General features: G+C 43.3%; 2 protein-coding genes across 4 annotated transcripts; one reads left to right on the top strand and one right to left on the bottom strand.

Moving 5' to 3' along the window:
• Positions 1-23,226: 23,226 nt before the first annotated feature.
• On the bottom strand, positions 23,227-35,535 carry abhd5a (abhydrolase domain containing 5, lysophosphatidic acid acyltransferase a). Its single transcript, XM_030749896.1, has 8 exons — positions 35,389-35,535; positions 34,869-34,949; positions 31,631-31,716; positions 29,988-30,363; positions 28,494-28,648; positions 27,813-27,924; positions 27,458-27,644; positions 23,227-23,870 (listed from the first exon to the last, which is right to left on the bottom strand). Exons 1-8 carry the CDS (start codon positions 35,418-35,420, stop codon positions 23,781-23,783), a joined length of 1,119 nt encoding a protein of 372 aa, XP_030605756.1. The 5' UTR covers positions 35,421-35,535; the 3' UTR covers positions 23,227-23,780.
• A 12-nt stretch (positions 35,536-35,547) lies between these two features.
• ano10a (anoctamin 10a) lies at positions 35,548-71,605 on the top strand. 3 transcript variants are annotated; one of them, XM_030749895.1, is made up of 16 exons: positions 35,605-35,664; positions 40,522-40,571; positions 41,696-41,852; positions 42,012-42,209; positions 42,845-42,979; positions 44,177-44,296; positions 44,433-44,617; positions 45,826-46,210; positions 47,319-47,374; positions 47,501-47,575; positions 47,664-47,852; positions 47,953-48,144; positions 48,550-48,678; positions 64,437-64,553; positions 65,440-65,456; positions 70,203-71,605. In XM_030749895.1, the coding sequence occupies exons 3-16, from the start codon at positions 41,717-41,719 to the stop codon at positions 70,267-70,269; spliced, it is 2,001 nt and encodes a 666-aa protein (XP_030605755.1). In that variant the 5' UTR covers positions 35,605-35,664; positions 40,522-40,571; positions 41,696-41,716; the 3' UTR covers positions 70,270-71,605. The 3 variants fall into 3 exon arrangements, with proteins under 3 accessions (XP_030605754.1, XP_030605755.1, XP_030605753.1); XM_030749893.1 differs by lacking the exon at positions 65,440-65,456; XM_030749894.1 differs by lacking the exons at positions 40,522-40,571; positions 65,440-65,456 and having other exon boundaries at positions 35,548-35,664.
• Positions 71,606-72,089: the final 484 nt, after the last annotated feature.

The following is a 72,089-nucleotide window of genomic DNA, read 5'->3' as shown; positions in this document are numbered from 1 at the left end:
GCTGCTCACTGATCGTCACCTCTCTTCTTAACCGAGCTTCAACAACTCGTTCCCAGATCTTCATGGTGCGGCTCATCAGCTTTCATCCCTCTGTAGTTACTACAGCTCTGCACATCAGCTTTGTTCCACAAAATTTGTACCAATACACATCTTCTCCATTCCACAGGCATCATCTCCACGACTGTGTTAAACAATCTGTAAAAGGTCCACTGCCCTCTCTCCTGGACATCTCCATACCTCCACGGGTATGCCATCACAATCAACCACCTTTCCACGCTTCATCCTCTTTATAGCCCTCATGCCCTCACTTCCTCCTTCCTAATCCTCTGCACTTACTGACTCACTAACTTTCTGCCATCCATCCTCCTCTCACTCATATTTTCTACAATTAGGAGCTCCTCAAAGTAGTCCTCACTCATTATCAACACTGTTTCTTCACTAAACATCAGTAATAAAGGTTTTAAAAAGTTAAGTTCCTACATTATACATAAGCAAATACACGCACACACACACACAGATGGAAGCACACCCACACAGACTAGTATATCTTCTTATTCCAATTTTGTTCAAGCCTTTGCTTTCCTGGGGGCATTACACCAGTGGGTGAGTATTACTTCTCTTCTTCATCACTCTCTGATTCTGTCATACACACACACGAGCACCTAAGGGTGGTGATGATTCACAGAGAAACAAGGCGGAGTGAGATGAATAGGTGATGGGGTAGATAAAATTTCTGGTTTAACAAGCTTTTTAGAGGTCTTGCATTTCTGGGTGTTTCACACTGTGAGACTTCACATCTCATCTGGGTCTGTGAACGGGTAACAGCACCTCTGGGTAATCTGCTATATCCTCCCTAGTTTGCTGTGTCATCGTGGCTGGCAAAGTGATGACTGTGAGCTTACGGGCATACGCAGTGCCACTGATCTCATTCAGCTGAGGTCACAATCAACTACACCCTTGATGATAAGAAGAACTACATTTAGCCCAGTGGGTGACTGCTGTCTTCTTTCCTGCTTTACATTTTATGACTGTAGGTTCCAATTAGAAGGAACATGCCAGACTCTCTGTGTGAACGGGCATGAGCAGGATTTTGTACATGTGTGTGTGTGTGTGTGTGTGTGTGTGCACATGCCTGCTGATAGTGGCTATGGATCTTTCTCTTACTCTCGCTTACACACACACACACACACACACAGTCAGCTGTTCATTTCATTGTTACCTGATCACCAAATCCCTCAGTTTTCCACAGAATAGCATCAACTGCAGACTTTCAATGATCAGTCACAGGATACTTGACTCTTCCTTGAGACAGCATCTGGAAGCATCTGTTTATTGAGGGCTTAGTGGTTTGTGCCTGTTAGGACAAAACACATCCAGATGTTACCCAGATATAAATTAACTGCTTGTCACTATAGCCAAGATGGCGCCTGTGTCGTTGCCATTTCTGGCTCACCGCACTCAAAGGTTCCTGCTGATTCTGATGTATGATCAGCCATCACATTTATTTATTTTGAAATAACTGCTGGTTCTTGGTTTTAATATTTTTATTCAGTTGGTGTTCAGCACTTTGTATCTGTGTTAGCAAGAGACAGGCAAACAGCCCAGGACCATGACAGGCCCCGGCCAAGGTGGACTCAAACCCAGGCCTTCTTGCTGTGAGGCAACAGTGCTAACCACTGCACTACGTGCTGCTTTTGCTAATCATGTCTGCTTCCTGTGTCTTGTATTTGGGTCCTAATGCTGCAATTCATGACATATAAATGTAGAAGTACACTTGATTTAAAATGTTATTAACAGGATGTGATGACAATTAGGTTGGATTTCTGTGTGCATTTGCATTTTTTGCAAATAAAAACATTTAATCATGGTAACAACTGAGTAAAGAAAAACCGTCATTAGTAGAGGTTTTGTTCTTGAGAAAATCTGAGTGTACGACACTTCATTCCCTCCAGTTGGTGGCTGTGATGTACCTGTTTGTAGAGTTTCTGCGTTCACTTTTGAGAGCGAGCCAAACATCCAGCAACAAGTGACAATTCAACACATGCTGGAAAATAAATGTCTGTTTAAAAGGAATATTCTTAACTTTTTTGGTTCTTTTGTAATATTTCCCTGCTGAGTCCTCACATATATAGACAAGGATTTGTTTGTTTTCCCAGATGTGAGAATAAAAATATGAATTGATAAGTTTACTGGACTACTTTTGCATATTTTATGTAGGTAAAACCAGGTCACACAGGCCTAGAGCCCAGTTGGTGACCACCTGGCAACCAGCAGGTGCTACAGAAAAATATCTATTCCTGACTGGTTTCAAGTGGTTGCTGGAGGTTGCGTGCAGTTAGTGTGAAATTGATTGTTAAAGACCCACTCACACAGGTCTAGAGACCCATCAGTGACCCCTCAGTAAACACAGGCTGCTAGGGAAAAATAGGTATCCTAAGAAGGCTCTGGGAAACCGGTCTGATCCCAGGAAGACTGGCTCTGTTAGAAAGGAGAGCGTGATTAGTCCAAGAGGTCCAAACAGAAAGATTCCACAAGAAGAGTCGGCCATCAGGTGAGGGACACCAGCTTGACAGAGACAGGTAAGTGATTTGGGTAGAGGCTCCACATCTCAGCCACAGGAGTTCACAGTGGGAACAGGGAGACACAGGAGTCAACACAGAGAGCTGCTTTGGCAGGAGAAACATGGAGGAGCCGGATCACCACACTGAGGAGGCAGAGGATCTGGCTGAGACTGGGTGCTAGAGCTGGTCCTTAAATACAGGTCAGTGATGAGGCTGGTGGTCAGCTGCAGGTGGTCAGGCTGAGGCTCCACCCAAGGGTCGGAGGAACCTTTGCTCAGCTCCAAACTGGAAGTGTTACAGATTCCAGATTCAAAAGTGTGATGAGTCAATTTGTCAAGTGAGTTGAGATCCTGATTGCCCAAAAGCCTAAGCCTGGTACTGAATGGACAATCATAATTCAAATTTATAGAAGTATTAGAGAATGAATTGTATGTCTTAGAATCAAATAATAAGTGTATGTAACACAGAAATGATAGTTGAAGCACTGTATTAAGGAAATTGTGAAATCACCAAGCTAAGGGTAAAATGAGGAACTCGAAACTGTTAGAGACGAGCAAGAGCAAAGTTAAAAACATGTTCAGACATGTCCCAGAAATGGAAAAGTACCTAAAAAGACCCAATGAAGTAATTGTTAAGCCTAGCACTCCCTAAAAGGATAAGGGCAGTGGGGTGATGGGTTGTCATGATGAAGTATGGAAGCTAGGATGTGTCTTAGATTCAGATTATAAAAGATGATGTGCAGAGGCATTAAATGAGAATTCCAGGAGCTTCTTCCACACACCAGGACTGCCCTGCAGAGAGGATCAACCCAAACCCTGTCTGTGAATTACTAATTCGACTTTGAACAGTTCTGCCGTGTTTTCTCCCTGCCTAACCGTTGGAGTTGGATGTATCTTCGCTGCCGGATTTCTATCTTTTGGACTTTGTTCTGAGTCAGAGAAGACATCTGAGCAAAAAGGCGAGGATTATAAAGAGGACAGTTAACAGAAGGGCAGCAGCATCTTCCTTTTGGACTCCTCCTTTTTCCCCCCGCTTCACTGAGGCAGTTCAACGGACTGGAATTGGGTGTGGTTGCTTCGGCCGAGCGACTCACTCGAAGTCTGTCTTTCCAAAAAGATTTTAGGACAATAATTGGACATTTTCATTCCCCCCTCTTCATCAACACAGCTCATAAGTAATTCTTATTTGATTGAAAGTTAATGATTTTTAGTTTAGCTCTACGATTGATTTGAATTGATTCTGAATTCTGAATTTTGAGTTGATTACTGAATTTTAAGGATTGATTTAAGGATTGATTTGAGCTGTTGCAAATTGCTTGAGCTAAAACCTGCAAAATAAAATTTGACTCTAAAAAGTCAGAAAAGTTCTTTTGACAATTATTTCTCCCTGTTATGGTACAACTAGTCTCATCATAGTAAAAGCTAGGCATTTTAGCTTTAACACCTAGCTTTGTCTTGGTCTAATATCCACTTAAAAACTACTATATGTCCCTAGGGCTTTCTGCCTAGCCTTTAAATTTTAACCTGGCACGTACCAAGTGCACAGATCGATTAGGGGTAAGCCACCACAACTGACGGGACTGAACTTCGGGCCCAGCTGCAGGAGCCTCCCTGACTGGCAGCACCGAGGATCGGAGGGAGCGGGGCAGACGTCAGGATTAATGGTAATGCCACAGCTTTAAGTAGTGCTACATTGAACCAGTTGGGGTAATACTCCACTGAAAGTGTAGCCAGGACCCTGTTTAAATGGAGAAGCTGTCACAGTTGAACCTGTGGGATCTAACAAATTCATTTTCATCCCAAGAAACCATAAAAGTTTGGCAGTTTTGTCAGATGCTGCCTGTATTTCACCTTTAAGCAAAAGGTGTCTTTTGACACTGGTGTCGTGGTGATGACCTTCTTCACACACCCTCCGGTGCTACAACATCCACACCAGGGAATACAGGCCTGACTGACTGCTCTCAGGGAGTTAAAGTAGGTCCCCTCTCCTCTGCCAACACCACTGGTTTGCATCAGGGATGTGCGTTGATTCCCTTACTTTACATCCTTTATGCACATGACTGCATCCCCACTTGCAAAAATCACAGCCTGGCTGAGAGAATGCTGTTCTGAGGAGAGCATCCTGAGCAAACAAGAAATCACATCAAGGGGTCATCACAAAACATCACTGTCTCCCCACTTTGCTCCCTTGAGGATATACACAGTCACAGCTGCCGAAATAGAACCGTGGATATTCTCAAGGAGTCGTCACGCGGCGTCATGTCTTTGAACTGTTTGTCTTCTGGTACCAGAACATCAAAATCATGAACAAACAAGTCAGGAACAGTTTTTCTGCTGGAGTCAGCATCACACTTAATTATGCCTAATAATGTGAAATAGTCTCATTGTGCTGTATTGATTTACCGATACAGGACACAGACGTCACAATCAGTGACAACTGCTGCTTTAAACTGAGGGTTTTATTTTTCTCTTATTCTCTGCTATTTATGTGCATATACACTATTTACATTTCTCAGGGATTTAACAACAAACCCGTGACTTATTATATACACTGTATATGCACTGGGGCATCTCCTAAAATCAAAATATTATTTTGTTTCATATATTGGGTACTCGTTACACATAAAGTGGAACATTTTAAGCCTTTTGATGTTTTACTTTTGATGGTCACAGCTTTGAGTTCAGAACATCTGGAAATCCTGTAGCTCAGATTTTTAGGATATTTCCTTTTAAGCAAATTACTAGTTAAATAGTATAAATATTGTGTATCTCTCAGCAGATTTGACTGTTGTGGTAGAAAAAGGTACACAAGCAACAGCAATGGCCGCAGCCTTGAGAGAATTGTCAAGAAACATTGATTCAAAACATTTTAAGAGTTTCACAACTATTGAATCAAGAGCCAAGACGCACAGCTGCTGCATTCCTAATACGCTCTTTAAACACAGACCGTGTTAGCAGTGTCTTACCTGGACTAAGGAGAAAAAAGACCTGGACTGTTTCTCACTGGTTCAAAGTCCTCTTTCCAGATGAAAGTAAATTTTGCATTTCATTTGGAAATCAAGCTCCTAGAGTCCTGAGAAAGAGCAGAGAAGCACAGAATCCAAGTTGTTTGAAGTCTAGTGTGGAGTTTCTGCCATCTGTGATGATTTGGGATGCTGTATCATCTGCTGGTGTTTGTGGTGGGTGGTCAGCTGCGTTTAACCCTGTAAAGTTTGAACGATGAGATTTCAGAGCACTTCATACCTCAGTCATCTTTATGGAGCACTGAACCCCTGAACACAGAGCTGAACTGCGACTGGTTTCTTATTGCTGTGCCGGATTGCCCAGCAAACTGTGTCCTGACCTGAAGCCCTCAGACTGTCATAAAGAAACAATCAGCCCAATAATTAAGATGAACTGAAGGCTGATATAAAACCAACCTGGGCTTCAGTAACACCTCAGCAGTGTCACAAGATGATCACCTCCATGCCACTCTGCAGTCATTTGTGGTAAAGAAGCCCCAACCCGATACTGATGAACATGCTTCTCAGAATTTAGACATTTCTCTATTTTAAATCATTTTTGATTGATCTTTGTAAATTATCTGATAATATGATTTTCGTGATCTCACATCCATAATAATAAGTGAACAGCGATATAGCTAGGGACAATTGTGTGCATATATATATATATATATATATATATATATATATATATATACAGTGTACTTGCGTAATTACGGTAATGTAAAACATGCTTGATCAGGCGTTTCAGCAGTGATACACTCGGTGTTAAAGCCTTAATTGGGAACTCAGTGGGGATGTAGAGAACAACACTAGAGGCCAACTTCAAGCCAGTTGCATAAGTCACCACCAAGTGCAGATTTATCAAGGAGATGCTCTGTCCCCACTGCTGTTCTGCATAGACCTGAACCCCCTCAGCCAGATCATCAACAGGACTGGCTACAGACTAAGAAATGGAGCAGCCATCAGCCACCTCCTCTACATGGATGACATCAAGCTCTATGCGAGGAGTGACCGAGATATCGATTCACTGATCCACACCACCAGGACCTACAGCAATGACATTGGAATGTCATTCAGACTGGAGAAGTGTAGCCGGCATAGTATTCAGCAACAGGAATTCTGTGCTGAATCGGCCGAATCAGCTCTAAAAAAATAAATAAATAAATAAAAATAATCTTGCTGATATCTATACTGATATGGACGGGGTAATGAAAGGATGCCATATCACTTGATGGTCAGAGGGCCGACCTCAAAGACAGCCTGAAAATCAAAGTGAATATGATGCAGCAGGCTGGTTCATTTCACTGCAGCAGCTTAAAATGGTACTCAGTAGTTTGAAGAGCAGCTACAGCAGATTCCAGGCATAATATCAGAGTTCAGTCCTGGGAACAGTTAGGATACTGTGGAGAATCCTCAAATCCTCATATTCATTGATGCTCTGGCAACACTGGGTGATAACAGCTCCCTTTTAGAGCCCTATCTGCAAGAAGAACATTGTTTGTGACCTCTGACTTTTGCACCTACATTTTTTAATGCTGATGCCCCCTTCACATGGTTTGGTTAAGTCCAAGTAGTTTCCTAAAAGCTGCTTGGCTAGTTTTTTCATCACCCATACATCCAATGTTTTTCATCCCTGCAGTGCAGCAGAAGCTGAAGTCAAACTCTTCATGAACATCATCTGCTGGAACTTTTTTTACTTTTTGTGTTTAATAACTTTTCTGCTTCAGCTATTTCAAGATTCTCCCGTGTTCAGTTTCTCTCTCCGTGTTTCTCTGGTTTTTTTTGTTTGTTTTTTATGACCAAAGTGAAAACGCTCATAAAAACAGGCAGGTGAACACATCCACTGTGTGCGACCAGCTGATTCACAAACACAGTCAGCTTGTCACACATTCTGTCAACGCCGTGAAATTTATTTAAAGGTAGTTGTAGCACTCAGGGAGGCCTGGTAGCTTTTCCTCCATTTCTTTTAAATCACAGTTAAATGTCATCTAATCTGTCACACATGGCCAGAGTAAGGGTGGGGATACGGTAAGCTATAAACAAGGTCAAGGTTGAAACTACCTGAACTTTAAGTGTTGTGTTAAAGTGTAAAACCTGAAATGCACTCACTCAGCTTCTCTGCTCTAAAACAGCAGCTCATACTTGTATAAAATAATAGCCAAAGTGTGCCAGGGCCCAAAAATGAATGCAACAACAAAATAATCTGGAGCAGCATGCTTGGATAACGTGCCTTCATTTTTAGAATAATACTGATGTTGACTGCTGTCCAAGATTTTACTGGAAAATCTCATAATAGCACAAAAATCGTGTTCTGCTGACAAACAAATGACGATGTGCATGAAGAATCTGACTGCAGCGTCCACTGAAGCTCGAAATCATCTGATGATGTACGGTTCAAAGAGTGGACTTCACAAGGTCTGACTGCATATTGTACCCTACTAAGTCAAGGGGAAATGAGCGACTTTCAAACACTGAAAACAAATTATGGGTTAAATAATAGTTACTTTTTTAGATTTCTCCAAATTCAAAACTATATTGAAAAATTGTTGAAGAAAAGAAAAGTATCAAAATAGTCATTTGATTAAAGTATTTGTGGATGCCTACATTGCAAATAATAACCATAAAATAACTTCAAGACTCTGCAAAGGTCTCTGCCAATCAAAAGGAACACTGTGCCATGTGAAACAAAAAAAAAACTTATCAATATCTGAAATGGTATGGACATCAATCTGTGAGGTGCAACGGAAAACCTCCAGCTCCATGATATGGAGGGAATTCTGCTGGAAGAACGTGGTCAGGTTTTTCAAAACTCCAATCCAAGGAAAATATTTTACTAAATCCACAACCTGCAGAGGCAATGCAGAGGACAAGAAGCAAACCATTACCACATACTTTGGTTCCACATGGATGTACCATTCCAGCTGAAATCGGTGTATCTAGGTTTACTACTTGGTGATAATGTGACATATTTGTTTCAAATTTTGAGTGCGGCAGCCAGGAAAGCCATTATTAAGAGATGGCTCAGCCCCCAGACACCAACGCTAAACGAGTGGTTTGATATCGTATGATATCTTCAAGCTAGAGAGAATAACATTTAATATCAGATTACAACAAGACAAATCTGAGGGAAAATGGAGCAGGTGGATTGAGTTTATCACAACTATTAGGGAAGATTTTATTTAAATCTGATGTAAATGGTGAATGTGTTGTATTTTCATTTTTGTATATATATTGATGTACATCAATGGCATAACCTCTGGGTCACATGTTACGTTTAATTGCCCTTTTATTTTATAATTTCTTTTTTTTTTTTTTTTGCACTAACAAAACCCTGAAAAAAAAAAAGAAATCATCTGATGAAACACCTAACCAAGCAGCTCGTAGGACCTAAACTTAACTGACTGGTTTTTACTGCCTGAACGTAACCATGGAAAATGGAAAGTAAAGAGCTAAGAGACAAATTAAAGGTCTAAATGTAACAAACTCTGAAACTCTGGTTGTCACAGTTAGGCTGTGTGGCCGGCAATGGTGGACCCAAACGCAGGATGCATGAGACAGAACTGACTTTAACCAGCTTCAGTGTCCAAAATACAGAATGCAAAATCCCAAAATCCAAAGCTGCACTTAAATCCAAAACGTGACTCTTAGAGCTAAAAGTGAAGGCAGCAGGCAGGGACCACAGACCACAACACAACAATGAACACAAGAAAACTGAGGGCTTAAATACACACAAGGTAACCAGGAGAGTGGAGGGAACAACAGGTGAACCAAATGAAACTAATAACACAAAGGAAGCAAAACCAAACACAAAGCACAGGGAACATGGGACTGTCAAAATAAAACAGGAAGTGACAAACACAAAGAGACAAACAGACATTGAAAAACAGGGAGCAGGAATTCAACATAAATACTTGTAAGTAATAAGACCTATAACCTAAAATAAACTAAGAACCAAAACCACATGAACGCTGAAACACAGGAATCGGAAGTGAAAACAGAAGCTAAAGAAACATAATACAAAATGCTGGGCATGAGGCCCAGGACCATGACAGGGCTGTCACTCACAGGTCAATACTGCTGCAGCCACTGCATCAAGGCACCATAATCAAAAGTCCTCTTTTATATAATGGTGGGATGTAGGCAGCATCTGACCAAATAAAATGATGTGACTCCCCAGAGTGAGAATGCGTTGAATGATCACACTTTATGTCGAGGATAAATATTATTTCATCCTACTGTTGGTGCTTGTTTGCAGGGGTTTCTACAGCTGCAGTTCACAGTTACTAAAATCTTTACATACTAAGCTCATATAGGTAACCAGGACGTGTGCATTCTCTCTGTGAAACACTTGTGTGTGTGCACTCGCTCCACTATTGATTAAATGGAAGGTAAACAGCCATTGATCGAGTTCTAGATAGCAATGGCACTGGTGAATAACTCTGGCAGTGAGCAGGGTTAAAGTGTTTTGCAGTGAGAGGCTGATGCATGAGCATTTATGAATCTAGACTGCAAGAGGAAACCAAGACAAAGTCGCAGGCTAAATGGCGATGTGTTTTTGTGCGTGTGTTTACATGTGTGCATGTGTGCTTGGTAAGTCACAGAAGGTTTGGCCTGCCTGAGGGCAGTACTCATGGCTCAGTGTGAAAGATATGGGGGTGGCACTGCTGCACAAGCCTGAGAAGATACGTTGTCTGAGGTCTGAGGTGGAGGGAGGATGGGAAGGAGAGAGAGTGAAAGATACAGCCACACACACACACACACACACACACACACACACACACACACACACACACACACACACACACACACACACACACAGGAAGCTGGGGAGTGTCTGATAGAGTGAGGGGGAACAGAAGAAGAGTGAGGAGAGGAGGGGAGGGGTGGGGTGGGAGATAAGCACCTTAGAGGGTGGGAAAGATAACGGCAGATAGGGAAAGCAGCATGGAGGCCGAAAGTGAGTGAGCGAGACAGACACAGGAAGAGAAGCAGAGAGATATAGAGGAGGCGAGAGGCTGAATTTAATAAATTAGATCAGGCGCCTTGCTGGTTTCCTAGCAACCCAGACAAGACGAGCCTGGTCTGGCCTGGTCTGTGCTCCAGAGTAAAGGTCTTTCTCCTCCGCCTCTTCTTCATTCTCCCTCTGCTTTTCTTCCTCCTCCTCTTCCTCCTCCGCTTACTCATATCAGGACACAATCAAAGTCCCAGTCATTGTTAGAGAGATGAGTATATTTAGAAGCAGATTCATGTATTGAGGTAAAACAGTGCCACGGTGTGCAGCACTACTCTATCACCATGTTTTCTGTACAGTGAGTGTGGCTCTTTACAAAGACATGCATTCTTTCTAGTGGCCAGCAGTAGCATCATTTTACAGACGCTGTGGGTAAATGGCCCTCAGAGGCTGAGTTGCTAGTTTCAAGTCTTACTGAACAATCTTGTAAATTCTGCTCTCCGTTAGAATCCAAAAGGAGGATAAAGCCGGGTGCACTTTAGAGCCGGTCTCACTTCAAACTGACAAGTCGCTGCCGTCTGAGTGTGCAGCGTCTCATTCAGATCACATCTGGTGTCATAACACAGAGATGCCCACCTGTGATGCGCTCAGCTTCGTGCTTTCGGCAGCTATGTGCATCTTTTATATGCACTCTATGGGCCACACTTTCTCCTAAAAGGGCATATGTGTTTTATAGAAAAGTGCAGGTTCATTTCAGTATTGACCACAGCAATCTACCAGGAGCACATATCAGCAGGTCGCAGACCCAATGAGGTAGGGAGTGATCATCTAAAACAGAGAGGGACAGCTGGAGGAAAATCCAAATATTCTCATACAAGGACAAACTCTCCTGCTGAAAGTCTTCATCTTATTAACCAGTTTAAAAAGTTAACTGGTGTTATTTGTGCTATGGTTAGTGCAGGTAGAAGAAATATCAAACTCTGCAACAACAGTGGTGTTTGTGACGACCAGCCCAGGACAGAAAGAACGAGTTCTCAATAGTTAACAGCTCCTTAGATTATAGCCCATATCAGTGCTTCCCAAAGTTCAAGTACCATCTCAGCATCACGTGTTGGAGGAGGAGACTGTGTGAATCAGACCTTCATGGCAAAAGTGCTGGAAAGAAACACTTACTGAGGGCAACTGATAAGAAGAAGAGAACTGCTCGTCCCAAGAAACATAAGAAAAGGAAATGAGACCAGTGGAAATCTGGACTTTGATGTGATTCGTCTGTGAGATTGTATAGTTCCAGCTGGCATGTCTTTGTGAGACACAGAGAAGGTGAACAGATGGTATCTGAATGTGTGTTTCCTACTGTGTAATACTGGTGGCACTGATGGTGCTTTATTCAGAATTCAAGGCATCACTGAATCAGCATGGCTGCCACAGTTTTCTGCAGTAATGCATCATCGTCGCTGATTTTTCACTGAGCCGAATCACACGTGTCTGTCAGGCCTGTTTGACCAAGAAGCAGAATGACTGAGTGCTGCATCAGGTGACCTGACCTCCATCTACCAACCTAAATGGAACCAGGGAGGGCAGCTGAGAGTTCAGATGATTCGAAGGAAAAGGAAAAACCACCAGGAAGTGCTCAACATGCGTGGGAACTCCTTCAAAATTGCTGGAAAAGCTCCAGGTGATGATGTCATGAAGCTCATTGAGGAGACCACGTTTGTAATCCTGTCAGGGTCTGAAGGAAATGATGAGCACTTAGAAGAACCTACAGTTGACTTTGATGTCTTTAGTGCTGTTTTAAACACAGGAAATATTAGAAATAAAGAAAAGCCATTGTATGAGTAACCAACCATTTGGTTATGTGCACCTGTTCTACTGTTCATTAGTGCAAATATCTAATCAACCAATCACATGGGAATAACTCAGTGCATTTAGGCATGAAGGTATGTATACATGCAACCTGCTGAAGTTCAAACAAAAAGGGGATTTAAGTGACTTTGAACACGGCACAGTTGTTGTGCCAGACGGGCTGGTCTGAGTATTTCAGCAAAAACTGATCTTCTCACACATAACCATCTCTAGGATTTAGAGAAAATTGTCCAAAAATATCCCGTGAGTGTCTGTCTTTGTCTGGTTTGAGCTAATGGGAAGGCAACAGTAACCCAAATAACCACTGGTTACAAGCAGAAGAGTATTTCTGAACACACAACACCTCAGACCTTGAAGCAGATGGGCTACAGCAGCAGAAGAAAAGTCCAGGTCCCGATCCTGTCAGCTAAAGTTCACACGGTGGACAATAGAAGATTAGACGAACTCTACCTGATCTGATGAGTCTCGATTTTTGCTGTGACATTCAGATGATGGGGTCAGAATTTGGCATAACCAACATGAAAACATGGATCCATCCTGCCTTGTATCAAAGGTTCAGGCTGGTGGGTGTGGGGTGTAAGGGCATGAGGGATATTTTCTTGGCACACTTTGGACATTGTTTAAACCCCACAGTCTACCTCAGTATTGTTGCTGACCATGTCCATCCCTATATGACCAGAGGGAGCCCATCTTCTGATGGCTGCTTCCAGCAGGATAACGCACCATGTCACAAAGCTCAGATCATCACAGACTGGTTTCTTCAACATGACAATGAATTCCCTGTACGGTCCTCAGAGCTCAGTCCATGTTTGGGATGTACAGCTGACAAATCTATGATGCTATCATGTCAATATGGACCAAAATCTCTGATGAAGGTTTGCAGCATCTTGTTGAATCCATGTCAGGAAGAATTAGGGCCGCTCTGAAGGCAAAAAGAGGTCCAACCAGGTGCTAGGAAGATGTACTTAATAAAGTATCCAGTGAGTGTTTCCATCCATTTTCTTCCATTTATCCTTTTCAGGGTTGCAGGGGGGTTGAAGCCTATCCCAGCTGTCAGTCTATTACAGGGCTAACACACACAACAAGCAATTTAAGATTGCCAGTTAATGTAACCCCACTAACTGCAGGAGGAAACTCACACAAACACAGGGAGAACATGCAAACTCCACACAGAAAGGTCTGGGCCAAGCTGGATCTCAATCAGGACCTTCTTGCTGTGAGGCAGCAGTGCTAACCATCGTGTCTGCATGCTGCATCGTTACTCTGCATCCTTCTCCTGGAACCTTTTATTTTATTTGGGAATCATTCAAAATCGAACATTGTTTTTAACTGTTGAAGTCCACGCTGTGTTTACCAGGAAGGAAAAGCATTATGTTGGGAATTTCATTACTGTCACTTTCATTTAGAGGTTTTGGTGAGTCAGTATGATTAAAATGCTCTGTGAGAGTCTTTGGATAAATATACAGTAATTCTCTCTGTTGGCGAGTTGGTGAAGCATCGGTGAACCTGAGACATTTAGCGTGCACCACAGCCTCATGTCATCCGTGAATGCTCAAACTGTATCTGCTCAACATAATCCAGTATGATTATAAGTCGTGTTGCTATCAGGAAGATCATTTTAATCTGTTTCCAATCAACTTCAGTGACATGTTTGCATATCTGAGTATGAAGCCTGACACCTTCTCTATATGCTGCCGGGTGCAGATAGATTTCATTCACTGACAGATGTTACATGCATAACAGTCATCATATGAAAACACAGTGACGCAGTAACAAAGTTCAGTCAGGCTGACTCCCAGTATCTGAGCTTTACTGCACACCTGAATGCTCAGTTATTAAATGGATCCAGCTGTGTATGCTTAATATTTTTTTTTAAATATTTGGACTTTTTTCTCTTTTTTTAGTTAATTAACAGATTCTTCTTTTTGAAACAAATAATTTTGCAGACTCAGTAATCATCACTTAATGTATTAATCATATTATAATAACCATAAATGTTAATAGCTGTTAACCAACAGTGAAATTTGAAACATCATCACTAATCTCATATGTACTTGTGTCATTACTTGAGTAAATCTGATTAGTTTGTGAATTATACAGTGATGTGTACCGCAGGCAAAAACAGTTCTCATCATTCTCATCACACATAACATTTGAGATGCTGATTATTCATTAGTTGATGAGGACCAGTTGGTATTATTGTTTAGTGAATCAGGTTTCATTATGGATCTGTGAGCCCATCCCGAGTCTGAGAGCATTCCAAACACCCGTGAGCACGAACAAGGAGCGATCTGTTCAAGTTTAAAAATAAAAAAACATGCAGTTTAAGTTGACCAGCTTGAAGCAGGTTGTGTTCCAGTGAGTTGTTGGGATTTGCTGTGTAGGATGAACATAGAGTTCATCCCCTGCGGGGCTCACATGAACTCTGGACCTGCACAGCAAAGCAGGACAAGCTGCTCAGGTCAAACGTGCTGTTTGACAGCTGTCTGCTGGAGAATCTTCAAGGCGTGACGCGGCATCATTCAAAGCCTTTGCTTCTCCTTTCTTCAGTGGCCTCAGCTTCAGAATAAATCTGCTGCCTCCTGCTGTGCTTTCACCCCAGGACGATCAGCGGCCTTCGTGTAGGACCTGATTTCTGATGATGGTGCACCTCCTTGCATCTGATTTGGCTCGATGAGTGTTTTGAAAACTCCAGCTCCAGTAATCAATCCTGTGATTCATCAGTGGGATATTCTTGGTGAGTGGAGTGACTCACGTGTCTGTAGTGGCCCCACCCTGCCACGTTGTGTTTAATGGTCTTGTGTCAGAGAGAAGATGGCATTACTGTAGTGTTACAGTGTGTAGCCTGAGGTGTGTGCTCCAAGTTGATACCCAACTAATGGTACTCATGAGCCACCCAGGAAAGCTCTAGTTTCCCTGTCTCAGTGGGTGGGGATGCATTTTCACATATAAGAAGCCAACTGAGCCAAATAAAATCCAAATATGAGCCAGATACTTAGTAGGATTTAATAATTTAATGCATAGGCAGAGCCCTGATGAAACTCCTTAATGAAAGAAAAAGCATTCCATCTATTTTCATGGCACAGAGAGGAAAACTTCATTAGACCCACTTCAATCATTCTGCAAACAGCTGAGTGGCTCAAAACTGCCCCCACCAGCTCCATATGACTTGGAAATACTTTCACATGAGCTTGCATATTTCTTCTCTCCATATCGATCAGAGAGCAGGGAGGATAAAAACAGACAGGCTGTCTTTTACGATCAATGTCTGTGTTAATGTTCGGTCCGGATGTAAGGCAGAGGAAACGAAGGGAGTGGGTGAGATGGGGCTAAACACAACCTACATCTGCTTCACTTCATCTGAAACCTGCTCCAGAGAAGAGTCCTCACCCTCCTCACAGAACTCTTCAGTAATTACCAGTGTGGAAACATCTCCTGTCATATGTCTGTCTGCAAATGAACTGAAAAGCTGGGAATGAGAGGAGATATTGGTGCATTGGAGCTGGGATCTGAGCTGCATCTCTACATATGAGTGCTCTCTAGTGGCAGTAAGAGGAAACTACAGGGAGCCACACAGCCAAACAGGAGCGCAGAGGAATCGTTCCTCTCACTGTCAGACAGCTTCGAAATGATAAGGAGAGCTTGAGGAAAAAATATCGATTCATCTGTCACCTTTGCTGATTAAGCATATGATGCAAACCCAAGTTAGAGTGAAATTATTAATGTGTAACAGAAAAAAGGGACGTTAGTGGATGAAGTGTACTGGAGCTCAGAATCAGTGTTTGCATTTTACATGAGATTTGTTTTTATGTTTCCCACAGAATCTGACAGTGTTCTCCAAGAATGCATCAAGTCAGTCTGCGCCTTTCAAATTAAATCACATCAAAACGTTTTACTGTAAAATCAGCTGTTAAATATAAATATAGGATTTCTAGAGTTTACTGAACCTACATGGAGCTCGTGCAGACTTTCCACTGGCCTCATGTTTCAATATAATTTCAATATGTGGATTATTCATTAATTCAATAAGATACTCTCTAACTAACTCTATCTGTCAGCTGGATATCACAACAACTAAATTTGTGACTTTTTGTCATTGACTATTGGTCCATAAATCCTGTCAGTTATCAGTTTTTCAGTGCTGGCTGCTTCTGTTCAGGCTCCATCTCAGCCTCTCCAAAACAAACCTACGCTGGACCCTGTTGTCTCGTCTTGGCTAATTTTAGTCCAAAGTTAAACCCACAGTTTTTGTGTAAAGTTTGTTGCTTGTCAATCATTCCCACACACGACCAACAGAAATCTATTTGTTGGATCAGGTTTCGGTTCGACTCAGAATGACAAATTATTTATTGTGTGCTGCTGACTCTGGCATTTGTTCTATTCTAATTATTCTGCATCTCACTGTGGTATCCTCATGAAGTACTGTGCAAAAGTCCTGAACCACTCCTCAGTTCTTTATATTTTGCTTCTAAGGAGCCAGACGGTCTTGTAATTTTTAAGGTGGTCCTGAGCAATAGTTCTGAAGGCGTTTTTCTTTGGACACTGGCTTCTTTTTACTTACTTCACTTAGCAAAGAACCAACTTTAAATAGCATCTTTAGGCACTTTGTTACCAGGACTTCTGTGGGTGAATCTATGTAAGATGCCAGTTTGACAGTATTTTTGCACCAACAAGGTGATTTCCAAAGAGCTATTAGATAAAACTCTAGCATATCTTAATAAGGTGTGTAGTGTGTTCTTTAAAAAAATTAGAGGAAACTGCACAGATGGAGGACAAAAGAGGAAAGCCCAGCAAAAGGGGGGCCACAAGCCAGTATACTCCTGGATAGGTTAGATGGTTAAGGATAGAGATGGAAATACACAGTACTAACATGTGGAGACAGTGTGCTGAGAGGATGGAAGGAATACTGTGAGGAGCTGATGAATGACAAAGACTGGAGACAGTTAGTGAATCAGTAAGTGCAGAGGATTAGGAAGGAGGATGTGAGGGCAGCTATGAAGAGGATGATTGGTGGAAAGGCAGTTGGTTGTGATGGCATACTTGTGTAGGTATGGAGGTGTCTAGGAGAGAGGGCACTGGAGTCAGTGAGCAGCAGTGTGGCTTCATGATGAGAAAGAGCACCAAAGATGTGATGTTTGCTTTGAGTGCTGCTGGAGAACTTAGAGAAGGTCAGAAGGAGCTTCACTGTGTCTTTGTGGATCCAGAGAAAGCAGATGATAGGGTGCTGAGAGAGGAACTGTGGTCCTGCATGAGGAAGGAGTGGCAGAGAAATATTTGAGGGTGGAGCAGGACATGTATGAGGACAGAGAGACAGTAGTGAGGTGTGCAGCCTGGTTCCAGGTGGGGGTGGGGGTGGGATCGCCTCTGAGCCCCTTCTTGTTTGCAGTAGCGATGGACGGGCTGACAGATGAAGTCGAGCAGGAGTCTCTGTGGACTGTGATGTTTGCAGATTTCATTGTGATCTGTACTGGGAGAAGGAAGCAGGTGGAAGAGAGCCTGGAGGTGGAGGTATGAAAGAGGAATGAAAGTCAGAGGCAGACAGAATTCATGTGAGTGAACGAGAGGGAGGCAGGAACTGAAGGTGGATGAGTTTAAATAGCAGCCACTCCACCCTGCTGGAGCTGAGTGTCAGAGGTGATCTGTGACAGAAGGATAGCGACGAGAGTGAAAGCAAAGATTTCAAAGATGGTAGTGAGACCTGCTACAATGTGGGGTCCGGAGACAGCAGCACTGACAAAAAGACAGGAGGCTGAGTTGGAGGTGGCAGAACTGAAGATGCTAAGATTTTCACTGGGAGGGACCAGGATGGACTAGAACTGAGTACAACAGAGGTGCAGCTCAGGTTGAGTGATTTGCAGACAAAGTTAGAGAGGGAAGGCTGAGACGGCTTAGACATGTGCAGAGGAGGGATATCTGATACACAGATAAAGCATGTTAAATATGGAGCTGTCAGGTAGGAGGAAAAGAGGAAGGGCATGCAGAGGGTCAGTGTGGCAGAGCAGGATGCTGGGATATGTAGGCAGATGATCTGCTGTGGCAACCCCTAAAGCAGGGGTGGGCAACTCCAGGCCTCGAGGGCCGGTGTCCCTGATCCAACACACCTGAATCAAATGGCTGAATTACCTCCTCAGTATGCAGTCGAGTTCTTCAGAGTCCTGCTAATGACTTCTATATGTGATTCAGGTGTTTTGGATCAGGAACACATCTAAAAGCTGCAGAACACCGGCCCTCGAGGCCTGGAGTTGCCCACCCCTGCCCTAAAGGGAGCAGCCAAAAGAAGAATAAGGAGGAATCATATTTATCTCATAGACTCCAATTTGTTCATGTAAATGGGGAGTCTTCTTCACACACTAAGGTTAATTATGGAGTTCCACAGGGTTCTGTGCTAGGACCAATTTTATTTACATTATACATGCTTCCCTTAGGCAGTATTATTAGAAAGCACTGCATCAATTTTCATTGTTATGCAGATGATACTCAGCTTTACCTATCAATGAAGCCAGATGACACACATCAATTAGTTAAACTGCAGGAATGTCTTAAAGACATTAAGGACTGGATGACCTCTAATTTCCTGCTTCTAAATTCAGATAAAACTGAAATTCTTGTTCTCGGCCCCACAAATCTTAGAAACATGGTGTCTAACCACATACTTCCTCTGGATGGCATTACTTTGGCCTCCAGTAACACTGTGAGAAATCTTGGAGTCATTTTTGACCAGGATATGTCCTTCAATGCACATATTAAACAAATATGTAGGACCGCTTTTTTGCATTTGTGCAATATTTCTAAAATTAGAAACATCCTTTCTCAGAGTGATGCTGAAAAGCTCATTCATGCATTTATTACTTCTAGGCTGGACTATTATAATTCATTATTATCAGGCTGTCCTAAAAGCTCCCTGAAAAGCCTTCAGCTGATCCAAAATGCTGCAGCTAGAGTACTGACAGGGACTAGAAAGAGAGAGCAGATTTCTCCCATATTGGCTTCTCTTCATTGGCTCCCTGTTAAATCTAGAATAGAATTTAAAATCCTTCTCCTCACATACAAGGTCTTGAATAATCAGGCACCATCTTATCTCAAAGACCTCATAGTACCATATCACCCCAACAGAGCACTTCGCTCTCAGACTGCTGGCTTACTTGTGGATCCTCGGATACTTAAGAGTAGAATGGGAGGCAGAGCCTTCAGCTTTCAGGCGCCTCTTCTGTGGAACCAGCTTCCAGCTTGGATTCAGGAGACAGACACCCTCTCTATTTTTAAGATTAGGCTTAAAACTTTCCTTTATGATAAAGCTTATAGTTAGGGCTGGATCAGGTGACCCTGAACCATCCCTTAGTTATGCTGCTATAGGCCTAGTCTGCTGGGGGGTTCACATAATGCACTGTTTCTCATTCACCTTATTTACTTTGTTTATACTCCACTCTGCATTTAATCATTAATTGATATTAATCTCTGGCTCTCTTCCACAGCATGTCTTTCTCTCCCCTCAGCCCAACCAGTCACAGCAGATGACTGCCCCTCCCTGAGCCTGGTTCTGCTGGAGGTTTCTTCCTGTTAAAGGGAGTTTTTCCTTTCCACTGTCGCCAAGTGCTGCTCATAGGGGGTCATTTTGACTGTTGGGTTTTCTCTGTATTATTGTAGGGTCTTTACCTACAATACAAAGCGCCTTGAGGTGACAGTTTGTTGTGATTTGGCACTATATAAATAAAATTGAATTGAATTGAATTGAATTGAATTGAGGACAAAAGAGGAAGTGCTGTGCCTAAAAAAACGCTGTTCCTAAAGAAGAAAAATGAAGAGAAAAGGCTGCGGTATGAAAAAAGAACACAAGAACTGGACTGAAAATCAGTGGAAACAGGTCTTATGGAGTGAAGAATCCAAATTTGAAATTTTTGGTTCAAATTATCTTCAATAAGTACAGAGGGAATCAAACGAGTCAACGGAGTGTCTATAAAACTCAGTGAGGCTCTGGCAGGGTTTGGGGCTGCATTTCAGGTAGTGGTGTTGGGAATCTGATGGAATTATGGTGTCCGGGTGGGTTAGTGGTGACCATGTACATATGTGGCGCAGGTTTGAGTCCCAGCGTGTCGCCAGCTTGCCCACATGTCTGGGGGGGGGGGGGGGGGGGGGGTGATATAATAATGAATGCAAAAAAATGACCATCTTTGATCCACCATGCAATACCACCTGGAAAGCATCTCAGTGTGTCAATATTTTTAGCATGACAATGATTCTGAACACACTGCCAATACAGTAAAAACATGTCTGGATAGAAAAATATGCAGTGGAACACTATCAGCCATGGACTGGGCTCCCCACAGCCCAGACCTCAACATTATTGAAGCAGTGTGGGATCATCTTTACAGAACACAAAAGTGTTAGGTGTTTGTGATGGAAGACATCGTTTAGTTCACATTTAAATGATTTAAAACATTTAATATTAAAGAATCATTAGATTTCACATGTACACGGGCACTCTCGGTTCAGGAAATCACAGGACAGAAAAGCATCTGGCTGTGACCCCCCCCTCCCGAGAAGGGCAGAAATAGGCTAAGCATAACACTTTATACTATCTAAAAGCAAAACAGATGCGGTGAGCCGTGGTTTGGCCTTCGTCATTAGTCCGTCCAGTGGCTGGCTCTCATGGCTCAGATTTCTCCCATCAGCAATAAAAGCTCTGTAAAAGAAGCACATGCCTTCCTGCCCTCACATGTCCCCAATCATGAGGGTTTTATTCTACCTAGTAATGGGGTGCGGTGACCTGTACTCACCCGCCTTAGACACAGATGTACATGTTTTGGCAAAACCTTCAAGGATCAGATAAACATATTTTTCCCTGAGACCAGGAGGGCCATAAATAAGATAAACATGTTTCCCAAAGGCCGTGAAGTCAGCCTGGCATCCACTGGTCCACTATCTGTCTGCTCTCTATCTAATTTAGTTAATTATCTATTTGCTTCCACAACTACTTATTAATTAATTTCCTGCAATTTACTCTTAAGCATTATCATTTTGTTCACAGAGTAAAAAAATAAAACCCAACAAAAGCCAAAGAAGAGCTTTGAATGTCCTTCAAGAAGACTGGAGAACTGCTCCTGAAGCCTTAAAGAGATGACAGGAAAGCTTTTCTTAGAGAGTTAGAGCTGTGTTTACAGGGTGGGGGGGTTGGACAAATTCAGTTTTGGGCTGTATACTGCATTTCCATGAATGCTTACATGTTTCAATTCATCCCTTTTTCTAGCAAATATAAAGAAATGATGGGCAAGTCAAGATTTTTCACAGTAGCATAAACTGCCTTGAATGCTGTGCTGGCATCGAGGGTAATGCCTTTGCCTGGTTTCACTCCTACTTATCAGAAAGATGCTTTTTTAATCACGTGGTGTTCTCCAGGGATCAGTCCTGGGTCCCATTTTATTCTGTATATGCTTCCATTGGATCAGATGATTTGCAAATGCAGCATTAATGTCCATGTTATACAGATGATAGGCAACTAGATAGTCCACTGATGGGTAGTAACGTAAATCTCACACTTTATGGGATGGCTCACTGATGTTGAATACTGGATGTCACAAAACTTACCTCAGCCTAAATTCCAAATCTGAGGTCCTTTTATTGATTGTAATCCTCCATTAACTAATAATGGGCTTGCTCCTAAATACGTCATAGACTTAGTTACACCTTATGAACTGTACCACTGCATTATCATTACTATTATTTTTTAATGTAGCTTCTTCTGTGGTTCCTGGTGTTAAGAGGCAGCAGGATGACTGATGCACTGGTTTAATGGAGCCCTGTCATAAATATCCATTTGGATAATGGTATCATTTGGATTATGGTAAAGCTCAAAGTTAAGGGCGTGGCAGCTGTGATTGATAGGTGTAGCCTCCTGCTGGCCATAGGGCCTCATTTCCACAGATTCAAGCCACTAAGCTGGAGCTCTCCACTGTTTGTGCCCTGTTGGTGCATTCTGCAATGAAATTATCTGCCAAAGACGACGGCCTGTCTTACAGTACAGACCATCCAAAACCTTTGGGCTTCCCTTTTGGTGAGAGAAATTCTAGTATTTTATTAGTCTCTTACTTTAATTAGAAGGTACATGTCCCTGTCTGTTCCAGCCATACAGTTTATGGATGCAACTTGATAATGTTAACTGATGACTAAACCCTCCACTCCCCGTTCTGAATATGATTATTTATAGTGTTAAGAAAAAACAAACAATAAAACAAAAGAAAAAAAAAAAAAAAAGGTGGTGGTGGTGACCAAAATCCAGAGCCCCAAATCAGTGGTTGAGGTCATGGTGGCTACATCTGTCTTTTAAACATAGTATATACTGCCTGCATTAAATGATACACTCCATAATACACTCTGTATTATTAATAAAGCTACTTTCAGCTGCTCCCTTATTCACAAGGGGTCACCACAGCAGATAACTCCATGTCTCTGATTCAGCAGGTTTTATTTCTCACACTGGACGGCCTTCCTGACACAAGCCCAAAGGGATTTCTGTCTCCTCCTGGGATCTTTCACTTGATGGGTACAAGGTCAAACCACCACGCTATGCAGCCACCTCAGTCTCTGTATAAATAGATATCTAAAGAGAGCAGTCAAAAACATACAAGGGTGATACACCAGCTACAGAGGGTACACAGGGTTTATAGTGAGATTCACAATTACTGCAGATGAAGTGACCACTTGAGTTTGAAAGGGAAGCACATTAACAGGATGCATTCATCTAAAAGCTCTTCCTGCTGCTGATGCAGTGGTACTGTGTCCTCAGGTCTATTTTTTCTGCATCTGTATCACATGGGGAAAAAAAAAAAAAAAAAACCACACACCACAGGCTAAACCCCACAAAGGGAACAGCAAATATATGACACTGTAATCGAGCTTCCTGAATACCGATCGTGCCTCAGACAGAGCTCACTCAAAACAACTGTATCATCATTATTAGTCATAACTGCAGCTGCTATTATGTATATCAAACTAGTAAAAATATCGCTATTCTTCTACAAAAATAGAAAATCATTTTATCTCTGTAGTTTTTACATGATTAAAAGCTATTAAAAAATAATTCACCTGCAAAGTTAACAAACAGCAGCAGCACTTCTCTGTGCTGTAAAATGAGCATGTGATGCAGGCCAGCAGGCCCTGAGCAGTGATGTCATCACTCACCAAGTTTGTAAGAATAGGACTGACTCACTGGTCAGATGACAAAGTGTACTTCATCATGTGTTCATGTGTGACTCAAAGCAGATCACCGTTCACTTTGCAATATTTTTAATGTACAAACACTTATTTTTATTCCTTGGGAAAGTGGGATCCTGGGGTTCCACAGCAGCTGGCAGAGTGATGTGTCCCCCACCCCCCCAGAGTTCAATATCCGAGCTCGTCTCTGCCTTCAGTCCACTTTGTCACATACGTCCAAGAGCCTGTGGTTGAAGTCCTCGGGGTGGTCGGCATAGGCGTAGTGTCCGGCTCCACGGATCATCTACACGGAGAAACGAGGAAGAGAAGAAAAGCGGCTGATTAAAAATGACGGGAACTACATGAAGGCGTGTCGTAAAAGGAGGTCATGGTTTTAATGAGGAGGGCTGTGTCTCTGCTTTATAGCCTTCATTAAACAAAGATGGAAAGGAACATTCACACCATGCATCAACCACTTACACTTCAAACCTCCGTGCAGTCAATTCTGCAGGTTTTCCTGGCAGAAAACAGACCTTTGCTGGGTGAGTATGCACATAAGCATGATTGGGCCACATACAGTTAAAGCACTATCATTTTTTTTTTCCCCACTTAACAGAATGCCTGTCATGTTTGGCAATTTATTAACTATATATTTGAAACTTAAGTAAATTAAACTTACATAAACACACAAAGTCACAGTCCTTAGTTCAGTGATTTTCCTTTGAAGGATCAAAATGTGGGTGCAACATTTTTACATGCAGTCAAAACCTCTGACTTCAGTGTTCTGACTTTTCCTTGGTTTGCACCGTCTCTAGTTTTTGAAACTGACATTTTCCCCATTAATCTGCACTCATTAATACCACATTAAGAAGTGAAAACAACTTCATTTTGTGTTAATGAGAATTTCTTTGCATATCTCACTAATATGTCTGTTCTGCACCTGTCTTTGACAGCTGTTCCTCAAACTTGGCAAAATAAATGAGCAGCTCTAAGTCCCAAACCCTCACCTCGACGCTTAAATAATCCTAATGCTGGCATTAACTGTAAAACCAGGTCTGACGACAAACAGTTTTTGAACCATGATGGCCTGATTAGTGGCCTTAAGCCCTGTGTGCTCAGTTTAATCAGAGAGGCTTAGAAGCACAGCAGGTCATCTACCAATTGAAAAGTTGGTGGTTCGATTCCTGACTCTTACAGCCCACCTGCCAAAAGTGTCTTTCAGCAAGATACTGCCTTGCTGGTGACACTGTTGGTGATTTATTCAATATCCAAGGCACACTTAACCAACATGGCTATCCACAGCATTCTGCAGCAACATGCCATCCATCTGGTTACAGCTTAGTGGGACCATCATTTGCTCTTCCAACAGGACAATGACCCCAAACACACCTCCAGGCTCTGTAAGGGCTATTTGACCAAGAAAGAGGGTGCTGCTTCAGATGACCTGACCTCCACAATCACCCGATCTAAACCCAACTGACAGTTTGGGATGAGAGGGACCGCAGAGTGAAGGCAAAGCAGCCAACAAGTGCTCAGCACCTCTGAGAACTCCTTCAACAGTGCTGGAAAACCATTTCAGGTGATGTGTCTGTGCAGGTTCTCAGTCATCCAGGTCATAGTAGTCTCTGGAGCTTGAAGAAAAAAAAAAACAAAACAAAAACAAGAAGAAGTCCAGTCGCCCTTTTTTTCAAGCTCCAGAGACATTTCAGGTGATGACCTCATGAAGCTGACAGAGTACAGAGAGAGAGCAAAGCTGTGATCAAAGCAAAAGAAGAAGAATCTAAACTAACACACACTCTGGTTTGTTTAACACTTCTGAGTTTACTCATGTGTTCCTTCAGCATCTGGATGACTTCAGTATTAATTTACAATGTAGGAAAAATAAATAAATAAAAACACTGAATGAGAAGGTGTGTCCAAGCTTTTGACTGGTGTTGTAAATAAAATATAAAAATATATATATAAATAAATTGCAACATAAATACATTATAAATGAAACAAATACTGTACTGTATAAATACTGTATATAGCGCTGAATCACAACAGTTGCCTCAAGGCGCTTTGTATTGTGGGTAAAGACTCTACAATAATACAGAGAAAACCCAACAGTCAAAACGACCCCCTATGAGCAAGCACTTGGTGACAGTGGGAAGGAAAAACTCTTTTAACAGGAAGAAACCTCCAGCAGAACCAGGCTCAGGGAGGGGCAGTCATCTGCCACAACCAGCTGGGGCTGAGGGGGGTTAGCCAGGGATTAATAATAACTAATGACTAAATGCAGAGTGGGGTATAAATAGAGTAAAAAAAGAAGTGAATGAAGTAGATACAGTGCATCATGGGAATCCCCCAGCAGCCTAGGCCTACTACAGCATAACTAAGGGATGGTTCAGTGTCACCTGATCCAGCCCTAACTATAAGCTTTATCATAAAGGAAAGTTGTAAACCTAATCTTAAAAATAGAGAGGGTGTCTGTCTCCCAAATCTCCCATATCCTATTTTGACTTTGGGACTTCCAGGTCATACTCGGCACAGATGTTCCTGTATACTATACCAGCCACTTGGTTATGGTGCTCCATGTATGCCCTGCCTGCTAGCATCTTGCACCCTGTTGCTATGTGTTGGATTGTCTCAGGGGCATCTCTGCACAGCCTGCACCTGGGGTCTTGCCTGGTGTAGTTGACCCCAGCCTCTATTGATCTTGTACTCAGAGCTTGTTCCTGTGCTGCCATGATTAGTGCATCTGTGCTGTCTTTCAGTCCAGCCATTGGTAGGATTTTTCAAGATCAGCCACTTCTTCTATCTGCCGGTGGTACATGCTGTGCAGACGTATGTCCTTCCATGATGATTCCTGGATTTGCTCTTCTTTCTCGAGTTTCTGCTGCCTGAGGTACTCACTAAACACATGATCCTTTGTGCCATCTTCCTGATGTATTCATTGATCTTCATTGTTTCATCTAGGACAGTGGTTCTGACACTCACTACTCCTCGGCCACCTTCCTTCTGCTTAGTGTACAGTCTCAGGGTGCTGGATTTGGGCTGAAACCCTCCATGCATGGTAAGGAGCTTTATTGTCTTGGTGTCAGTGGCTTCAATCTCCTCCTTTGGCCAGCTTATTATCCCAGCAGGTATCTGACGACCAGGTATCTGGTTCTTCCCATTCAGCTGACTCTTCAGGACTTGCCTACTCTCTGCAGGTATTTGGAGGCAGCAGCTTTCCTAGTGGCCTCTTCATGGTCCCCATTTGCCTGTGGGATTCCAAGGTACTTGTAGCTGTCCTCAATGTCTGCAATGTTGCCTTCTGGTAGTGCAATCCCCTCAGTTCTAACAACCTTCCCGCTCTTTGTTACCATATGACTACACTTCCCTAGTCCGAATGAATTCCAGTGTCATGGCTGTAGATCCATGTGGTGGATCAGTGAATCGATGTCTTGTTCCCTCCTTGTATAGAGTTTGATGTCATCCATGTAAAAGAGGTGGAACAGCTTAGGTACTGCGCAGGACCCTCAAGCTCCCAGGCCTCTGGTGGAGGACCTGAGCTTGGGAGGATAAAGATCGCCCACAGGGTGAGTGGGAATTTTTTTTTTTTTTTTTTATGTAAATAAAGGACATAATTTAACAGGATTTCTACAGGACGATCTAAAATAGCTGTTCCAGTGAAGTGAATGATGATCTTGAAGGAAAGATCATCCAAATTTCCTGATTTTCACAGACACTATCCTGATATTTTTTATGCCTTGTACTTTAGGATTTGTGGTTCAATTGTCAGAATGGGGAGCAGAGGAATTTGGGAACTTGAGCAGCATCAATTACAGATGTCAGTGCAGCACACACAAGGCAAAGAGAGCAGAGACACAAAGACTAAAGTGAAGGAAGTCCCTTCCATGTACTTACTATGATCTCTACGTGAGAGCGTGGCCTCATCTTCTTGACGGTGAAGCCTGAGATGCTGTCTATGCTGGAGCGGGAGCCATAAATGATGGAGATGGGAATATCAGGATGCAGCTGGTCAATCCTTTGCAGCATTGGCCTCTTTGCACAGCCACATGGCCCAGTCATATTCTTAAAAGCTGTTTCCCCACTGTGGCAATACAAGGAAAAAAAATAATCAATGCACATGACAGAAACTGGTGAGGACAAAATGTAATACTGGGTGGTAAAACGTGGATGAGAGCAGAAAAGGTGATGAATAAATTGCTTTCGTGGCAGTTTTTGATACAAGCGGCACTAACACAAAAGAAAGAAAGACCTGGGGCTTTGCACGTTCAGGTGGTAAATGTACTCTGACACGGTGTTGTCACTGAACAAGGAGGAGAACTTCTTCTTGAAGTCGGGTCTCAGGGTCTGCACCAGAGTGGGACCTGCAGGGAACCAAACACTTAGATGTCAGAAGCAAACATGTAGCCATTAAGAGACGAGGCCTATTCATTAGATTTTACATGATCAGTAATAATGGGGGAGGGTTGGAGGCACAAAGAACCCAGGTCTTCATTTCTCTTCAAAGTCAAGGCAAAAAACATGACAAATCTATTTGATATGATCATCATAACACGTGCTTTAATAAGCAGTTAAACTAGTTTTATGGACTTTAGAGAGCATTAGCTGTGATACTGCAATATTAAAGTAATTTGAAACCACCCCCCCAATTTCACACTGCATATATTTTCACTTATTGTCTCCAAATGTCAGACACTATTTAGCATCCCTGTATCCTCTCATTTCCATTCTTCTCATTTAAAAATAAAGTGGTTAAATATAACTTAATAAAGTGCTTATTATTTCGGTTATTTTTTATACTCCTTTAGTTGTGCTGCTCTCATTTGCGCAGCTCTGCTTTCCCCCCCCTATGCTGGTGTGCCACAGCACATCCCAATTTCCAATGGATTATTAAGCTGGTCTATTAGTTTGCACCTTCATGCTCCAGTCTTACCCAGCGGTCCTACCAGTCGCAGACTGGCCAGGGGGTTGAAGGGGCTGAACATGGCACTGAGAGCTTTGATCCACACGGGGATGAGCTGGTCTGAGTCGGATGTTTCCGGACGGTCAGGGAAACCCCAGGGCTCCACCAGGACAACGTGCTTCACTCTGTAAGTCGGACACCGAAGAAAAAAAAAAACAGTTCACCTGCTCTTTAGTTTACAGACCTACAAAGTGGAGGAATCACAGGAATCAGGCAAGCTCTATTATTATGACCTCAACCTGTGAATCATGCAAAGTGACTCCAGTAGAGCCCAAAAATATGGAGAACGATGTGAAAACCAGCTGTGGGCGGCAAATACAACAGGTCACATTAAAGCTGGGGTGACGTTCACATGAGACCGGCAGCTGTGATGGACTGTGCACAGGTACAGAGAGTGGTGATTGCTGTGCTGCCCAATATGAATAAAACCAAAAAAAAAAAAAAACACGAATAATGAGCACAGTCCAGTGAGCACGGGTGAGTGTGTCCAAACTTTTGACTGGTACTGTATGTCCCTGATCAAGAGCATCTCAAGTTAGAACTTAAAGACCATTTGGAATGCTGAGATAACAGTAAGAAGGCAGGAAGAGGGAATTTTCAGTGTTACTGATGAAGGAGGGTGATAAGGGATTGAGGACATTTTATCAGAAGCCGCTTAGGGAGCGCCGGGTGTGCGCTGGAAGCTCTGAGCTGGAGATGCAGCTAAAGGAGATGATTCAGGAGAGATAGTCTGTAGTGGGAGGAGAGAGGTTTGGAGGACACTGTTGTTATCACAAGCTGCCAGCACCTTAAGGCACACCACTACAACTGTATCCTGTACTCATGCTGGCGTGTTTTGCTACAATCATGTTAACAGCGAAAGGGCAGAATCATTATTCAAAAACAGCGTTCACTGCAGAGCCTGGGTTTTTTCCTGCTCCTGGGCAGGTTCCACTTCATTTGTTCCATTTACAGCAGCGATGACAGGATTATTCAAATGTATTACAATTCAGTTTTTATAGAGCAGTCAACACTCTGCCCACTTACAGACCTCTTCTGGGGCTTTCAGCTGGAACACACTGCTTTCCTTTGCAGATCTGACCTCCAACCTGCTCTTTGGGGCAGCAAATGAGACTATTTTATACACCTAACTAACAGCTGCCTGATGTGCATGCTGTTGATAACTAATTATTGTTGCGTCAACTGAACAAGGCCAATATTCACTCCTTCCAGCTCAATTTTTAGTGTCCATCATCTCCTGCTGAATGCTCCACTGTATTCTCTCCAACAGTATCTGCCTGTGTTTACGCTGAGCCAGCTGGTGTAAAGTGACTTTAAGGCCCAAACACTGCTGGAGACCGAGGCCTTTTCTTTATTACACCAAATGCAATTCATATCACAGAGATCAGAACCAAAGGATAACAGGCCCCATTAAATACTACATTACTACAGTTAGACAGGAGAAATCCCAGAATCTGCACCCACCTGCCTGGAAACTGAATGGAGTATGACAGAGCAAGGAATCCTCCCAGATTGTGGCCAAGTAGTATCATGGACTCCAAACCCACACTGGCCCTCCACTCCTCTATGGACTCGACAAACTGTTCCTCTGCTTCTGCCGCATCGGTGGGGAACACAGGTCTGGTGCTCTGGCCGAAACCCAGTAAGTCTAGTGCAAAGACCGGCCGCTGCTGGGAGAGCTCATCCAGATTCTGAGCCCAGAGTCCCACGCCACCTCCAAAGCCATGCATCAGAACTATGGGGGTTTTATCTTTAACATGGTCACTGCAAAAGGACAAGGTCCATAACAGATTGCCGTTGGAGATGGGTACGAACTCTTTAGTAAAAGCAGTGCTGACATCTGAAAAAGGAAGGGCAAGGAAAAGAGGAGAGTCTCGAGATTAGAGAGAATATGATCAACCTTCAGGATTATTTCAGCTTAAAGGACACGAAAGTTAGCCAAATATTCCATCTTTCTGGTTAAACCAACCAGTTATTCTTGTTTTGTTTTTTCCTCTTACACTAATGCACAAAACCAGTACAACACGATGCTTCTTCATTAGTGAACTTGAGCAGAATTTGTGTTACTTTATTCGTACAAAGTCACATGTAAGTCAAACCCGATGTTGCCTTACTTTGACACATCCTCTACCAACTGCAGTTGGAAAAATACATATTTTGTGTTTTAACATTCACTTATAAGTGAAGTACATTTTGCGTACATGTAACATATGCAGTTCTTTTCCTGTCGATGGGCACTGACAGGCTCTGTACAAATCCATCCATCCATCCACCTTCTTAACTGCTTTCCTAATTTAGGATCACTGTCACCTGCAGCTGATTACATACAATCAAAAACCCGCAGTCATGGGGAGAGCATCCAGACTACACGGAACAGCCCAGCTGACCAGGAGCTTTGAACTCACAACCTTTTTGCTGTGAGGCGATTGTCCTAGCCACTGCAGCAGTGCACCACTTGATTTGTAAATTCCTGTTCTACTGTGGTTAATGTTCTTTAATTATTGTCACAGTATTTTACAGAAAAAAGTTGTCTAGTGAAACCCTAATAGGACCGTGCTCTGCACATCTAATCTGCCTTTAGACTTTGACTCATGAAGGTCATGTTAAAAAAAGTATTTATGAACAGTTTTGTAATCATTCGCTCTACTAAACTTCTAAACTACTAAACTGCTAAAACTTCTAAGCTGTTTGCAGGTTCACATGAAAAATATATATTTTCCAAGTAATCTCAGACTTTCAGACCCAAGTGTAGCTGCAGTTTTTATTCATATTTACAGCAGTTATTTGTCTATAGGGATCTCTTGGTTGGCCTGGGAACACCTCGGTAAAGAGCTAGAGGAGTCGGCTGGGGGGGCGAGAGGTCAGGGTTTCTCTGCTCAGGCTATTGTCCCCACCCCCCCAATGACACGGCCTGGATAAGCAGGAGAAAATGGATGGATGGATGGATGGAGGTAAAGCACAGAACGGGTTGTGCACCAGTTCAGTAGGTGTTGAGCATGAGTGAGTGACCACAGCCTGCACTCACTTTGGCACACTGTACAAAAAGTAATGGGATGTTTTAAATATTAAAATGCACTGAGAGTCAGCAGAGCTCGGTTCATCCTTACATTGCAGCATCTTCTCCTCTGAAGCTTGGAGCTGGATCTTTGACGTGGGACACCACGATGGCAGCCAGTTGGGAATCCAGCACCACCTACATGCAAAAAAAGTCTGAAGTACAGGCAGCTGTAGGGCTAAGGTTCATAACCCCCAGCTGACCAGATTATTATTGTATGGCTCTCGCTTTCCTCATTTCTTTTCTTTCCACCACTCAAACTGCTTTTTGACACACGTTCAGAGTCAGATTTACAAACAGGTTGAGCAGCAAGACATTTTGGACAATTTGATGCTCCCAACTTTGTGGGAACAGTTTGGGGATGGCCCCTTCCTGTTCCAACATGACTGCACACCAGTGCACAAAGCAGCTCCATAAAGACATGGATGAGCCAGTTTGGTGTGGAAGAACTTGACTGGCCTGTACAGAGTCCTGACCTCAACCTGACAGAACACCTTTGGGATGAATTAGAGCGGAGACTGAGAGCCAGGCCTTCTCTCCAACATCAGTGTCTGACCTCACTTGGTCAGACACTCCTTGGATGCCAAAGAATATTGTGCTGCCCTTTTCATCGACCTTTCAAGGTGTTTCACACTGTAGATCATTTTATCCTTTGTCAGAAGCTTTTAGCATACTGTCGGCTGATCATCAGCAGTGTACAGCACAGTGGTCTGTCATCAGATTATCTGAAAAATCACAAACGTGTGCCACAAGGCTCAATTTTAGGACCAACTCTGTTTTCAATTAATGTTAATAATGTGGGTCAGAATCTCCCCGTTTACATTTTGGTGCTGATAACACTGGTTTTATTGTCACTGCAGTTTGCATTTCAGTCTGACCTGCTACAATGTATATTAATTTTAAACCAAGGCCGCGCTGTTTGCAAGCACAAAGGTGCAACAAATGCTCCGCTCTCTAAGGACTACAATAAAAGGCACAGCCACAGTGTTTGGAGAAGCTTATAAATATCTTGGGATTCCACTGGGTGACAAGCTTTCCTTTAAGTTACATATTGAGCATGTCTTAAAAATGTTTAAGATAAAGTTAGGATTTTTCTTTAGAAATCGCTCGTTTCTCTGCGGCTGCAAGAAAATGTCTTGTTGTAAGCTCCTCTCGCCCTCTGTTGGACCACGGGGATGTTATCACCAGTGTCCCGTCAGGTTGGACAGAAGCAGGCAAAAAGGCCTTCTCTTACTCAGCACCTTCAGCTTGGAATCAGCTACAGCAGGAACTGAAACGGTCTAGTTTGACCTCATCAGCAGTCTTTAAATATATTTTAATCATCTTTGGAAAATTGTTCCTGTTTTTACTTTTATATTAGCTTTAATTATTTTGTGTTTGTCTGTCTGCAACTGTATGTTCAAACAGGTCTCTCTTGAAAATGAGGCCATCTGTCTCAATGAGATGACCTGTATAAAAACCATTCCTGTTTTGGAGGTTGTCTCACTGGTGCCCCTCTAGTGCACCTGTTGGTAATATCATGAACACCAAAGCAGCTGAAACTGATTAACAACCTCCGCTGCTACTTACCGACCGCATCAATGTCCCAGAAGTTTCACTGAAGCTAAACTCTGCTTAAAAAAAAATGTTCCTTTAAAGATTGTTCAAGACCACTCAAAACAATTAATCTCTTAACCACCAGAGTGTCTGCAGCTGACAGAATAAAAACAAGACTTTCAGGAGTAACTTAGGTTCTGAGTTTTGGTTTAAACGTTTTCACTGATTCTTTTATTTACTGCATGTTTTGAGCACAGATTCCCTGCTGGGAGTATTTTCTATGTGCAGCTAGCACCTTACTAAAAACCACTGAATGAAGCACAAACTGTGCGTCGTGCTGTCACAGAAATCTGCGTGTATTGATCTGGTGATTTAGAAAATGCTTTTATACTTGATTCTAATCAGCTGCTTCTGTTTGCTGCTGGAAGTGCTGTTGAGTCAGTGAGGTTAATTTCACTTTGACCTGACAAACTAAAGCAGTTTCCACTTTATGAGACTGTGACTGTGACCTTTAATGTTTACAGAGCACACTCACCGATAAATGATGACCTTAAACTCAAATGTATATTTTACTGCTCTGTGGGCTAAAACACCAGATCAACAATTTCCTGCAGCCTTCACTGTGCTTTTTACAACACTTTGACTTTATGTTCTTTAGAGATTTTAAAATCACTGTTTGATAACATTTTCTGAAGTAGGTGGCACCCACAGGGATCATTTTGTGTGGAAGAGAAATCACACGACCTATGAAACGCCCCTTTTAGAGTGTCCCAACCTTTTCATGAGCAGGGGGGAACCCTGGGTTAACTTATCCAGCTGACCTGATCTCCAGTGTTAAGATAAATGAAAACCCCATGCTTTACAGTTAGAATGAGGCATCTATGCTGATATGCAGCCTGACTTTTCACCAAACAGTTTCTCTGAGCACTGCCTGGTCTGACCTTGCTGTGAATTCAGTGGGACATCCACTCCTGAGAGGACTGGCAGCTGTCGAGTTCCTCATTTCAAACACTGCAGTAAGATGTGAAGAAATGCAGCGAAGTGTTCAGCCTTCTAACAGAAGGCGTAACTAAACTACAGACGGGTGTGACTAAACGTCTAAACGACTGTTTATTGTGAAAGCGTCACATCTCATGACTGCGCGATCAGCTGCTCCGTGTGGGAAAGCACAACTTTTAATTTCACTGCTGCCTCTGAGACATTTAGTCAGTGTGATTTAAAGGAAAGAACAAACAGTGTGCAAAGCACATGTTTAATCTCCTTAGATAAGTTGAAAATACTTCAGTGACAATTCACTTTCTGTGAAATGCAAACCTTACGTGACATGTGGAAATGTCAAAACAGTTGTAGAGCTAAAGTGAGCTAAATTAATTAGTCAATTATCAGAACATTAATCTCTAAATATTTTAATTGTTTGTAGCTACTGAAAAGGGCAACTTCAATTCGTGTGTGTGTGTGTAGGCTTTTATTTTTATAAAATAACTCTTTAGTTTGGGCCCAACTTTGAAATATAAAAGTGTGTTTATGCCATATGAAAATTGTGCTTCTTGTGTGCCTGTGTCGGGCAGGCTGGTGCAGCCTCCTGTGCAGGAGTTTGCAGAGATGCTGAGCAGGAAGAGGTCCTTCTATTTTTCAGCCAAATTCAGACACAAAGTCTCAATGATATCTGTAAAAACCACGTGTCTGTCAAACAGCGCTGCACCTGCACCTGTGTCAGGGCTCAGTGGCGTCAGCGCGTGGGTCTAAAGTGTTACCTTATTGTTTTATCCACGTAGCCCCACACGGTGTTGGCCAGCCCGTGAACACCAGCAGCAGACAGCACTCTCTGCAGGACTCTGGAGATATAAAGGAAAGGGCGCATGAGGGCAAAGGACAGGGACCGGCTGGCAGGATGGCCGCTCTCTCCGTTAAATTATCCGGTACCCGCGATGACTTTAAGTTTACAGCTGGACCGAAGTTTACGTAAAACCAGTTTCAGTAAAACAAGCATGACAGCTCACCGACCGGGCGTTAAAATCACAAATCACCGCCCTGAAAAGATTTGACACGGCCCTGCTCGAGCTGCCTCATGTAGAACAGCTGTTTATTTAAAAAATTCCCAGTAATGAATTGATGAGGGCGGCCGCTGTCTCTGCAGCCAGCCTGAGTTCCTGAGGACAGCTGGACAGCAGCACGGCTGTGCCCAGGAAGACGGCTTTTTGATCCGGTATCAGTCACTGCCCGTTAAATGCTAAGCTATCATTACTGTGGACGAAGGTTAGCAGAAATACTCACCCTATGCTCTCTGGCTCTACCTGCTCAGCCATACCGCAACAAACCCTGAGACGCTCCTCGCGATCACGTGGCTCTGACGTAGTTACCGAGCTTTGATTTATAGCTTCAGACGACTGAGACGAGCGGCGCTTTGTTGCTGCTACCGCTACGATGTATCCCCGCTCACCGCAGTGTCGGCTTTCTTCTTTGTTGCATAAAACAAGCGCATCCAACGGAAGTACTGCGGAAGTGGTCTTTCTGTCAGATCTAAACGTCGCTGTGTAGCAGAGGGTGTTGGTAAGTAGTTAAATTACAATGTGTTGTTAATGTAACACATAAGTTGGGCACATAAATGTAACACGGAGTGCTTTTCGTGAGCGGACAGCTCTCCTTTGTGGAGGAATCATGCAGCTCATGAAGTGCTCGGAACTATCCTTAACATCATTTATATCGTGCTAAACTTATTGTTCAAGTCTTAAATTTGATGAAGATGGGTATTCATGCACATTTAACCTGTACTGTGAAAGATAAATGTCGAAAAAAGTTTAATTTGTAGTACTTGAGCCGCCCCCTCCTTTCCTTATGTTTTCCGAGGAAAGTGGGACATCGGTGCAGTGATTACTGTGCAGAGGTAAGCGGAAGTACAGCGTGTGAGTCAGTGTTTGCTGTGACCACCTTTATCCTTCAGCACAGCCTGAACTCCCGGAGGCAGCTTGCTGTCATTTTCTTCAGCAGGAATCACTCTCCAGGCTTCTTGAAGGACACCCAAAGATGTCTCTGTCTTTTGGCAGTGTGGCATCATCTTCCGGCTCTGGGGAGGCCAATCAATGACTGATGACTGTGCTTTTTGGCATTCATAATTCCATCAGTTTGGACAGCACCACTGCAGCCCAAGCAGAGCCTCCACCATGTTTCACAGAGGGGTGCAGACACTCACAGTTGGACCTCCGATGACCTCCTCCTTAGATATTGATGACAATTTGAACCAAAAACTTCGTTTGTTTACAGGGGTCAGGACAGAGGGCCATATTTCCATTGAACTCTAGAAAGGCACTCAGAGGTATCACCATATGGGGGCCATTAAAAATAATTAAAGCAGTGAGAAGGGCCTGTTTTATCCACTATCCAGGTGGATAGTTAGTTTTTGGTATCACCTGAATAACTTCTCCAAAGCATCTGTTTTGTGTTGAAGAGCTAGCAGCTGAAGTTGGACCCGGCTGTACTTTTGTGTGCAGCAAGTCAGTCTAACATTTGTTTGGGGCGCCTGGTTACAATCGAAAGTTAAAAGAGCAGGGTCACACATCTGAGGACATTTCAGCACACTTCCTAGTAAAACGCTGCTCCGTAGTGGTGAAGGTTTTAGTTAAATTTGCAGAGGGTAATTACAAAAACTGTCTTTTAAGGAAAGTGATCCATATCTGCACCATAAACAGTAGGTGTGGAAGTATCTTAAACCTGCATTCTTTTTAATGGCCACCAGGGGGCGATCCCTGCTGTTGCAAAAAGACTTGTGGTCCTGTAGAAGACTGTGGGGCCGGCAGGGGCGGCTCGGCCCTCTGGAAACTCTTTCCAGATCATTTCATGGGCTCCTTCACTTGCTTTTGGTCAGTTTGAATTAAATGACACTTTGGTCATTGACATGTCAGAAAGGAAGATTATCGAGGATTGGGTAATGACTTGTGATTGACACGTTGAGTCTCACAGTCAGATCCATGCCTCAGCTGTCACATCGTGTTTTAAAACACCAAGACGGAGATGGAAAACACTTTGCTTCAGGTTTCATAACAGGACTGTGCAATGGCTGATGTCACAATGGCTACGACTTCTATACTGCCTACAGGATTTTGTGTAATCGTGCAGCATCCAAATGAAAGCAAGAGCAAGAATGCAGTCACAGTGACTACTGACTCTGAGCTCCTTGCTGAAAGCCACTGAGAACAAAGAGACGTTACAAACACTGCATTTCAATATTTGTTTAATCACGAAGCAAAAATGATGATGTAAAATACTAACATAGCTGCCTTAATTTTTTTCTTTTACAAAATGTGACATTGTCAGCATGAAGGATGGGGTTTGCTTTGTAACTGCACATGTTTCACTGCTCAGTAATAAAGCAGAAATAATCCTCCCTTCATCAGCGCTTACCTGTGTTATAAAATGAAAGCACTTAGCGATGCTAATCCCTAACAGAAAGATATTATAAGTAAATTTAACAGGTTACGGCGTTTGAATTTTAAAAAACATTAATTCAAGGCTCTGCACACCTACACAGGTGTTCTCACTTAAAGCTGATTAATCGTCTGCACAGGCTGGAGTGAAAATGATGTGATTTAATACACACACACACACACACACACACACACACACACACACACACACACACACAGAAGAAAGCGGATGGATGGATATATCTAAAAGTTGAGGTGTGTGAGATCAGTTGAAAGTTCGAGTGTTACCTGTTAAACTGCGAACCTTTAAGCCTGACTACCCTAACCCTGTTCATAGGCCAAAAATCACATGTTCCAATAGCATAAGCTCAGGGTACCTGTTATCATCGATGACAAATGGTTATAACTAATAGTGTTAACATGTTTATGTGCTTGCATTCTTCTCCCCTCCCTTTGTTTCTTCATTGCCACTTATATGACCCATTACTGCAACCTGTAGATCAGCCATATAGCATAGGGCACTGCATCATTTTGTGTGTGTGTGTGTGTGTGTGTGTGTGTGTGTGTGTGTGTGTGTGTGTGTGTGTGTGTGTGTGTGTGTGTGTGTGTGTGTGTGTGTGTGTGTGTGTGTGTGTGTGTATGCAGGACAAAATATGCAGCCAGTCATAGAAAATGGCTAAAGGTCCACAGGGAGCCTTTAAGTAGTTTGTACATAGCCAGTCAGTCCCCATAAGACCTGCAGAACTACAGAGAGAGAGACTGTGAAAATGAAACAGTGCTGTTTGAATGCCATTTCATTTGGTGTTGGAGTTCACTTTTGCACCTCTAACAGTAATATCTCGACATAATTGGCCACCAAATAAGAAAAAAATCCTAAATTATTCAAGGCAATGGGATCGTACTGAGGGGAATATTAGTGTTACGCTGGGTCAAGACTGTTTGGCATCACATTTGTAACTTATTACGTACCCCACTGAGGTCAGTTTTCAACATGCAGGGTGGTACAGGGTACACCCTGTACAGGTTGCCAGCCTGTCTCAGGGTGAAACCTATAACAGATATGTTAAATGCGTAGAATGATTTTGAGCTCAAGAATATAGAATACAATGTGACCAAACACATACCTTAATAAGGCCAAAAAAACACTAATTTAAAATCAAAATAAATTCAGGTTTAGTTGAAACACAGCTGATATCAGTTTTATTTACTCGTTAGCTGCCAGTAGAGGGTGGTACCTCTGTGGGACTTTCTTTGGAGAGTTCAGGGGGATACGGCCCTCTGCCCTGACCTCTGTAATCAGACTGAATGAAACATTAAGTCCATTTTGTAAATTTTGTTCATCCTGAGTGTCAGGAGGATTATCACAGACTTCTCATTGGCTAACAATTTGTGAGAACAGGACTTCACAAACCAATTTTGACACTGCCATAGCTGTGTGGCTCTTTTCCTGAACCTGACCGAGTCATTTCAGCATCTGAAAGTCACCAAACAGGGACTGACAGTTAAACGTCAAAAACTAAGGAGAACAAAAGTCTAAAAGTAGCAGTGCTGTGAGGGATGATAACGTGAGTGATCTGTGTTCTGGCTGGATTTTACTGTCGAGCACTTCCTTACACAAATGATGCTAAAGTGACGCTCAGGGATGAGTGTGTAAAGCTTTGGAGGGACAATGTTTTCTAAGTTCTTTGAGCCCCAGCGTAGGGAGGCCCTTGAAAAGCCTTGAATTAAAAGGTTGTTTCTGTCTGCAGTTCTGACAAAAACAACAACAACAGTAATATTGATAATACAAACAGAACTGAGACTGCTTCCTGCATCAATGGTAGCATTTTAAAGCACTTTATGTGCAGTGTTTCACAAGTGGCACCACATCAGACAGCTACAGTGTTTAGGTTTAAAAATGCTTGTCATCCCAAAGTGGCACTAGATGTGCTCAGTAACCTACACTGACTTTTTACATCTCTTCAGTCCAGGTATTTAGGCCGGTTGACCAGTTTGTCAGTGGTATTTGCTGGATATACAACAATAGAGGGAATTAAAGAGAGTGGGGGCAGGGGGGTACTGAGGCTGTCTGTTGAGGGGCCCAGATTTCTGTGCTGTGTTCAGAGTTTATTATGTTGATATTTCAGAGTATTGTAGCACTGCCAATGATGGCTCCATTTTCTTAAATAAAAGCATGAATCAGATGGTTTTCAGTGCTACCCTGACCTGTGCTCATACAGTCAGGCTCAGGTTTCCATTTGTACATAATAAATCTGAAAATCTGATTTGCATCATAGACTCTCCTGTTAAAATGCCCTACTTTACAGTACTAGAAAGGTTATGTCGGTTTTTGATAACTCATCTGCCTGATAATGGAGTTGCTCTGATTGACAGGTGCTGGGACACAGGGGGCGGAGCCTATGCTCAGCATTGTTATTATGTCTCTCGGAGCATTTTGAATTATCTGGTTAATATCACGGGTTACTGTGCGGCACACACATTTGTGCTTCAGTTTGAGTGAAATTCTAGTCTTTGATTAGTCTGTTATTTAGCACTAATTAGCTGACATGCGCACATGTGCTCCTCTGGCTTTTCAGGCTGTCTTTATATTGTTTGGTTTGGATCAATTTAGCACATTCTTGTTCAACCTTCCCTGAATTTTTCCCAGGAAGTGTACTACTATTTTTATATATATATATATATATATATATATATATATATATATATATATATATATATATATATATATATATATATAATTGTTATAAGTTGCTAATATTTTGGTGCGTCGCTCCAAATTCACTTGCATGTTAGTCAAAAATTGAGTCTATTTAAAGAGAAACTGGCGTTTGTAAAGCCTAAAGCCAGCGCAGAGGGATCACTGATCCCAGCCAGGAGTGGAGCACGGGTGGGTGTGACAGCTGAAGTTTGCTGCTCCCTGCCCTCCGTGACGTGGAGGTCCGCGGGGTGCAGCAGGCTTCAGACTCGCTCTTACTGTTCACGACAGATGAGCTGAGCGCGGTTCCCGAGCAAGAACAGCTTCCTGCAAACATCTGGGTGAGTGTTGTGCTGCCACGACACACACACACACACACACACACACACACACACACACACACACACACACACACACGCAGACATACTCAAACCTGTGGAGTGGCAGTCTGCGTGTCAGGGTTCCTTTCCCCACAGGCCCCTCCCCCTTTGGGTACAGCAGGTCGCTCAGCTGTTTCTGTCGCTGGATGTGCCCTGCTCTCCTTACAGTTTAGACATGCAGGCTCCCGCAGTAATGCTTAGAGTACCGCAGTAGACCTAGTAGTACTGATTCCACCAGTTCTGAGTATTTCGTTTTAATGCAGGGAGGTCACGGGTCAGACAGCGGCTTTGGCACGCCTTGTGTAAACCTGTTTGAGTCCTTCCGTGGCTTTAACTGTGATTTCTTTACCGGTTCTGGGTCAACATCCCTATGATTCAAACAGCATTTCACACAGTCCATCTTATACACACATTCTGAATTTGGTATAGCACACAACAGCGCCCCCAGTGACCCTAAAGTGATAAAACAGACCATCTAAGTGTCCTCAAAAAGTCTTAAGACCCGTTACTACCACAAGAACAGACTATATTAATGTTTTCATACTTTACCTGAGTAGGATTATGACTTTTCCTTAAATATGCTAATGTTTTAGCAACACATTTGTCCTTAAAGGACCTAAAGTTAAAGTACTCATCATGCACAATGACATACATGATATCAGTACATGTGTACATCAGTTTAATGTGACAGTTTGAATTAGATCTATTAAAGCATCATATATTAGTAGATTTGTAAAGACTCTCACACTGGTCTTAAGTTCAATGTGGATGGGTCCTAATTTTTTAGTCAGTACTTTCCAGCACACAGTTCTTCAGTTTCAGCTCCCTCTGCACATTTAGGTTTGCATTAAGTTCAAACTGTAACAGTAGGTCTGTGAGCTGCATAAGCTGATTTAACAGCACAGAAGAAGAATTGTAAAGAAGTCCCTGATGAATAATCCCAGCAGCAGGTTGCAGTATACTGATGGAAACTGTCTTGGTGGTCAAAGCTGGTGGGTGGAAGTGCTTCCTACTGTGCTGTATTTGACAGTCAGCAGGATATCAGGACAACGGCGACCTTTCTGTTTTCTTTTCATGTCACGCAGTTGTCCGGGGAGGGGGAGACGATGCTGCGGGAGCCGTCAGTAGACAGCAGCGGCTCCAGGTTCACCCCTCTGGTGGTGCTGGAGCTGACCTCAGACGCCAAGGAGGAGGCCATCGCCTGGCTGCTGAGCCGGATAAGAGACCGGGAACAGAATGGAGGTGTGGAAGTTCATCTTTTATTCAGTGCAGTTCAGTTTTATTAATTTAGCACCAAATCACAACAAATAGCTGCCTCAGGGTGCTTTACGCTGTAAGTTAAGACCCTACAATAATTCATTAACAATTGCGTGCTATTATTGATCCTGTCATTTCTCCCAGGTGCTGAGCTGCTGGTGGAGCAGCTGGGACCTGGAGTCGGGGCGGAGGAGAAGGAAAACCCCAACATGTTTCTGGTGGGGGCCTCAGTGCAGAGGCTGCTCTGTGGTGCTGAGAGTCTGGGCCTCTTTAAGGAGTACAATGATGGGTCCATGCGGGCCTTCACCTACGCCAACAAGCACAACTTCAAAGATTTTACAGGTACCGTCTGTCGTTTAGTTAGTGAACGTTTATGCTTTAGAAGAGCCTCTTTGTGCCAGCACGATGCACGGGGTTAAACAGGATCAAATAACACTTCCTAATTTAACTGGTTCAGTTTCTTTTGTTTAAATGTGATGATAACCAAACCCTGTATTGATTTATTAAAGCTGAGAGCCTGTTCATTCAACTTCGTCCCCCCCCCCCCCAATGCTGATTAGATGATGTCAGAATATTAAAAATCACCTCTTTTACAATAATAAGTGTTTATCAGGGAAACAGCAGCCCACAGTAACCCACAGTCTGATCAGCAGTGAGTTCTTCCAGCCCACAGCAGTGCTCTACAGAGCAGGTCCAACATAGCCAGGCTTTTTTTTGTTTGTGTGTGTTGGCTGGTTTGATAAAACTTTTGACCCCAGTCAGATGTGACTGCTATCATAACCATATTTAGCAGCTTTCCATGGTAACTCAGACAGAAAAAGGAGGCATTCGATGCATCATTTGATTCTTCAACACTAATTTCAAACCGAGGGTCAGCTGTGATGACGGTCAGCTCAGTTTGATTGACTGCCCTCGCTGTGACAGCCTGTGAGCACGTGTCTTTGTTGTGAGTGTTACTGTCTGCTGTGTCTCTCCAGGGGATGGAGACAGCTTCCTCAGTACGGCTGAGTGTCAGTGCATCATCAAGCATGAGCTGGACACACTGCGAGCCAGAGATGAGACCCATGTACCAGGATACGCCCAGGCCAAGCTCTACCCTGGGAAATCTATCAGTGAGTCTGTGTTCACAGCTCAGTCTGGTTCAGATGAGCTTCTCGCTGATCAGCTCGCTGATGTGTGTCACTCACAGGAGCAGACAAACCTGTTTCACCAGGTTACTTTATCCATCCATCAACTTCTAGTACATCACAGTACTGTAAATTTACCAGCTTAATTTCCAGGAAACTCTTATATATTAGTACTTGTAGACATCCCAGAATAAAATACCCTGTACTACTGAGAGTAAAACTAAAACCCTTAAAATGTTTCATTTAAATCTGACTACATTTACTGTTTTCATTTGGTCTGATGGACAGAGAGCCCCACTTTAGATTCTCACTCATCCCTCCCCAACGCTGATGAAACATATGATGAAGTGTTGCTGTCTATATTTGAACTATCCGAAAGACCAGTTTATAACAGTATTAGCCACAACAGCCACTGCAGAGTAAAGTTTTATTAGATGATAGTCAGATTAGACTGTTTTGCACAGCTGCTGTGGTGCATTCATGCTAACTGACAGCTGATTTAGAGAGTTTTTGTAGTAGTAATGCTAGCAGACTGAACCCAGCCTGTGTCCCCCACCAATGCCTCTGTAGCACCCCCCACACACACACACACATACACCCCTCCTGTCTTGCTCTCTCTGTGGCTGCAGTATGGAAACAATAAATATGCAAATGTAGTGAAAGAGTCCCAAAGAGAGATAAGGAAGCAATGAACTTGCAGTGAAGATAGGCTGCCTCTATTCAACGCCTGTGTTTGACAAATCATGTTAAAGTAGAATGTAATTATTTTTTGACAAATGATGCACTCAGAAATGGCAGATGAAATGATAGCGCTTTCATGTACTTGTATTTAGCTGCTGCATATTGGACAATAGCAATTATTGCTAACAGTCGGTGCATTGTGCAGAATGGGGCCGCTCCCAGCTATTGTTCCTCTGGCCTTGTTTTACAAAATGAGGCTGCATGTTTATTTAGTTGGGAAAGTGAGTTGAGACAAACAGAAGTGAAGGATATAAATGCAGCCAGAATATTTTCATACTGCCCCAAAAAATCTGTGGAAAATCTTCCAGATAAGTCACAGCTTTGAGTAAAGAAGTTCCTGTTTCATCATCACTGTACTTTATTATAACAGAGACACCAAAATGAGCTAACTGGGGAAAATGAAACAAAGTAACGTGCTTGTTTTTTTTACTTGCACCTTAGTTCGCAGACTGCTGTCCAAAGGAATCTTGATCCAAATGTTTCCTCTGCATGAAAAAGAAGAACTCAAGAGACTTTGTTTTTCCTGGTATAAAAAAGTGAAACTGTCCCTTCAGCCTCTGGGTAAGTGGGAGCTGTGCCATTATTGGGAGAATAGCACAAATAGTCCACATTATGTAGGATGCACACTTCAACAATGGGTCTCTGTACCTCTTGATTTTCTAACTTTGTGTCTCTGCTGTCTTTTTCACCTCCTCAGATGACATCAGACACTATTACGGTGAGGGCCAGGCTCTCTACTTTGGCTTCCTGGAGTACTTCACCTTTGCTCTGCTGCCGATGGCCCTCATTGGGTTGCCTTACTATCTGTTTGACTGGGAGAACTACGACAAATACATCGTCTTTGCTGTGTTCAACGTGATCTGGTGCACAGTTATCCTGGAGGTATGGAGGCTGCTTTCACTCACAAATGAGCCAGAATACTCTGTGATTGTCTGTGAAGGGATTTAAGACAGCAGCAGAATACAGTTTGGTGTCTAGGCTCCAAGTTCATCACCCTGAAAATATGGTACACATGTAAATTGGGGAATGATCAAGAATCAAGAATGCCTTTATTAGTCCCACAAATGGGGAAATTGCAGTTAACAGAACATCCATCCAAAACAAAAACATAACACAGACAGGGGGGGACAGATGTCTGAGGTCATGCAACCGTTTCACAACGGCGCTACCTTTAGCAGAGAGACAGAAAGAGATACATTGGGATAGTTAGGTTCAAAAAAATCATCTCATACTGTGTTCATAAAGAACACCTTACGAGGTTCCAAAAAACACCTCAGCAAAAAGCATATTGCACATATAAAGCCGGGATAGCAGTATGGTGGGTAGGGTCAGGGTCAGGAGGGGACGCAGACGGAGACGAGAGGGTGGGGGCATTGTGGAGCCCAGATGCCAGCTCCCAGGCAAACAGTTTGCTGATAGTGATGGAAGTTCATCAGCAGCCTTGGTACACCAGATCCAGCTTCACAAATCACAGAGAGGGCTGAGGGGGATAGCGGCCTTCACACATAGTTCTGGAGAGATATGATTGCCAGCCAAGGCCGGCTAGGGAGCCGAATTCTGATAATGCAGGTGTTGTTTTGGAACAGGCTGCTTGTTTTTTCAACAGCCTTCAGTCTCACTGGGAAACCATTCAATAAATCCAATAATCCAAATTCATTAGTTACCGTCCTCACTGAGCAGAACCGTACCTTATCTCCAGATCGAACCCCTCTCACCTGCTACTCCCCAAGTCTACGGCTCAGGTTCATCAGGCTTTGAGTCTGAGTCTGTACCATTCTGGTCAGCCCATCCACCTGGGTCGGCAGCCTCTGCAGATGTCGAACTGCCGTCCAGGTTTTCTTGATTTCACGGTAAATCAGGTATCCTCCAAGCCCAAACAGAAAAGATACCGCTACCAGATAGATGATGAGTAAATGTGCTCCAAAGCACATCTGGAGCTGGATGCTGGTGGCAGCAGCACTGACTGTTCAGGCCTTCAGTGTGAAGGGAATCTTTTCAAGCCTCTCAGAAGCCCAAAGTTCAACTGCAGCACCTGCTTATGATGAGAAAAAATTACAAATGCCATGACTTGCACTTTTTTTGCCCACCAGTTATGGAAGCGTCACAGTGCCTCACTAGCCTACCGCTGGGGCACACTGTGCATGAAAAAGGCCTTTGAAGAACCTCGACCGGGCTTTCACGGCGTGCTTGGGTTCAACCCTGTGACGGGACGTGAAGAGCCCATCTACCCCACCTCCAAGAGGCATCTGCGCATCTACCTCGTGTCTCTGCCCTTCGTCCTGGTCTGCCTCTACCTGTCCCTCTACGTCATGATGATCTACTTCCAGATGGAGGGGTGGGCGCTGTCCGTCTATGATGAGGACCCCACATTCTGGACAGAAATCCTGCTCTTCATCCCCAGTGTCATCTATGCTGTGGTCATAGAGGCCATGAACCTCATCTACAGATACGCTGCCGAGTTCCTCACTAACTGGGGTGAGTGGGTTTTTCATTATGGTCCATTCTCACAGTTTCTCTCTCTAACAAAGAAGTTACATTAAATGTTTAGGAATTACAGGTATGTTTCACAGAGTTATGACAAGTATAGGAGATTTGGAGTTTATTCAATCATAGCATTCAGTTGCTGTTCATGGGATCTTAGTTGTACAACAAGAGAATACAGTATAGCTCTCATTAAATGCAAATGAAGCTAAACACACAAAACCCCTGTTGTAAGATAACCAAACAATATTAGAGAGAAACCCCAACGATCAGGTGATCCTCTGTGAGCAAGAACCTGGAGACAGTGGAGAGGAAGAACTGTTTCTAACAGGAAGAGAGATTACAGCTAAAAAATGTGACAAACGTCAACCTGAAGGAGAGCGCTGACAGAGGTTAATGAGATGCAGCAGCATATAAACCACATCCGGGCAAACAGAAAGCCCCCCCCCCTCGATGTCCTTAAAGGGGAACCTTTAAGGAACAACCCCAGCCTCCTCACATGATTTCAGCAGATGGCACCCCCCCCCCCCCCCCCCGTGTGCAAACACGTTTTCTGTGATGAACTGCAGCACTGTCACATGATGGTAAAAATGATGTAAACATAAAAGTTTAGAGAGCCTTTAAATCGGGGGTCTCAGACTCGTGGACCGTGGGCTGCATCCGGCCCCGCCCCTTACTTCTGGTCCGCGATTGGATGTCAAAAATATGACAATTTGGCCCTTTAAGTTACTTTTTTGACATTTCGCTTCCCCCTCCAATTAAGAGGAGTTAGCGAAATGTCAAAAAAAAGTAACTTCCTCATACCACATACACTGATTTAACAGCATAGAAAAAGACGTGTTAAATTACAAAAGTCCCTGATGATTATATGAATATAAGGTATACAATGGAAACAACTTTAGGTCCTTCTTAAGGCAAATACATTGACTGTTCTATCACCCAGTTCAGTCCAGCTAAGCAATGCCTGTCAAAGCATTTCAGGTAAGAAAGCTCAGGGTTTGTCCATGGGGTCCAGACTTTAGACAAAAGATTTTTATCCAGTGAGAATTTTTAAAGATTTGATGATTTGTCGCTGACGTGCATCACGTTTCCCACCCTGTAGAAAATCACAGGCTCGAGTCTTCGTATCAGAATCACTTGGTCCTCAAAGTATTAGTGGTGAGTAGAAACGACTTATCCATAGTTTTCCACAGTTTTCCATAACACTGTGATTTACTGATCAGAGTGCAGCCTTTCTGATCACCACCTCACTGATCATAACTGTCCCCACTCTTTTCTGTTTAGTTCAACTTCTTCAACTGTTTCGCATCACTGTTCTACATCGCCTTTGTCATGCAGGACATGGCGCTGCTGAGACACGTAAGTCTGCCTCTCTCCCCGTTTTCTCTGTGTCTCTCTGCCCCCTTTGCCTCAGCCCCAGTATTTGTGTTTCCTGTGCTCTTTCCAGAGTCTGGCGACCTTGTTGATCACCAGTCAGATCTTGAATCAGTTCATGGAGGCCTTCTTGCCCTACTGGCTGCAGAGGAGACGCAACAAAAAGATGATTCGTAAAGTCCAGAAGAGAAGAATTCTCGAGGGCAAAGAGCTCCCTCTGCCAGAGCAGGTCCGGCTTGAGGCTGACATGAGCACGTACTTGGTCAGTACGCGTGGTCTTTATTCAGAGATCTGAATGATGTCCCCTTCAGCGTCCTTTCATTTGTGGCTGTACGTCTGTCTGTGCTCTCATTGCTGCTCAGGGCACATTTGATGACTACCTGGAGCTCTTCCTGCTGTTTGGTTACGTCAGTCTGTTCTCCTGCGTCTTCCCTCTGGCTGCCGTCCTCGTGGTGTTAAACAACATCACTGAGGTTTACTCTGATGCCTTCAAGATGTGTCAAGTGTTCAAACGGCCCTTCTCTGATCCAGCTGCAAACATCGGAGTTTGGCAGGTGAGCGACCTGAGGACGGCTAACCTGAGTGAGACTGCTGTGGGAGAGTTTGGAGGTAGTTGCTGCTGTTTGGGGAAAAGTTTAAACCGGTGATTTTGTTGTTTTTTATTTTAAAGGCACAGACCGAAGCAAAGGTTCGTTATTGAAGAACCTTAGACCAATAAAGGCCACAAATATCCTTCACATCCTTATTTCAGTCTTTGACTCCCTTCAGACGAGTTATTGGGGTACACTGTCCGTTATAGGGGACAAATTATTTATTTGTTAAGTATTTATTAGTTTTTTTTTTAAACATGCTATCCTAATTCATACAGAGCTGCTCTGTTAACAGCAGCAAATCACTGACTCTGTGACATGTTTTCCATTTGTCCCTGACTGCTGCTGTCTGCCTGCCTCCCTGTGCAGCTCGCCTTTGAGGCCATGAGTGTGATAGCTGTTGTGACCAACTGTGCGCTGATCGGCCTGTCACCACAAGTCAGAGCCTACTTCCCCGAGTCAGACACACAGCTCATACTGTGGATTGTGGCTATCGAGGTAATTCATGCACACGTCATACACACACAAAACTGGCTGATCAATATAAGAAACTCCAAAAAAGGAACCAATCCATAAGGAGAATGAATGAGTGAATGAATGAAAAGGGTTTTGTTTTTTAATCCGTGTTGGCCATCAGATCCTCAACTACACCCACTCCTCACTCAAAACAAACTTTAAGAAAGTTATAAAGTATTAAAGTGTAAAATCTCATTGTGCATTCTGTATAATGCAAAAAAGGCATTCTATTCTATTCTATTCTATTCTATTCTAAAGAACTAGTCAAAGGTTATGCCTTAACCTGTTTACCTCTTCGGCAGACAACATCCACTTATCTCCACTAATCAGTAATTAATCTATGTAAGCGAGGTTAAATATGATTCAGTGCTCTATGATCTGTCTCCTGAAAGTCTTTGTCTCCTCCTCTGAGCAGAGCTACACTTCAGCAACTCTGCTGTTCTGTTTGAGCCACAACACATTTAACAGTTAACACTGTACGCAACATGTGACTGTGCCAAGCCCAGCGCAGTGAGTATGCACGGCCAATAGTAGGACAAACACATCCGAATGGAATGCAGTCATTTTTAATGTTAATCGTCACATTAAAAACAGTTTTTTCAGTTTGCTGCGGCCTTCTGCAATCCCTGCATTCTCTGTAGTGGCAGTCACAGTTTCAGGTGCTGCTAATTGCTGATTATCTGCACCTGATGAGGTGTGGATAAAGGCGTGTATGAGGTCAGCTCTGCAGGGCTCCCCACTTTTTGCTCTTCTGCTCCCTCGTTTGTAGTGGTCTTCCAAGGGAGCCAGGTCGTAACAAATCCAGTTTTATTTATATAGCGCCAAATCACAACAGTCACCTCAAGGTGCTTTACGTTGTAGGTAAAGACCCTACGCTAATTACACAGAAAACCCACCAGTTAAAACGACCCCCTGTGAGCAAGCCTGTGGTGACAGTGGGAAGGAAAAACTCTCTTAACAGGAAGAAACCTCCAGCAGCACCAGGCTCAGGGAGGGGCAGTCATCTGCTGTGACCGGTTGGGGTTTGACATTCATATCTTCTTGTGATGATGGGCCAGTATAATGTGCCTATTTTGAAAATGCTGTATTCTCAGTTCCTGTCTAATACGTTAAAAGGTAAATGGACGAGTTCTTATATAGTGTTTTTCTGCTGTATCTGAGCCCTCAAAGCACTTATACAACACGTTTGCATTCACCCATTCATAAAAGCACTTCCATATGAAACTAAGCTAAGTGCTTACTGTCTAACATTCACACTTCCACGCTTGTGTCAACTTGGGGTTCAGTATCTTGCCCAAGGATGCTTTGGCATGCAGCCCGGAGCAGCCAGGAATCGAACCGCCATCCTTCCGGTTAGTAGGTGGCTGTGGCTCTACCTCCTGAGCCACAGCCACCCCAATATAGTTAAATATAGTTGTGGATGGATGATACCTGTGATCTAAAAATTAAATACTGATAACATAAATTCAGCACGTAGAATTATTCATGTTTTTAGTTTTTGCAGATATCGTGGTAATTATTGGATACAGGAATGTTCTTACAGCATTCATGTTCAGTGTTTAGTTGCTGTAGCAGGGATGAACTCTCTTGAATTGAAGTGTGGGCTCAGCCCTGTTTGTCGCTGTGCCTGATGCTGATTTTTGCCCACTAGATGGAGCCACAGCCCAAAGCAGAACCACACAGAGGTCTGAGGGACACAGTGTGTTTGTGTGTCTGTGTGTGCGCATAAATGAAGTTCATACTGTGTGTATTCAGCCTATCATTGTTTGAGCTTTTGTGTGCATGCTGAATGGAGCATTCCCACTGCAGATTCCTCTTCTCCCGAGTCTGTCTCTGTTACCATTAACATCAGCCCACTCCCCTTCCCTCTGCGCTCTGTTCAAACAGCACAGCCGAGCACACCTCATGCCTCCAGAGGAAACGGCTTAGAGCACAAAGAGGGAAATGGTGAGGATATAGTAAATAGGGGTGGGAGCGGTACAGCACAGATAATTTTTTCATTTAGGACATTCATAAAGAAAACAATTGTCTGTTTGTGCAGCCCCCTGAGGGATGATTATTCTGTCTGGTTGCTGCCTGAGACTATAAAATGCTCTTTAAAGTCTACTGTAGCTCACTGTACAGCATCTCTCTGCTGATGCTGAAGCAGAAACTGGGTCGTATCGATCGTCTGCATGTTTGACTGACTGCGGTCGGCACATGCAGCTGAAAACTCTGCAGCTGACTGAGAAGTTGCTCTTTGGGGTGATATTTGTCTTCCAGCAGCTGTCAGGGTAAGCCGGGGTTTATTTCAGCTTTTGCTGGGCGTGCTCGTAGTGAGAGAGAGATGGAGTTGTTTTAGCCTTGCTTCCTCATTGGCTGTGGCAGATGTCTTTTGTCCAAAGAGACACTATTAGGAAAGATGATTGGTCACGGTTATTGTATCTGCTGTTTACATTGAAAGTCAGAGAACTGAGGCGGTAATGTGTGCCTCTTATGCAGTATATGCTCATAATTAGGAAATCCAAATGAAATCAGGTGAACTGAGTCATCCACACTCGGCTGTAATATTTGACTCATGAACTTGTGACCTTCACAATGAGCAGACTGAGGCCGGTGTCAGTGCAACAAGAGCCACCGTTAGAGTGCTCTCCTAGTATCAAACCACTCCTGAAGCAGAAACCTCTTACCTGGACTGAGGAGACAAAGAACTGGACTGTTTCTCAGAGGTCCAAAGTCCTTTTTCTCAGGTGAAGGTAAAGTAGAGTCAGGGGGAAAGGTGGAGAAGCAGCCAATCTGATGTTTCAAGACCAGAGTGATGCCGTATCATCTGCTGGTGCTGCTGGTGGTTGTTCCGCTGTTTTTTATCAAATACAAAGTCAATGCAGCCGTGTGCCAGGAGACTTTGGAGCACTTCACGCTTCTGTCTGCAGATGAGCTTTATGGAGGTGCTGATTTCCTTTCCTAGCAGAGCAGAACAGCTGCCTACAGTGCCAGAGCTTCTGCCAGATGGTTTGCTGACTGTCATTACTGTGCATGACTGTCCAGCCAACTCACCTGACCTGTATCATCAAGAGCATGATGAGAAACACTCAGCCAAAAATACAGGCGAGCTGAAGGCAGGTATCGAAGCAACCTGGACTTCAGTGACACCTCAGCAGTGCCACACACTCATCTCCACACCATGTTGCATTGATGCAGTAATTCATGCTACAGAAGCCCCGACCGAGCACTGAGTGTGTGAGTGTGTAGTGAACATACTCTACAGAAGTTGGACATTTCTGTATTGGAAATCCTTAAACTTCTAATAATTTGAGAGATTTCTGATTTTCATGAGCTCTGTGCATGAAATGAGTATCAGCCTCCTCACAGCAGTAACCAAAGGTTGCTTCTTACACACACGGATGAGTTGTCTTATTTCACTTCAGACATATTAGCAGGTTTAAGTAATTATTTTAGCCATTTAGCTCCATTTCTATTAATTTCGATGTCAGTTCATTCTTATGGAGCTGGTTTACAATGACATCATAAAGCAATATTTCTTGAAAATTAAAGACCCTGCAGTATTTGAGAAAATGATCCCATAATCCTCTATGAGCATGCACTGGGCAACAGGGGGGATGAAGAACTCTCCTTTAACAGGAGCAGACCTCCAGGGAGGGGCTGCCATCTGCCCCTGCGCCAGCTAGGGGATGAGGGCAGATGGCAGTTTTAGGGGAAGCCTGTCTTAGCTTAGCACTCGTCAGTCAGACGTCAGTAGCCACTGGGCATACACTCATTAATCCTCCTCTGACTATGGAGGCCATAATATACAAAATGAATATCATGTTGCATTCAGTGTGACTTGAAACTAGCAACCGGAACCATGAACTCAGGATGGTGTTCACTGAGGTCATAGAGCGAGGGACTGAGGGTCATTCCCCCATAAACTTCTAAACACCTGGAGGATGCAGGTTTAAGCCCCCCCCCCCCCCCCCCCCCCCCCCGCTTCACTGGTACATCAGGTTTCAGATGTGTCCCTGATCCAACACACCTGAGTCAAATATAGAAGTCATTAGCAAGACTCTGGAGAACTTGACTGCATACTGAGGAGGTGATTCAGCCATTTGACTCAGGTGTGTTGGATCAGGGACACATCTGAAACCTGCAGGACACCGGCCCTCGAGGCCTGGAGTTGAGGATCCCTGTAATAGTCTGTAGACTGAGTATAAGGACCACTAAAAATAAGCAGCGCTTACCTAGTTGAGACAAAGAATATAATGATAATCAAATGAGCAGATGGATCTCCTTTAATAGGACTGAAAAATTTTGTACGTGTGTACGTGTGTGTGTGTGTGTGTCCCGCAGTCTGTCGAGAAAAGTAAACTCCAGTCTTCCCTCACATTTGCTCCTGTGTGTTATCACTGATGTCTCCCTCTGATAGGAAGGCTCAGGTTAGTGAGGGTGGTCTCCGCCTTCGTCCTGTTGTGACTGCTTTTTCAGTAAATGTGTCTCTGACATGAATTGCCCTTTTAGGATAAATGTTTTTGGTGACCTGCTGACCTTTTGCCTGAGTCAGGGCAATATAAATGGTCATACGATATGTGCATCAAATCTGAAAGGGCTTGCTTTAATCCTCCTCAGAGGAGCAGCGTCTCTGATCTTCCCTCCAGCCCAAAGGAGGATCTGTGTTCCCATTTATGATGCCAAGTGGGGTTTTTTTTTTATTTTTTTTTAAAAATCACTTTTATTGTGACCTTTTTATCATGACCTTTGTTTGTCAGCTTCAGGACACACATTACATTTTGATTCTCACTGCTCTCATACGGTGTCTTTATGGGAAGCACGCTGTGTCCTTACTTTAGGCTTTGCTTAATTTAAGACTGCAGGGAGCTGTTGGGGAATCACACTTGGAGCATGCCGCCTCTAATCCATCCTCTCCTCCTTCAAAGTGTCTTCCGGGCTGAGTAGAAATGAACATGACTTTTTGTAGCTGTCTGGACCTGGAGGTGATGTTCTGTTACTTGGATCCCGCCTCCCTCACCTGCACAAGGAGAGGAGGTGAGATGCTTCTTTTGCAAACACAGAGAGAAACCAGAGCAGCTCACAGCTTATGTTTGGCTTTAACCTTTGCTTTGCAATGGTTGTATATGTGCAGTCTATCCTGACATCAGTTAGGAGTGTCATGCATATTCTTGTATGTGCTTTTGTCTCAGTGCTCACCGCAGGCCTGCAGGCTTGGATCAAAGCTGAGATAAAATGAGTGAATGTGGAAACAGAAGGAAGAAGATGGAAAAGCAGGAAGGAAGGGGTCGAGGGAAGGACTGACAGGTCTGAGAGTGAAGAGGGAAAACGATTGGCTGAGGACAAAACGTGTGTGTGTGTGTGTGTGTGTGTGTGTGTGTGTGTGTGTGTGTGTGTGTGTGTTGAACCTAAGCTGATTGTACATCAAAGCACGTTCCTGCCTGCTGCCATGCAGCACATTTCCTAGAATTGAGCAAACAGGCTATTAAAGAGATGGCACAACAGGAATAATGAGAGCCAGCCTGTATAATGTTAAGCGTATCAAGGAACAGCTGCACATGAATACACATACGTGTGGTTTATTGACAAATAGAAAAACTAATCACAATAGTTATGTGTGCACAACCAATATATTGGCTTTTGGAAAAGCACTTTGACAGGTCTGTGAGTGCTTACATTATAAACATGGCTACCTCCAGGAGAAGAGAGCCCCTAACCCACTCTGTTAGTACAGACAGATCACGGTTTTTTTCTTATCAAAATTTTCATATTGCTCCTCTTAAGTCGGCCATTATCTCTTTAATAAGAGCAGGCTGATTCAGAGTCGAGGGTTCAAATCAAAGTCAGCTCCTCATATCTCTGTTACGGGGGTGGGTTTGGGCAGGCGGCAGGGCATCGCTGCGTCGCTTTCCAGCAGCAGTGCTATGATACCTGGGTAATTACTATACAGGGTTTACACACATCAGTGAGCAGTAACCAGGCAACTGGCCAGCCTGCCACAGAAGCAGACTTTCTTTCAGAGTCGCAGGTCTGTCTGTTATAATCGACTCATTTCAGAGCAGCCGAGCAAACAGAGCAGCGTCTCTGAGGTGTGTCTGCTTACAAAGGTCCTGAAAAGACAGGAGACGTGATCACAGCTTAATGCCATAGTACAGGAGCGGGCTCATCATTCTGTGTTATTTAAGTTGGGAAATTGGAAAACTAATCACCATGGTTGTGTGTGTGTGTGTGTGTGTGTGTGGCCTGTATTGTGTATGTATAAGACCTCCTGGACTGACCTGAACCATCAGTGCAGTATCATGTATGTATCCTATCCACTAAGTGATTTTCACAACTTGGAAAAAATCTATAGTTCCAACAACAATCAAGTCAATTAAAGTTGCTAGCAGTGATGATGGGTGCCTCGCACCTCGGTGCTCATCGTGTTGTGCTGCGATTATGTCTAAAGCCCTGGATTCCACAAAAGATCACTTCCTGCAACCACTAGGTGGTGGTGGAGAGCACTCACTTATTATACATCATGCTGCTGTATATTATGCATGAGAGCCACAATGAAAACTTCATGATGATTATCACCTACTGCTGATTTCCTGTTGTTACTGGGTGGCACTATGAATGTGGCCTAATGTTTGCACATAGCCACCTGCAGACTTGGACTCTCATCCAGCATGTGAAGGTCAGGCTGGTAAATGTACATTTGAGAGAGAACGATTTACTGTCCTGTGGTGAATGATCTAAATTTGTCTGCAGACATGCCCTTCAATGAAAACTCAAAAGCTTTGCAAGTTAACATCACCAAGGTCTTCAGACTGAATTCACCAACGATCATGTTGGTGAATATCGTCCTATAGGGCCCTACCATCGCTGCTTCCAGCTTTAATTATTATTATTTTGGAAAATGAATTTGCCTTATCCAATTCAGAGTGATGGGGGATGTGACAGATAAATATCGCTCAGTCACATTGGTAAAACATGAGTGTCAGCTAAGGCAGATTATTAAGCCAATGTGCAGTTGTGATCAGAAGTTTACGTACACTCATCTTAGGTATGAATGTTGTGGTAATTTGGGGATTCTGATGATTTCTTTTTCCAGGGTGGAATTATTGTACAGCATACATATTTGATGACTTAAAAAAAAAACTAGAGTTGGGTGCACATGATTGTGTGGTTTAAAGAAAATCTAAAATAAATTCAGAGTCAAAAAGTGTGTATAAAAATTATACACGCTCAAATATATAAATACATCCCCACTAATATTTTGTTAAATGTCCCTTTAACAAATTACACCTGGACCAGACGTTTATGGTAGCCATCAACAATCTTCTGACATAATTCTGGCTGGATATTTGACCACTCTTCTTTGTTAATTGGTTCATTTAAATGAGTTAATTTAACTTGCTTGGTTTCAGACCTGGCTTTTAAGTGTAGTCAGCAATATGGTTGAAGTCGGGCTTTTGGGAACACCATTCCATGATATTAGCCTGCTGTGTGTGTGTGTGTGTGTGTGTGTGTGTGTGTGTGTGTGTGTGTGTGTGTGTGTGTGTGTGTGTGTGTGTGTGTGTGATCATTGTCCTGTTGGAACACCTGATTGTGTCCAAATTTCAACTATCTAACTGTTAATTCTTCAACTTCACTTCAAATTTGGAGGCTGTGCTCCTCCATTATTTTATCCACATCATTCAATATGCCAGTACCACTGATAGCAGAACAGCCCCAGACCATGATGCTGCCACCACCATGCTTGATGGTTGGTGCAGTGCTCCTCTACACCTTCAAATCCACCTCTTGTCATTGTGGTCAAATAGCTCAGTCTTTGTCTCACCGTGGACAATGATGCTGGTGTTGCAGCAGTTTCCAGTTCATGGCAGGGTTGAGTCTTGGTGGTTCTCAGGTTATTCCTGAACATCTGAACCATTTTCCTCTCAGGGTGGAAGTTTGGGTCTTCTTCCAGGCCTTGGCAGAGTGGTGACACATCTGAATAACTTGTACTTACATATAATTGTTTGAACTGATAATCTTGGATTCTGCTGTTGTCTAGAAATGGCTCAGAGACCTTCCCACCTTGTGTAAATCTACAGTTGCCCTTCCCTTGGACTTTCCCATTGTTACGAGTGTTGGTCAATCCAGTGAGTGCTGTCAAAGAAATCCTTTTCATGCTGTTACCAGTTGTATTCAATCATTTTTTATTTTTATTGTTGTATTCAGTCATGACCACTGACAGTAAGTTCCCAGGCCCTGGCCTTGTCAAGTTAAGAGAGATTGTAGGACCTTCAGCAGCACTTATTAAAAGATTAAAGTGAGCCTATAATTCTGACAGTGTGGTTTAGAGAAAATACAAAACAAACTTGTGCAACCACATCTTGGTTTGTTTGTGTTTTGTCATTAAAGATGTATGCCGTACAATCGTTCCAGCCTGGAAAACGATCCGTTCACACAAACCATTAAAAGCCTAAAATTACTGCGACATTCATGCTCAAGATGGGCGTCTGTGAACTTCTGATCACATCTGCATATAAATGCATTCTTAGTGGTTATTATGCAGTTCATTGTATTTGTAAGGCTTATATTGGCATACATGTTTTCCTGGTGTTCAGGCTCTCAGACCCTTATGAATTATGGAAAAATGCTTCTGTGTGCTGCTTTAAATGACAAAAATCTACCACTTTATTTATTTTCTTTTAATAATCTCCATAGTAGCAGCTCAGAAAGCTGATCAAAAGTAGTTACAGTGAGGGTTTTATTAACTTTAAGTATAATATGCAGATATGTATAATGAATGATATCCCACAGTGGACGCAGAGGCACACAGCCTGATATTACCGTGGTGCTCCATGGTGATAAAGTTTTCATGTTTGGCTCAAATTGTTTGTTTGTTTTCAGCATGGTTATATCAGCAGCCCACCACAATAATCTCATTACACTGTTTTTAAGACAGTAAGATTATCTTAGGCCTGCTGGCAGCTGCAGCAGCAGCAGCATTAAACTAGCCTGACCTCTCACTGTGGACTGGAGGGGCCGGGAACTTGGTGTACCAGCCAACTTAATCTTCTAAACCTATATTATGTAATGAAATGCCCCCACTCTGCAGGTATTAATATGAAAGGCAGCCATGTATTTTATTTTTTTTCTTTCACTGATAGCACCCAGGTGAACCTTGTGTTATTAATTGTGAGTGGCATTTCTCCAGACTAATGATAATTAGCTGGTAGACTTTGTTTGAGAAGGATACCTGCTGCCTCTGCAATCATTATCTAGAGCCAGTGTTTTTATAATCACATCGGTGCATTTGTCACTGAGTTACACCTTTAATATTACACATAGCTGATTGATGCATCATCACATTGTCACTGGAGTCAGGTTTATCACGGCTCTCGTGTATTTCACTCGGTAGCTGCTGCAGACCAGATCACAGTGAGGAGGAGACTTGGATTTGGACTCCAGGTTGTTGGATGGCAGGAAACACGACTCACAGTGAATCCTGTGCATCTGCTGCTCGTTGCAAACATGTTCATTATGACATAACTTTGATGTTGTGTTTGCAGCTCTTTCTGCTGCCCTCACCTGCTCAGTAAAACCAGGCCCTGGGGGGGGGGGGGGGTATTTACTCATCACTGTCTAATTTGTTTATGTAAAATGTGTTTGAGTGACGAGCTCAAAGGCTCGACAGCCAAATGTTACTCTGTGTTCAGACGTCGTGCTGCAGCATTAATAAACGTTTTCAAAAACTTCAGCGAACTTAATTAAAAAGTAAATTGATTGTTCTTGCTCTGATTATCAAAAAGTATTAGTAAAAGTAGAAAAAGGAGGGTTTTCCTGCACATTAAAGAATGTTGCAATGAAGAGGGTTTTGTTTTTTTGTCAGTGAATTTAATTTAGTCAGTCATAAAATACTGTTGTTTTTTTTTTTTTTTTTTTTTTTTAAATCAAATAATCAGAAATAATAGAAAAACATAGACTTGAATGTTCAAACACATCAGGATGAGCTGCTCGGATGACTGCAGTGAGGCTGCATCATGCTACAGAGGGATGCATTCTGCTCCGGTCACATCACATAAATGGCAGATTTCAGATTTTGTTGCTCATCAATCAGATTGATGGTGGATTGAAATGCTAATTTTCCAGTTAACAGTGAAACGGGTCCCACGGTCACAGCTTTAAGTGCTGAGTACTGAGTGTGGAAATCACATTTGGACTCTGACTTGTTGGGAATGAATGACCCGTTGGTTTTGAGATTATATTGCTAAAGTTAGAACATCAGCGGGGTGGCTAAGACAACATTTAGCACAATTACTCATTTTCCTCTCATTACATAAACAAAAGAGAAAAGTGGCTTTGCATGATTCACAGTTCAAAATAATCCTTATTTTCCTTTTACTGGGTGCAACCATTCAGTCATTTTTGCTCGTCTTCATCAGGTCAGCTTCCATCCTGTAAAAACCAGACTGGAAATGCAGGTGGGCGGGGCTTCTGCTCTTTTATTTAATGTGCGGGCTGTGAAGGAAACACTGCAACAATAAGCAGTGACGCTACCACCGCAAAATATTCTTGGCTTGGTGTGGTATACTTGGAATCCATTTCTTTTGTTCTCTCAGTGAGCCGAAGTTGTGTAACTTGAATAGCATCTCACAGCAAATACCAATGTGTCTGACACATTACTCACCAGCCACTTTATTAGACACACGTCTTCAATTCCTCATTGACATGGCAGAAGCTGAATGCATTTAGGTATGCAGACAGTTCCACTTGCTGCAGTTCAAGCTGAGCATCAGAGAGGGAAGGAAAGGTGACCAGATGGTCCGATCTGAGTATGTCACAAACTGCTGATCTGCTGCTATTTTCTCACACAACCATCTCTGGAGTTTACACAGAATGGTCCAAAAAAGAGAAAATGTCCAGTGAACAGCAGCTGCTGAGGTCAGAGGTCAGACTGTTTCGAGCTAAGGAAGGCAACAGAAATTCTCATTACAACCAAGATATGCAGAAGAGCAACTCTGAGCACGCAACACGCGTTCATGGGCAGTGATGTCAGTAACGCGTTACTCTAATCTGACTGCTTTTTTCAGTAACGAGTAATCTAACATGTTACTATTTGCCGTCCAGTAATCAGATTACAGTTACTTATCCAAGTCACTGTGCGTTACTGTTTTTGTCATTTTCCTCAGTACAAAGATATATTTATGCTTGTGTCTCAGGGAGTGACGTCTGGCCGATGCCACAGTGCAGCTGCCGGTGTTGTGCCAAAAAGTGATCGTCTGCCAAAAAGCAATTTTCGGTATTTGCCAGAAAATGATTGCCTGTATTTAAACAGCTGTATTTAAATGACTTGTTGACCTATAATCTGTGAAACATGTGTCAAACACATCTCTCATGAATGATATCAGGTCATTTTGAGTCAGAAACAGCATTTCTATCACAGGTAGAAGCTGCACTCAGTTTTTGGCAAAGTGACTTTTATATATTAATTTTTCATCAAGGTAAAAACTGTCATTGACATTAAAAATGTCTTTTTAAACAGAAATCTGGCTCAGAAAGCTGCAGAAATCACAACTAATATAACATCACAGTTATATAGAGATATTTGAAGTGGCCAAAAAGCTCTGGATTGATTATAATGTAGGTACAAAAACACAGACTCCTAAAGATTGTTGAAAAACAGGTTATTTCTTCATTTTATATACAAGCCCTTCGTATATCATGCTGACTGCACTCTGTTTACCAATATAAGCAAAGACATTACATATAAAAACACAAACATCTGAATCACTTTTTGGCACAACACCGGCAGCTGTTGAAAGTAACAAAGTAACTTGTAATCTAACTTGGTTACTTTCTAGATTACTTAACTTTGAAAGTACCTAAGTTACTTTTTAAAGGAGTAATCAGTAATCAGATTACTTTTTCAAGGTAACTATGTCATCACTGTTCACAGGCTACAGCAGCACAAAGCTGGGTAAACACCTGTCAGCTAAGAACAGGAAACAGAGGCTTCATCAACAAAGCAGAACAGAAGATTGGAAAAATATTGCCCGGTCCGAAGAGTCTCGCTTTCTGCTGCGACATTCAGATGGAAGGGGATTTGGGAAAAACCTCAAAGCGCAGATCCAACAGCCTTGTTCAGGCCGCTGATGGTGTGATGGTTTTTTTTCTTTGGCACACTTTGGGCCCCCTATAGCATCACCCACAGCCTACCTGAGTATTGCTGCTGACTGTGCCCATCCCTGTATGACCACAGTGTGCTCATGCTTGGTGGCTGCTTCCAGCAGTACAACCTGCTACATTACAAAGCCCGGATCATCTCAGACTGGTTTCTGATGATGAAACAGCCTCCACAGGTTCCATATTTCAGCTCTGGGATGTGGTGGAATGGCAGATTCATAAATCTGCAGCAGCCGCCTGATGCTGTCATGTCAGGATGACCCAAAATCTGTGAGCAACGTTTCACCTTGAGTCAAAACCACAAAGAATTAAGGAAGCTCTGAAGGCAAAAATGGGCACGGTGCCTCAAATGAAGCAAACCTTACTGTAAATCAAGACAAATAAATTCACTGCTAACTATGCTCATAGCTTGATTTCATGTGATATAACAATTGTAATGAATTTGGAACATAACTCAACATTAATAACAGTTCTCTTTGCCCTACATGTAGTTTACTGGTCATCTGACATAAAGGTGAAGGAGGAATCAGTCAAGTTGCTTTGCTAGTGTAATGTAATCATGTGCAAATAGCTTTCATGCTGAGCATCTGAAGGTGAGTCACATCCATTGTGTCAGACGAAGCAGGATTTATTGTTGGGCTCCAACATTTCACAGGTCACCTTTTCCTTTGAGTCTTCAGCGATCGTCCTCTGTCTTCAGCCTAACCTTGTGCTGCTGAACACTCACAAATATAAATTAGGCTTCAATAGCATTAGCAATTCACTAAAAGCTCCACTGTTTATTGTGCACTTTCAATCAGTGTGACAGGTCACTAAGATCAGGGATTTCTTAGCTTGTTCTGGTTGTTAATTATTGGAGCTGCTGTGCTGACTGGAATGGCAAAATGAATGGCTTCATGCTGCTTAGAGCTCAGATTGTTAGCAATGGTAAAAATCCTTCATATGAACTGCAAAGGCACCGATCACAGCATCTTTTTAACTTCTCAGCAGCTGTTCTTGGATCAAATGATGTGTTCCACCAACTCTGTACACTTTGTAACATCCAGGCTACAAAAAGAGAGAATGGGTTTGGGTCGTATATAGTAGAAGGAAAAAAAATATTCAGATAGGCAGATGAATCATTTTATGACCCTCTGTGAAAGCTAGCGTTAGCATGGATGTTGGTGAGCTGTGTTTTAAATATTGGAGCAGACCGTGGTACCACTCAGAGCCATTCATCTTATTCAAATCACTGAGTTTGATAAGCCTGAAGCTCGTATCTGTGGAGCAGTCCACCTTGTTATCGGCTCCTGCTCTCACACCCTTCGCTCCATCGACTTTAGCACACAAGTCCATTACTGTGATGAGGAAGAGGGTGCTGAATCAGAGGAGCTGATGGCAGCTGGCTGTCCTCCAGATGGACTGGCTAAGAGGGGTGTGTGCGTGTGTGTGTGTGTGTGTGTGTGTGTGTGGCCAGATGGGAAGAGCGTTAGCTCAGCATACATGAGTGAGTGTTTGGTCATTTTTGTGGGAAAACACATTCTGCTGATTCAGAAGTGTGCAGTTTACTGTATTTGATTATTGAGCTGTGACAGAGAGAAACTGAGATCTGTGCACCGTTTAGACTCTTAGGCCCTTTTCCCACCGACCGGGTTCTGGTTCTGGTACCAGTATTTGAACGTTTGGCAGGTTTTCCACCTCAAACGCACTCAGTACTCGGCCAAAAAATAGGTTCAACTCCGGCCCCGCAAACTAGCTGGTCTGGCACCAAGAACACGTGACGAAAGTGGCAGAAGGGCGTGACTCTGCTGTCTCAACGTAAACTTTTCTACCATATTACATGTGTATTACATGAGAAGTTATTTTCATGGCTGTGAATTAGGTTGGGCTCTAAGGCTAAAAATAAATATAAAAATATAAAATAACCACTTATCACTTTAGTTATTTCTAAATTAAAGTAACCTGTAACTCTTCAGGATCTGCACAATGCTGTCACCAGTAAAACTGTAAAGTATTTTCCACCTGGGACGTTTTATCTGAGGTTGAACTTTTTAATCAGCTGCTTAAAGTCCTGCTTTTCCCCCATGAAACCATGAATTTCCATCCATTTTATGTCTTCCTGACATACGGAGTGCAGTTAGCGAGAGCTCCAGTGATGCTCGGTGGAGTCACTTGTTTAGATTTGGAGCGTGCATCATCAGCTGCCAGCATCTCCTCCTCTGTAACCTGGCTGTACTGGATGGTGATGTTTTGCTTCAAATGGTGAAACAATTTTGTTCCTTCCATCTTTAGCAGGAACAGTTTTCTTGCATATTTTGCAAAGTACAGCGCTTTGTTGGAGGTTGTTGAAGTAGGTACAGAATTTTTAGGTACTAAGTTTGGGGTTTGGGGTGGGTGTGGCTCAGTAGGTAGAGCAGGCTAGCGGTTCGATCCCTGCATTCTGAAGTGTCCTTGGGCAAGATACTGAAGCCCAAGATGCTCTCCGATGCAATGTTGAATGTGTGTGAATGAGACATGTTGTTTAATGAGCTTTGAGTGTCCAAAGTAGAGTAGAAAAGCACTAAATAAGAACTCGTCACTAGAGGCACACACACACACACACACACACACACACACACACACACACACACACACACACACACATAGAGCTTTTGGTCTCTGGGCGCTAGGATATGTAAACACAGAGCAATGCTATAGGAATGATCTCTCAATATGACATTTTTCCATCAGGTAAAAGTTTATACCAGTGTGATCGTGGGGGTTGTGATGAAGCACAGCACCTTTTCCAGTCTTCCCTTCCTGTGTCTTTTCTTTAGCTTATGTCCATCGTGCTCTTTTATTGGCCAGTGTCAGAAATGGCTTTTTATTAGCAGCTCTGATTACAATTCCAGCTTCATCTCATCAGCATTGATGTTTAGACTGACACACAGACCTCTACAGGCTAGGCAGCAGCACCCTGACTGCCACTCGGTATCAGAGTCAGATCCTTGCACCCACTGTCAGACCCTACACTGGTGCAGTGGTTCCTCCCAGTCCAAGGAGGATGAAGGAATTGATACCACTAACTGGCTCCCACCCTCGCCTGACCCAAATCCAACTGAACCCCTCTGGGACATCATGTTTTGGTCCATCCGGACCCACCAGATTGCAGCTCAGACTGTCCAGGAGCTCAGTGATGTCCTGGTCCAGATCTGGGACAATGATCATTTTCATTTCCATCAAACGATGTGTCATCCTTTCATTCCCAACACATTACCCAGTCCATATCAGTGTAGATATCCATTGAGATCTATGTTTTTTGAGCAGTGTATAAATGCACTTTACTGCTGTATTCATTGTTTCAGAGTCACTTTGTTAGAGGGCAGAACCAAAGTGCTGCATTTGCTTCAAGGACACGCCCAGCTGTCTGTCTCACCCTGACGTTCCTCTCAGTCACTCCCCCTTCTCCTCTCCTGTCCTCTGTCATTATACAGCAGAGTGTCCCATGAAGGACACCATTCTATAAAAGTATAATCACTTTATATTGATGTGTCTTTTCAAAGCATGTTCAGAACTGAAAGGATGCAAATAAAAGGGTCACCTTGCACTCTTAGTCCCTGTAATGTGATTGTCTGTGATTTCAGCATGGACTGCTGGCCTTCAAGTTCATCCTGACCTTCCTCATCCCAGACGTTCCCAAATACATCCAGAATGAACTGGCCCGTCTGGAGTTTGAATCACTGGAGGCCTTCAAGAAGAAGGTAAAGTCTGACTCTTTTCTGTACCTTGTTCTGTGACATTTGTCAGGAGATCCTCACAGTAACTGATGTGGTGGAAACACAGTGACAGCATCGTACAGCTGCTGTTTGTCCGCTTTCATCTTTGCAGTCTGGAGCAGATTTTTTATATTTTCTTTTCCCTTTGCTGAGTGAAGTCCTCATCACCAGCGTGTCTGCTGGGGTCTGCAAGCAACACAGAGAAGAGTTTCCAGAATAAAAGCGAGCAGTTGTCAGTTGGATCGGTCCGTTAGGGATCCCTAATACGGTCATCTCAGGCACACAGATCTGATTATGAGAAACTCTACACACCTGATATTTCTCATAGGGTTATTTACTCGACGTGCGTTATGATGTGCTCGTATGTAGCAGCTGTGGTGAAGCTGACTGATTCCAGCCTTCAGACTGAGACAAGAATGTATGTATGTTTCCATAACAGCGTACAGCTCCAGAGCTTCCCATTTGGCATTAAGGAGCGCTGCTGATGCCTGTCTCAGACCACTTACTGCAGATAAATGGCATTCCCAATGCTAATAGCATTGATATGGCTCCACTGTAAAGCATTAGCTTGCTGTGCACCGCAGCCATTTGTTTGCTGTGGACTGAAGGAGCTGAGTGCTCCTCTGATGAGCTGTTGGATCATCATTTCCTTCATACGGTCTCAGCTGCTCCTCACTATGTTTCTGAGTGATTACATACAGTTTTTTTTTTTTACCAGAAGAACTGTTTGCATAATTAGTTCTTATTATACATGCAGACAAATTAGATTTCATCAGTCTGTACCACAGATATAAAGACACAACCACATCATTCGTCTGATAAGCTCAACCACAGTGATGACTGAATATTTTCTGGTCTCTTGGTTCTGCAGAAACAGCTCCATGGAGGGTGAGTACTCAGGGTGTGTGTGACTGTGGACACTCTTGTGACATTACTGAGTAGTTGTGTGTTTTCACTGTTGAGTAATTGGATGGTATTTAATCACTGATAAAGCTGGAGACTCGCCTTATTTTCTAACCCAGATGGTTTTGTCATGACTTTGTGGCCTAACAAGCTGAGGTGTGTTATGCTGTGATACTGTAGTTAGCAACAGATGCCGGTGATTTACCTGCCATCATCATCATCATCATCACGGCTGGCTGAATGAATAACTCACTGAAGATGAACTGGGTGTCCTGAGGTTTCCGTGTTTGTCTTTTCCTGCCTGTCAGTCCTGTTTACAGCAGATGTCAGCATGTCTGAGCTCCAGAAAATAGGCAGGCAGACAGAACAGCATTCAGACAGTTAGAGCTCAATTAAGGTGACTGCCTGCTACTTAAGGCAAACTGCAGCATTAATGTACTGGCTGAAGCAGGCAGACCTGCAGTGTAGGAGGTTGGAGGGCAATCATGTAGATATCTTGGTCAGAAGAAGCTACCTAAGAAATAGCATTTACATTAGTGATCTGCTGATTTGGGTCAGACACTAAAACCTGTTTGAGCAGGTTTAGGAAAAGGCGCCTCATATGTAGAAGTAATAAACAAGTGGCTTTGACAGACTCCATGTTTCAGAACCATTTAGACCTCAGTGTGACAGCTGGACTAATTCACCTAAAACCAGATCAATACAGAGTTGTAGGATTTATAGTTTTAATTTCATCCGATTTGAAAATTGGATGGGACTATTTGATTGGACTGAAATATAACACAGAGCCCTGCCCCTCATGTTACTCTGTAGGATAGTGTTGGGCTCACATGTGATGGAGTTCAGACACAGAGGGGTGCTGTATGTATGCAGCATGAACTTGTGCAGCGGTCTCACATTCCCACAGGAGACACTCGATCAGACGGATTAGCAGCTTTCTTGGCTGCACTTCTTCAGCTACAAGTCACCTTGCTCTGCTCCACCATCTGAACACATCAGTCACAGCAGAATGAGAAGCCAGCACAAGATCCTGTCATAGCTTCAGCCTGCCGTCATTAGGAAGAGAAACAGCAGACGCATGTCACACTGATGCCATCCCAGTGGATACGTGAGGTCTGACTTCAAGGCTGCATGTGGAGTGTCTTTGTGCTCTGCACATTGGTGACAGTATGAGCGTGTTGGTTTATCCAGCTGCTCTGCCTCTTTAAGGCCTTTGCTGTCCTGGTTAATGCAGGTGCAGCAGTGAGATCAACAGTAAGTGGCAGCAGAAGCTTTGTTTGGATAACGTGTCCTTAGCTGCTGAAAGCTAACAGCCATGTATCAAAGTCTGCGTGAACCACAGTTGATGAAATTGTTGTGTCCATGTTGTATCATGGCTTACAATAATCTAAGATTACTGGAATCTCAGTGTGACGGTGTCTGTACACCAGCTGTAGTCACTGAAAGGTGGCTGAGTGCTCAGAGAGTGTTGGAGCGCTGTGGTTAGCCTCTTCTCTAACATTTCATCTTCCCAGTGCAGATCAGTGCTGCTCTCCAAACTAGTAAAAAGTCCCTGTTTAACCTGACTTCATGTTATAATCCATCAGTTTGGTAAAAACCAATTCCAGCACTGTAAATAGAAGAGAAGCCAACTTTACCTTATTCATCAGATTAATACTTGGAGCTTGTTAAGAACCAGAGCTGCAGGAGGAGGAGGCAAAGAGAACGAGCTGCTGGCTATGGTTAAGGAGGAAAGACGAGTTGGGGCCTACACCCCAGTAAAGGTAGCTGCTGGGGGTGGTGGGCAGACATCCCTGTTTACAGTCAATGGTGGCACCAGCTGACAACCCTGCAGCTGACCTAATGGCACCGGTGGAGGTGGAAAAGGCAGGAAGTAACACCTTACCTGTATAATGATCATTTGCCCAACAGCTGGATTACCCCCCCAGCTCCAACCAGTCACAGCAGATGACCCCCCCTCCCTGAGCCTGGTTCTGCTGCAGGTTTCTTCCTGTTAAAGGGAGTTTTTCCTTCCCACTGTCACCAAGTGCTGCTCATAGTGGGTTGTTTGGTTGCTGGGTTTTCTCTGTATTATTGTAGGGGCTTCACCTTACAAGTGGAACTGGTAATACTAAAAATCCCATTATGTTCCAGCTCCACTGAGTCACCAGAATACAAAGAGTTTCACATGTTCATGGGTTCATGTTTCCTCTGTAGGCAGGTTCTGCATGCAGTAGAAGATTGTTGATAGTCGTGTTGGAGCAGGCTGTGGTCACATGCTGCACTGTGCCAGCTTTGCTCAGCTACTGTGTGACAGCAGTGTAACTTTGTATTAGCTTTTTCCCTGTAAACGGGTTCCTAAACAGGACCTGAGGAGTCATCGCCTGAAAAACTTCATTAGCAGACGAACTGATGGGCTCCCAGATTTGAGTCTCATATGTGACTGAAGCTGGGGGTGAATCAGTCCACAGGAGGTGGCCGTGCACTCACGCTCCTCACGCTACACACTTTGTAACAACAGCTCAGACCTTGATGAGGCATTGCTGTGTTGTAGTGTAATATGGCTCACACACACACACACAGTTTATTCTCACAGAGGAGAGCACAGCATCCTTTACTACCCATGTGCCTGGTCCTATTTATCACAATGTGTGCTATGGCCATGAAGGTGTGTGTGTGTCCTGTTTCCTCTCTTCTCTGATGAATGCTGACATGTCAGGACTGTTAGCAGGGCATGCTGGGCAGGCGGGGGCTCTGCAGCCAGCAGGGAGATGATTCCAGTCATAATGAGCTGTGGGATTATTGAAAATAAGGGTTTTACTTCTTACAACAGGACTAGCTGCTTTGATACAAACATGAGTGGAGCTGGTATTAATCATTACTCTAATAGTTACATTTAATTATGATTTTAGTATATAAAATGTGTATTTGAGTCAAAATAAATTGAGCTTTTCTTAGCAAACATGAAGCTTTGCTTTAATGCGCTCGACTGCGCCTCTGCTCAGGGTCTCAGCCCTCTGATGAGCACTCTGCAGGAGCTGCCTTCATTTCTTAGTTCATGCAAAACTTTCTTGGGAACCTTTACTTTGCTGACCTGAGAGATTCACACACACACACACATTTTCTGACTTTGATCATTCATGCTGCACGTTGATATGAACATGTCATAGTGCAGCCCTCTTTTCCAGCTACACACACCTCGAGTGTATCCTGGGTCTGCCCCGGGGTCTGCTCAGATCATGTGTAAGGCACGTAGGAGGCCACATGTCTGAACCACCCTAACTGGCTCCTTTGAATGTGAAGGAACAGCTCTATTCTGAGTGACTCAGCCCCCCCACCCGCTTAGGAGGATGTACATTTCCAATATTCTATCTGGAATTTCATTCTTTCATCATTCCCACAGCTTGTTGCTGCAGGTGAGGGTAGGAATGTAAATCAGCCTCTGGGCTAATGTCTACAGACATGCTGCACCAGCCCACCTGCTGACCACCGTACCCGCACTGGGTTAAAGTAATGAGTCAGACCTGGTGTGGAGTTCTTCCTGTGGTTTTTAAGTCTCATTATCCCTTCTTACATGATTGTTTCTGTAATGTTGTCTCGATGATGGCCTAATAATTCTAACAGGCATGCTGAAAAAAATCTTTTTTTTTTTTCGATTAAATGTAAATTTTGTCAGTTATGCACATTTTTGAAACATAAACATATCTGACAGTGAGAGAAACGGTGAGGATAAAGCCTTTAATGAACAGGCAGAAGTATAAAGGTTGGTGTAAGTGTGCCTTATGTGGAGGTAAAAATACACCTTAATTGAACGAGTCACATGGTCTCCAGGTGTTTCAGAACTTGGCAGAAGCTTGGAGGACCTCGTCACAGTGCTGCACTGTAATCTCTTAAAGCCCAAACAGGGATTGTTCCGGCCAGCGGGAACCAAAAACGTCCATACTGTAGTCTACGTCTGCATACGCCCTGAGCTCTGTGCTGCTGTGTAACCTTGTGGAAAAATCCCAGTGGGCAGACTTCAGGCACAGCTGTGACGAGATCAAATGTGTGGCCGAGGATCAGGTTTTTGCTTACAGTGTAACTCCAGCCCACATCACTCAGGACGAGCTCCACGGTGCTGCTGCTCTGACAGCGATCCTCTCAGAGAGACACGGTTAGCAGAGCAGCAGAGATTCTGCCTCCCCCTCTCTGACAGACTCCATCTGCAGGACACTGACCAGAGCCCGCAGCCAAACATGCACTAAAATGTACAAAAGCCAGATGCTGTCACGGCCGAGGACAGACACTCTCTCCAACCAGTGAGGTGGAGGTTACATGAGCTCTGCAGGGGGACACTGAGCACAGCAAAGCATCTGTGATGGCTGCTGTAGGTCAAACATCTCAACTCTTCATCTTTGTTTCCACTTCATGTTCAGTGAAGGTTGTTAGAGGATCCAGCTTTGTTTCAGATTCCCTGCTGAGCTCTACAGACTGTTTCTGCTTTCAGCTCTGTTACAAACACAACTCCAGTCCGTTCCACATTAATGTGGAGGCACAAAAGCCTCTGCAAAGAAGAGCGGCTCAGTCTCCGGCTCGACACACGCAGCTCAGCCACCGCTTGAGTTTGAAGTCTTAGACGCTAACACACTTCACTCGACTCGCTTCGGATACCAAACACACCCTTTCACTGTGCTCGTCTGTTTATAACATTCCCGTGAATACAGTGAACCAGATTAATGTGAGTGTGTTGCTGCTGTTTTTTTTGTGTTTCAGAAAATGCTGGAAGCCTCGGAGCTCAGCAAGATCCAGTGAGGAAGACAGGAGTGCCTGCAGATACTGATGCTGACACACTGTGGTTTACATCCCCATTCTGACACTCTGCATGTGTGTGTGTGTGTGTGTGTGTGTGTGTGTGTGTGTGTGTGTGTGTGTGTGTGAGAAAAACAAATGTTACTTTTAGAGTTTGTGTGGTTGTTTTTTTTTCCTGCACACTGTTAATCTCCTCACTGCATCACTGAACAGTTTTACTGTTCCACTGGAAGGTTGACGGTTGGTTCAGGTGCCTTGCTGCGTACCAAATATGTTGCTTTTTAAATTGGATGCACTGTAAGGTTTTGTGTTGGGGTTGTGCGTACACAGGGTGTGAGATAAATGTTTACATCACAGAGGGATGCTGTAAACAACACCTACTGTAGAAAATATTGATTTTATATCCAAGTAACTTTGTGTCGGGTTCAGTTTAGTCGGTTTATGATGATGCACATGTTGAAGTTTGTTAAAGCTGCTTTTCATGCTCAGCACATCAAATATGGAAGGACAAATAGGCCAAAAAGATATAAAGCTTTAAATCAGCTTGACCTCTAATTGTGAAATTGAATCACTGTAAATGATCTGAGCACAGTTTAGTTTGTTTTTTTATTTTAATGGCCACAGTCCATAAAAAGAGCAGGTGTACTCAGAGGCTGCATACCTTCAATAAAGACTGAGCTGTTAGCTTTCTAATATGAAATGCATTTAAAAATGAAGATCATCTGTTCAGAGCTGCAGCGTTTGCAGAGCCTCAGGGTGTGACTGCAGGAAGGAAACCCTCCTGATGTTTGCATCACAGGCGGCTAATCCTGTTAGCTAGCTATCCACGTGGAACAGTAAGCTTTTACTTTGAAATCCTAAAACACTTGTCATTTTAACGTCATCTTATGAGACATTCACACTCACTGGGGTAACCAGGAGAACACAACCAAACCGACGCAGAAACGCTCCGAGCTGCTCTGGTTGCTTTCTGCAGGTCATGTGATTGAATCTGAATTCAAATCACATCGAAGTCTTTCAAAGTAACCTGATAAAGTCGGAGGTATTCCCCTTCTCTGAATTTGAAATCCCACAGTAAGATCCATTTCCTGGCAGTCCCGTGCTTCTGTACCCAGATGATTGATTTTATTGGGCTGTCTTGTTGGCATGTGACGTCTTCAGCGTATTACAGCTCTGACCAGTTGTGTTGTACAGACTCTGGTGTTAAGTATTAAATGCACTCTTATAAAATCCCCGGTGCCTTGCAAAGCAGTGCGGTCCCAAATATCTGCTTTTATACGCTCTACACAGTATTTCTGTAGCAAAGACATGTACTGAAACTGTAACAGCTGATTGGACCCTACAAATAAAGTCAGAGATCAAATGTGTGTCCGGCTGTACCTGCTCTGTTTGTACTGCTGCTGGAGGCCTGAGCCCGTCTTTGTTCCTGGTTGCAGCAGCATCGTGTTTGTGAGGATCGTAAAGGGAGAGCTCGTAAAATGATCAACGCTGAATAAAGTTGCAGCAACCATCTGCTCTGGAAGCTTCTTGGTTACCTGAGTAGCGAGGCGGAGCGCTGAGGTTGCCAAACAGAGAGAGTAAACGTCCTCGGTGTCACGCAGCTTGTTAATCACCACTGACCGCTTTTCAACACCTTCACTGACCTGGATCACACTCATGCTGCAGGCCCCGACCCACACACACACACACAAATGCTGTGCTTATTAATCAATATTTTTATCATTGGGTCACACTGTAGGGACAGAGGATTATTAGTCTGCAGCTCAGCTCAGTAATGATTCAGTCACACTGCAGTAAAAAGAGGATAAAAATCAGTTTTTCTCATTGATTGCACTGAATTTTTTCACATTC

This window comes from Archocentrus centrarchus, chromosome 16 (genome assembly GCF_007364275.1).
Source record: "Archocentrus centrarchus isolate MPI-CPG fArcCen1 chromosome 16, fArcCen1, whole genome shotgun sequence".
NCBI lineage: Eukaryota > Metazoa > Chordata > Actinopteri > Cichliformes > Cichlidae > Archocentrus > Archocentrus centrarchus.
The sequence above is the reverse complement of the archived record's forward strand: the minus strand, read 5'-3'. Positions and strand labels throughout refer to the sequence as shown.

Bases quoted from the DNA above. Each gene is read 5' to 3' on its own strand.
- abhd5a (XM_030749896.1), bottom strand. From the start codon at position 35,420: ATGGCTGAGCAGGTAGAGCCAGAGAGCATAGG. The intron at 31,717-34,868 runs GTAACACTTTAG...TTTTGCATGTAG, and splicing joins TACGTGGATAAAACAATAAG to GTGGTGCTGGATTCCCAACT. The intron at 28,649-29,987 runs GTGGGTGCAGAT...TCCGACTTACAG, and splicing joins TCCATTCAGTTTCCAGGCAG to AGTGAAGCACGTTGTCCTGG.
- ano10a (XM_030749895.1), top strand. From the start codon at position 41,717: ATGCTGCGGGAGCCGTCAGTAGACAGCAGCGGCTCCAGGTTCACCCCT. The intron at 41,853-42,011 runs GTGTGGAAGTTC...CATTTCTCCCAG, and splicing joins AGACCGGGAACAGAATGGAG to GTGCTGAGCTGCTGGTGGAG. The intron at 48,679-64,436 runs GTAATTCATGCA...CTGTGATTTCAG, and splicing joins TGTGGATTGTGGCTATCGAG to CATGGACTGCTGGCCTTCAA.